The sequence below is a fragment of the Cornus florida genome, unplaced genomic scaffold (genome assembly GCF_030987335.1).
Source record: "Cornus florida cultivar Cherokee Brave unplaced genomic scaffold, ASM3098733v1 CherokeeBrave_3.0.0_Hap2_Chr06, whole genome shotgun sequence".
Classification (NCBI taxonomy): Eukaryota; Viridiplantae; Streptophyta; class Magnoliopsida; order Cornales; family Cornaceae; genus Cornus; species Cornus florida.
This window is the reverse complement of record NW_026775576.1, coordinates 48,431,345-48,492,292: the sequence shown is the minus strand read 5'-3', so window position 1 is coordinate 48,492,292 and position 60,948 is coordinate 48,431,345. Positions and strand designations below refer to the sequence as shown.

Here is a 60,948-nt window from a genome sequence, read left to right as displayed (position 1 = left end):
CGTCATGCCGTCATGTTTCGGTGGGACCCAGCTCAAACATGGAAACCTCCAGATAACATAATAAACACACTAATACATTTAGAAAAAAAAAAAAAAAAAACCCTCTTAAATTAAAATTAATATTTTTATTGATAAGGCATGTTTAAATCTCTAATTAATTTTGTATTTTAGAGTCTTAATGGAAACATGAAAATAAAACTATATGATTGTAAAATTGAGATAGAACATGCAATTAAAAAGTTGCTAATAATTGTAAGATTGAATTAATTTAAGATTACGCGTGAGGAAATCAGTCCCCTTAAAGTAATAATTATAACTTAAATAGTCAAACCTCATTTGAGTGAGAGGGATTTTTTGAATTCAAACATTTGAAATAATTTCTATTCAGTTTTAATCATTCAAAACTTTTTCATAATTGATGCCTTATAATTTAAGTTATTAGAGATGTTGTAACTTATTATTTTTTTTTTTTACATCTCTGGCACTTCTGATATTGCAAACTAGGGTTTGTTTTTTTAGGTTTGGTAGAATACTAAAATTTGTTTTCACAATACGTCGGTGAATTCATGAGGATTTGAGTTAATAAGCATTTAAATAATTAAAGACTGTGTAACATAGTGATATTTCTTTTACCTCTTCACATGAATAAAAATTTGAATTTTCAAATCAATCACTTTTGTTCAAAATAATGATAATAATAATAATAATAATTGGTTTACGGGTATTTTCATTTTTTTTTTTTTTTCGATAAATGGTAACTACAATGGGGTTCATAGTCATTTCACATTTGTAAAACATGTCACCAGATTTTGAGATGCTTAAATCAAAACTTTATCTGGAACCCACTTCTTGTGTTATGACCATACAAACTAAGTTCCATTCACGTTTCAGAAGACGTCACAAACAACTGTTTAATAAAAGGAGCTCAAAAGTGGAGAGACTATGAATTTGCTTTCTCTCTCTACAATTCTGTCTCAGTCAGGCCTCAACAAATTGAGCCTAAAGTGAAGTTTCTGGGATTTAAATTCAGCCCAATGGGCCACTTTATTATCCAAACAATGCGAGTGGGTCTAAATTAAAATCCAAGTCATACATATATTAATTCACTTAGTTTTTTAATCCTATAAAATGGAGGGGCAACTTTGAGGTTTTTTTTTTGGTTAAAAAGGGGCAACTTGAGTTGACTAACTCAAACATTTTAACTTACTTTTATGTATTTGGTTGCCCCCCATTCGCATATGCTTTAATGCATAGTACTTAGAGAAAATACCACTAAACTATAACTTTTAATCTATCGATTCTTAGTCGCTTTGGGATAGATAAAAAATTATAGTATACATGATCCTGGACAAATCATTAGTCGACACGCAAATAAATGTGTCAATTCAACTTTTTAACCTACAATTGGTTGGGACCATTAACCAATTGTCTCGGAACCATGTAATAATTTCTCAAAATTGAACACCAGAACAAACCTTCAGGTTTTGTGTTAACCTAATTCAACTTCTTTTGCTGACATGTCTACTAGTGATTGGTTGGGACCAATGGTCTTGGAACCATGTAATAATTTCTCGGGATGGCACACTGGCACAAAGCTTCAGGAACAAATGACCTTTGGATTGTGTGGAAGGTGCCAAAGCAACATATGAAGTCTAGTGACATATATTGAGCCATCCAGCTTTTGAGCATTAGAAACACAGTCCAATTGTCCGCTCCTCATAAAATTTCAATTACATTACATATCCATAATACAAACCAGTAGACGAGTGTCTCATGTTAAATTCCTAACATGATTAAATTACACATTCTTTCCTACATCAACCACTTACCATAAGAAACTTCTAAGGAAATAAATTACAAAATAAATATTCCAAGTTTTCAAAAGGTTCAAAAATAATACAACTCCATATGTCATAGATCTACAGTTGTTTGTAGAAGAGGATGTAAGCTTGGTCGTGTAATACCTTGCTTGTGGAAATGACAGTAACAGAAGCATCGTCATACCGCAGCCACTTGCCACTTGGGTGGCGGGAGTCGGCAGTATAATGCCCCTTTGACGGATCCCTTCCATGGTGAGTGATTGTTGCAACAAGTTCATATCTTCGTCCCTGAACCAGCAAAGGAAATGAATTTAGAATAGAAATTTAGCGCAATATACCATTTGCAATCCGACCAGTTATCCACAGGATGCTTTTCGTATGGAAGCGCTTCTTCTCTGAAGCGTCACAAAGACTAGTACCCGCACTATCATAGTAGAAAACAAATAGCGCCTCAAGCTCTATTTACAAAACAGTAAACAATGCTGTAAAAGGGTCTTTAAAATTCATTTGAAATAGACTTCAATGACTACCCAACAGTATGGCGAGTATTACTTTTGATAAACCTATTTCCAATTTTCTTCCCTAGTGTGTTTTCCCCTGGTAAGCAAGATTGAAATTTGTATCAAGAATAAACAACTCTAAAAACTACAAGGGGAATGCCGCTGAATACAAACAAACACTATGCAACAATTCTAACCACGCTCCTAACTATATATACAAGATACCATCTAGAAGTTGCACCAACAGCCGATCAAGTGCCGATTCTTAATGTAAATTTTCAACTTATGCAACTTGGTTCTTACCAAACCACCAAATCTCGGAACTTGGTTCTATCTACATCACAAATCTTAGTCAAGACACGACGGACATCCTTGTATGGATTTGTAAAATTCCAATCAATTCTCTTCTTCCACATGCAATACAATACTGCAATAAGCCAAAGACTATTGACTACATTTTGAACTGATTCCCTTTTCAGTGATCAGCTTCCCAAATTTTTTTTTTTTTTTCTCCCCCCTCTCCTCTCTCTCTCTTCTTTCTCTTTCTCTCTCAGCCGCCGTCTCCGCCACCGCTGATTCACCGCCGCCGTCATCCTTCGCACTCAGCCGCTGATCCGCCACTGCCGCCGTCGTCACTTCCAAAAATTAAAACAAAACCCATACATACAAGTTAGCAGTTGCAGAGAGAGAGGGGGGCAAGCTTGAGAGTTGAGAGACAGCGGCTGAAGCTTGCGAATGGCGAACCTGAACTGGAACAGTGGGCGATGGAAACTGAAAGATATGGGTTTCGATTTTTTGAACAATCTGAAATAATATGCCGATATGGGTTTTGAACTTTTGATTCTTGCAGACAGATCTGTAATATATGGGTTAGAAGTTCTCTTCTATAGAATCCATGATGGTGAAGGGGTCATTTGATTTCATTGGACTAGACTACTATACTACTAGATATGCAGCTAATGAACCTAATTGTACTAGGAAACCAAGTTACAGTACAGACTCTGGTTCTCCTTTATATATCCTTATATTTTTCAAACATGGTGCAGGCTGGTTCAGATTGGCTCTATGTTTATGAAAAAGGGATTTGGGATATTTTACTCTACACAAAGAGAAAGTACAATAACCCACTTGTTTATGTTACAGAGAAAGTACAATAGCCCACTTGCAGTTGCAGAGAAAGAGAGAGAGTTGAGAATGAGATCTGGAGGCGATTGGGGAGGCTGAAATGATTTGCCCTAAATTTTTTTTGTTTTTTTAATAATAATATAATCGCCCGGGGGGGGGGGGGTGTGTGTTTGGAACTCAACCCGTCAACCCGACCGGCCAGAAAATATTCGGACTAGATTTTGACCATAACCCATGTTAGGTACAATTCGGGTTGGCCCAACCCAACCCGATTCGGGTTAAGGTTGGGTTGGGCAGCCAAACTTGCAGCCCTAGTCCTACCAAAGAATCCACAAATCTGCATTGGCTGTTGCCACAAACTCGAGTATGTTAACCGTCAAAATATAAATGTTCACGAGATTCCGCAGAAAACATAATGAAGAGAAGGAATATAAAAAAAAAAAAAAATTTGCCTTGGGTACTTGGCCTTCCCAGAACAGCAAGCCACAATAAAAAGCTATGCCTAAACGCAGTTTGACAAAAAAGCCAAGTGGTACAAGCACATAGTAGAGTATTTTCCCCTATGGTTTCTAGGATCCAATCATCCAACAGGGCCAAACTTAGCATTTATGCATGTGAACCACTTCACCTCATCTTCACTTTGACAAATGGAAGGAGACCAATAGACATATCACTTTGCAGTTCCTACATGATGGCAATAGGCTACGCCCATTGATCTCCAGATATAATAGTTGCAAGTTGCAACTCCAGCTTTCCTACCTAGATCAGCATCTTCTATTCTCCTCTCTCCATTTTTCTGTACGTTAGAACTAGAGAGTGCCAGTTACCAAACCAAAGGAACTCCTCCCTATAACCAACTGAAATCTTAACACCATGGTCTCTCTTAGCCTATTTAGTTTCCTCCAACTCCATGAACATTTTTGAGGTATTTATATCCCAGTAACTTCTAACCTTTAACAGATAAGTTTGCACTCAACTGCCCCATATAGAATCCCCCTTTTTAGTCAGATGGTACCAACCCACCTAAACATCATAGCCTTGTTCCATTTTGTTAAATCCTTCATCCCTAATCCCCCTTTTCAGGAGTTTATCTAATATTCCAAACAATCTTTGCTCCTGTGTTTTCAACTCTGCTAAAGTCCAAAAAATAGCTCTTAAAGTCTGCTCAAGCCTCAATCTGCTACAGGACCATCACTGGAAAGATGAAAAAGTTTTCCCAAGAAGCTGAACACCACATAGCAGACTTTATCAACTGCAGCGTCTTGCATCTAACAGGAACTTACTTAACAAGACTGAATTCTTCCCAAAAATTTTAGCAGTAAAACCTTTAAATTTTTAGATATTAGGGACATGCCTAGATATTTTATAGGCCTCTCAAAACCCCAAGCCACTTTTAATAACATTACTCTCAGTTTCATCCATGCCTATGATAACAATTTGCTCTTGTTCTGATCAGCTTCCAGGTCAAGCAACACAAAATTCATCTAGAGCAGCTTTTAAGCCAAAATTGAGCAGTGATCAGTCACCATCATAGAACACCAAAAAATTATTTCCAAAATGCAAATTCCCAATGATATTTAAAGTCCTCCGCTTCCTCCTTTTTCCTTACCAACTAAAGATGATACATTTATTACACCCGAAAAAGTTAGGGGATTTTGGATCCCCTAGTATCAAATCTTTAGCATTTGAAAAGTATCCCACTAGATCTCGATTAAGACAGAAAACATTGAAGCAATACATGCTCTACCCATTGAATCCATCTTCCTAAAAATCCCAAAAGCTGCAGGGTATCCATCAGAAAACACCAAAAACATGAATAAAGCCTTAATTAGTTCAAATTTCCTAATTCATTTACATTGCTTACCCTCTCCATGATAGTTCCTCAACAGTTCTTAAGCCACAAACACTATACCCAATCATCAGACCAAGAATAAAGGCAGTCGGGTCCTTCTCAATTAAAACTGGCAACACCTTTTAGAGTCTGTTGGCTAGTATCTTCAAGATAAAATTGTAGAGGGTATTACAAGCTATGAGCCAAACTAAAGTTTGCCGTAATTGTAAAATTAGGAATTTCAGGAAGCAAGGCAAAAAGCTGTAACATTAATTTCTCTTAATAGCCTTCCATTCACAAAGAAATCTTTAATTGCTTCCAAACTGTCCTTTCCTATAATGTGCTAAATTTTCTTATAGAAGTAGACATAATACTGATCAGGATTTGGAGCCTTAAGTCATCACGAGAGAACAGAATATTACAATTTCTTCATAAATCTCACTATCAGGGGTCACCACTTGGGGCAATGGTAAAAGATGATACTGACGAGGCTTGAGAATGTAGGTTCCTGTTAGCAGATATGATAGCCATGATTTATAGAATGACTTACCATATTAGCAAAGATTTGATTATGCTATATAATATGCCATATAATATGCTATGATTTAATTTAGATTTGATTTAATTTTCGTTCTTATAATACAAGCATGTGCTCTTTTTATCTATAAATACTAGACTTGTAAATGGGTGATTATCTCATTCAAGCCTTTACACAATTCTCCAATTTTTCTTTTTTTTATATTGTATTTCTACTTAATATTAGAGCCAGGGTGGTTCGACTGTAATGAGGGCATTGCAAGTTCAGCACCACCCATTCGGGAATGGTCTAAGGTGACATCGCCCATCCGGAAGGTGTCGGGTAGGCAGGGTGGTCCGACCTCAATGAGGGCGTTGCGAGTTTGGCACCTCCCATTCAGAAATGGTCCGAGGAGATATAGTTTTTTTCTTTTTATGGTTTGAGGAGACATTGTTGATTCTTTCATTTACATTGTTTAAACATATGTATGAAGGAGAATGGTCCAAGGAGACATTGTTGATTCTTCTATCTACATGTTTTAAACATGTGTATGAAGGGAAATAGTCTAAGGAGACATTGTTGGTTGTTTACGGTTGAGGAGACATGATTGGTTGTTTATGGTCTGAGGAGACATTGTTTATTGTTTATGGTCTAAGGAGACATTTTTTATTTGTTGATCGGCACTTCATCTGAGAGAAAATCATCACTAGTCAGATTTTCACTCCATTTATCACAAGCTCTTAGTAGCTTGCAGACATCTTACAAAGGGTGTCAACAAGATTGTGTTTGAGAATGCATTGTCCAAGTTGGACTTTTCAGATATCTACGCACCAATTTGAGGGGGAGTGTTAGCAGCTATAATAGCCACGATTTATGGAATGACTTACCGTATTAGCAGAGATTTGATTACGCTATATAATATGCTATAAAAAATGCCATAAAATATGCTATGATTTGATTTAATTTCTTTTCTTGTAATACGAGCATATGCTCTTTTTATCTATAAATACTAGAACTGTGAATGGGTGATTATCTCATTCAAGCATTTACACAATTCTCCCATTTTTCTTCTTTTTATTTTTCTATTGTTCTAGTATGAGACGATAATTGTGCAAATAATGCCAAAAAGTAGGCCACCCAGTGTGCCCCTTGCAACGTCCTTGACCAAGAGAATGTAGGTTCCAATTCCAATTCCAGTTCCAGTTCCAGTTCCAGTGTGAGACAATAATTGTGTGAATAATGCAAAAAATTAGGCCACCTGATGTGCCCTTCACAACATCCTTGACTGATGGAAATTTATATTCCTCCTACCATTAGTTATTCTAAAGAAAAAAAAAATAGAATTTTAATTTTCATGCTTCCAGCCATTGTGATCTAGAATTCAGCTTTAATAATTCTTTTTAAACCTTCCTTGGTCGTGCTTGATAAGAGAGAATGAAGGGAGGTTTTGACTGTTGGATGGGGGGAGGGATCAACAATTTAACTTTCACTTTGAACATTAGACTTCCCTTCACAAGTCTTCCAAACTTTTTCTACAGTTAGTAAGAGCTCCATATTGACTAAGAAATTAATGAATAAAGTAACTTTCCTTCCTCTTGTTTCCCCTTCCATTTTAACTTCAGCTAGACTGTGATCTTGACTGGACCCAGAAACTCCGTAGTAGCTTAGTAAATTTGATATTTCATGCCTCATTTATAAGGACAATGTCAAGTTCTCATGCCGTATTAGCACTATTTTCCTCTTGTTGTTCCATGTTAAAAGGCAACAAATATCTTAAATCTCCTTCTTAACTCCTAAGCCCCATCAGTCTCATGCTTGCATCTCACTGCATTGAAATCTCTGATACAGTCCAATAGGAAGATGCAAACATATTGGCACGATAGACATGATTTTTCCACAGCAATCTTCCATCACCCTTCTCATTTGACCCATAAGCAAAGGATCCATAGCATGTTGATTGACTGCCTAAAACTGTAATGATATAAAGAGTAATCAGTACAACCATTGCAAACTTGTGGACTGTTAAGAATATAAGTCACGTGTTGGTAATTTCTTAGTCAAAACTTGGGTTGTTGTGTGTCAAAGTGTTGGAGTGAGTTGTCTACAACCGTTAAAGATCATGGAGACGACAGTTCGCAAAGAACACAACACAAAATCCGTATGGCTAAATCACATATCTCAGACACAAGTAAATGGACCTTAGATGACCTAGAATTGATCATAAAATAGGCTCAAAGTAAAGTTTTGCAGACTTTTTCCAAAATTAAGCTTTTCAAAAATGGGAATTATTGAGAAACAATATCTGTCGATCAATCGAGGACAGACACTCTAGAAAGCCTCAACTGATAGGTGGATTGATCAGAAGTTATCCAGTGGGATTGGTTTAGAATAACATAAGCTTTGATAGAGACCTTGATCAACCAAGGTGTCTCCAGAAGGTATTGACCGAAGTCTCGATCAAACAAATCCTGCATAAACACTTTTATGATAACTCTCTCTAATTAGACTTCTAAAAGGATTTAACTTACTATACAACATGAGACTCCTATATTGGCTATAAATATGGGGTTAGAGTCAGTCTTGATGATCTCTACATGTCTTTTTAATATTTTAGATGGAATTTCTCAATCTAGTGTTTCCTAAGACTCATCTATATGTGATTCAGAATACTACAGCAAGATGTAGATCAAATTCTACAGCAATAGCATATCAACCGCGATATAAGTCAAAGCAGAATGATTGAACAAACCATGAAGGAGCAGATTGGTTGACGCATTAGCGGCTGGAAGATTGGGTTAGAGTCTAATAACTTAGTCTGTAACCTCTTTCTTTATAGTAGATCCTTCATGGCTAGACTAGGTCCCTTGGTTTTACCCTTTCTAAGGTTTCTCACATAAAATATATATGGTGTCTCTGCTCTATTTAATTTCTGCAACATATGTTTATGTGATTGAAATTGAGATACGAATCAAACTAAATAACTTAATTTAAACAAGGATTTTTGGTAATTTAAAAAATTCATAGTATCAAATTAATATCCACAAGACTTATTCACCCTCTCCCACTAAGTCTGATTTACCGCACATCCTCTAACCTTATCAGAGCCTTGGGTAATGGTTCCATACTTCTCAATTGGTAACAGAGCATATTGATAGTAATTTTTCACGGACATCCACTATTTTAGGTTCCCACAATCGAGATTCAAGCAAAAAGTATTTTTACTATAATTGTCAGCAAATTAGCATTCTCTAAGCATATTCCTTTTAGTACCAACATTATTTAACTACCCTGCTTCTCATCTCCACTAATCTAAGCTAACGTATTTTTAGCCTGACCTACGTTTTTCTGACCTCCATTGGTTAACAAGGATCACTAAGGTCCCTTATTTTCCAAAATGCAATGTTCATCATGAAGCTTCCCACTACAGTCGCTGTTTGTGTGGGTTGGAGTTTCCTTCTCCATGTGTTGGAGAGTATGGGGTTTGGTGAAAAATGGAGGAAATGGATTGAGTTTTGCATTTCCAGTGTGCGTTTTTGGTCCTTGTGAATGGAGCCTCGACGGGGATCTTTCACAGCTCGAGGCGTTTGAGGCAGGGGCATCCGCTTTCTCCCTTTCTCTTCCTTATTGTGATGGAGGCGCTCTCTAGATTGATAAGGAGGGTCATGGAGCTAGGATCTATGTTACCCGGACTCGGGTACGGGTGTCGGACACGAGTACGTGTCTAGGGGGTCGGATTCATCAATCTATCAATTTTCAGGATACGAGGACACGGATTAAAAGTGTCCAAATATTGGACACGGTTACTTGGACACTTTGAAAAGAGAGAAAAATTTGTAAGTTTTTTTTTTATGTTTGAGACATTAATCATAAAACTAAAAAAAATATATATCAATTGTACTTTTTTATAAAAAATTTATAATTATTACTGCATTTGTTTGCCTCATTTGATTGGTGGCATGTCATGGCTATGCATTCCCCTGTTACTGCTGTTTTATGGAACCTGTAAATAAGAAATTCTGAACTGTAGGGCTTCTTTTGTATACCCAAGGGCGGGTTTGGGCTTGGGCTAATATGCCTCTGTATGTGCATCTTGGCATTTGGGCCTGTACAAGTAAAAGCACAATTAAAAAGGATAACTAATTCAATATGGGCTAATATGTCTTTGTACGTGCATTTTAGTCATGGATTGATGTTTGGGTTTTGGGCCTGCCCAAGTCCAAAGCACAATTAAAAAGGAAGCCCATCCAATGTACACGGTATTTATAAGAGTACTGTAAAAAGCAAAGTTACAGCTGTAACCCACCACAGTAATGCTTTACAGCTGTGTCCCATCCCTTATCTTTTCAGATCCAAATAAACAAGTGTTAAGTTATTAACAATTGCGTGAAACCACGCTCAAGATGGCACAAAAAATTGCACAAAAAATTGCACAAAAGGCAGCGCGTGCTGGTTCACAAACAGCAAGTTGTCTTCAACCTCCAGACCACCGATCCGAACCAGAACGCCATTGTTAAAATAGAAAGCTTCGTATGGCTACAGATTTAACAAAAAAACACGAAAAAAATTCATGATCCTTCACAAGCATCAAACTACACATCATTTTATGCATTTTCTTGGTCAGCCGTATCCGATTGAAGAATGGAGGGTCGGGCGCATCTCCCGTGTCCGTGTCCGTGTCGTGTCGTGTCGACACGGGCACTCTGGCCTTCACTGACGAGTTCAGGTAACACGGGCTAAGATTTATGAGAGGAGTTAGGGTGGGGAGGGATGCGGCTAGTCAGTTATAGGTCTCTCATTTGATGTTCGCTGATGACACCTTAGTTTTTTTGTGATGCGGAGGTGTCCCATATGAGATTCGTGAGATGTGTCTTGATTTGGTTCCAAGTTGTCTCTGGCCTAAAAGTGAATGTGAGGAAGAGTGTTTTGGTGCCAGTTGAGGAGGTCTTTGATATTGCTGCGCTAGCTGAATGTGTTGGTTGTTGCATTGGGGTCATTTCCTATTTCCTATTTGGGCTTGCCTCTTGGATCGTCTTCAAGGAGGATGGGATGTTGGGATCCTGTGGTGGAGAGGTTTGAGAGGCGGATGGTGGGATAGAAAAAGCAGTATGTTTCGAAGGGTGGAAGGGTCACTTTAATGAAAAGTACATTGTTAAGCCTTCTTACCTTTTTCCTCTCTCTTTTCCAAATTCCCTCTTCTGTGGTGGAGAGGATTGAGAGGTAGCAACGAAATATTTTTTTTGGGGGGGGGGGGGGGGGGGGGGGGGGGGGAGATCAGTTCAAATCTGCACTCCAGTAATGGGTGTTGGTTTGGGTATTAGAAGATTGGCTCCCTTCAACAAGGCTCTCTTAGGGAATTGGCTTTGGCGTTTTGGGATGGAAAAGCTCAGGCTATGGAGAACGGTGGTTGCGAGTCGTTTCGGGGAAGGGAGTGGAGGTTAGACTTCCTTTGAGGTACGCTATCCATTCGGAAAGGGTATGATGATTTTTCTAAACACATAAGATTTCGACTAAGAGATGGAAGAAGGATTCGTTTTTGGGAGGATGTTTGGTGTGGGGATCGCTCTCTAGCTCTCACCTTCCCCTGTCTCTTCATGATTGCCACAGATGGACAGGCCATGGTGGTTGATTGCTATCACCTTGATAGTGGAAGATTGTATTGGGATGTTCGTTTCAGGAGGTACCTTCAGGACTAGGAGATTGAGGACACCTGTGGTTTGTTAGACTTCTTGCATCGTCAGGAGATCATGGGTGGAGTTTCTGATTCCTAGAGTTGGGTTCCTTCATCTCAAGGGCATTTTTCTGTTCGGACATTCTTTAGTTGTCTGAGTGAGATGCCAAGGGCTCTGTTTCCATGGAAGACAGTTTGGCGGTCCAAAGCCCATTTAAAGATGGCTTTCTTTGCGTGGACAACTGTCTTGGGAAAGATCTTAACTCGGGGTAATTTGAAAAGAAGAAATCAAATTGTAGTCAATTGTTGCTGCATGTGCCTTAGAGATGAGGAGACGGTTGATCACCTCCTTTTACATTGTCATGTGGTCAGGGATTGTTGGGACTTGTTGTTCAAATTATTTGGGGTTCAATGGGTTATACCCAGGTCTCCTAGGGGTTTTATCGAGGCTTTGAAAGGGTGTATAGTGGGGGTCTCTATTACATGGACTCTTCAAAAGTAGTGAAGTACCCGTGTCAGACACATATCCCTCAGACATGGGTATGGGATATGTGTCCGACACTTTTGATTGGTCATGTACTTAAAAAACATATCCGATCATTCAATTACATTATATTATTACTTTACTTATAAAAAAAAAAAAAAAAAAAAATACATTATATTATTACTTTAAAATGAGTTAAATGCCTATATTGAACATTATATTAGATAAAAACACTACTTTACTCTAGAAAATAAAATAATTAATAAAATGAATATTTAGCCGTATCTGTGTGTCCTTCTATTTGGAGATTTGACACGTCCGACGCATGGATATATACCTGTGTTCGCACCCGTACCCGAGTCCATGTAACATAGGTGGGGGCCCAAGTCCAGGACATTTGGAGGTCTACGCCTTTTTGCGTTTGGTGGTGATTATGGCTTGAAAGAATTAGGAGATCCTTCGAAGGAAAGAAAACTCCTATTCATGCACTAAAATCTCTGTTACATGGACTTTTCAAAAGTAGTGAAGTACCCATGTCAAACACATATCCCTCGGACATGGGTATGGGATATGTGTCTGACACTTTTGGTTGCACATGTACTTAAAAAACATAGTCAATCATTCAATTACATTATATTATTACTTTAAAATGAGTTAAATGCTTATATTGAACATTACATTAGATAAAAACATTACTTTACTCTAGAGAATAAAATAAAATAATTAATAAAATGAATATTTAGCCGTGTCCGTGTGTCCTGTTTGGAGATTTGACACGTCCGACTCATGGATACACACCCCTGTCCGACACCCGTACCCGAGTCTATGTAACATAGGTTGAAATTCTCCATTATTACCACTCTTTTTGTCGGGTTGTAGGGAGAAACTATAGACCTTTAGAGGAGATAGTTGATTTTTTGGGCTCATTGAGAGTTTAACAGCCCCATTTGGCCTTGCATAGTTCTCTTGGGATGTGATCCAATTTTGATAGCTTTCTAATACATTCTCATTGATCAAAAAAAAAAAAAAAAAGGAGTGAAGATTTTGAAAATTTTGAAGCCAATTTCATAATCTTCATTCGGGTATGTTGATTAAAATCAATATTTCAATCTAATCATAGTATGATTCATACAAACATGTGGAAAACAATAAAGAAAAAAAAAATGCTTCTGGATCCATATTTCTTTTATGAAATGAAATTTTTTATTTTTTTTAAGGTTATCAAATTATATTAAACCAAAGTTATTATTCCCCAGACATTCTACATTGAGAATATAGCACTAATGCCACTAGTGTCAATTACCCACAATACCAAGGTTTTGATCTTACAAGATCCCCACTCATTGGTAAATCAAAGTCATAAAGACTAGAAACAAGGGTCTGTTATTTTCTCGAGATTAAGAGTTATTTACTTTACAAATGGTAAGAATATATCATCCAAGACATTTAATGAAAATAACATATCAACCATGAACATAATTTAAGATTATAATGTTGTGTTGATCTACATCTCATGTGCATGGATCTCACTTTACATGCCTAGATCACCCATTTAATAATCTATGGGCCTAAATCCATCTCATGAATTTAGGTGTGCAAACACAATTTACTCACAGTATGCATAAACTGACATTGAATACTACACATTTGTTATGAAAATGTCTACCAAGTTTTTCTTTAAAGGCATACAATCCCAACAAATATGAGCCAAATATGAGCAAAATTTATTCTTTCCCTCAGCAAGTCTACATAAACTTATTCTATTTACTAGATATATAGCTTAATTATTTTGCATCACTATTTAAGAAGTATATTATAAAGCTGGACCCATGTTGGAAATATTTTTTTTTGGAAAGTCCCATATCGGAACTTTGTTAAGAGCATCCTCAAGCAATTTCATTAAATTCTTACCAAAAAATGCATAGGCCCTAAAGAGAAATGAATTATTTGAGAGGACTTAACCAATCCTTCTTGATCATATAACATCATAAGTAATTCTGTTGTCAATAAAGTACCCAACCAGACAGAAGTTCATCTGAAATTCCTTAGGAGGATTAATTGAATTCTAATAGACCATCTGCTGCCGCAGGTTCAATTAAATTCTATTTGAACATACCATCATCTTCAGTAACATATTACCATTGATAATTAATTACATGGTCACATTACTTCTATACCAAACTCAAATGCCATAAATAGAACAAGTAAAACTGATTTGACTTTATATATTAGGCAGTTTATTCAAAGAAAAAGAGAAAAGAAAGAAGTCTGTGGAGCGCCAATATAAGAAATTCTGGTTCTTTTTCTTCTTCCTTTATCCCCCTTTTCCCGTTAAGGTTTAGGTAGGAGGAAAGAATTCAATCGAATGTGCCTTCAATGGCAATAAATGTTGGATGAGATGGATACAAACTCATAGGCTCGTAGGCAAGAAAAATATGTTCTGAAAAAGCAATTCAGAAAAGGACACGCTTTTAAAGAAACATAGAATAATTTTGGATTAGCATTTTTAGAAGCTATGACTATCACATAAAAGGACAATTACAGCAATAGAAATAAAGTATGAGAGGAACATCACCTCAGGAGATGGAGAAACTAGCAATTCACGTCCAAGAACAAGATCCAGAGGGAAGTGCACAGGTTTATGCAATTTGGTGCTTCCTTCACTTCCATAGCTAAAACGCATCAAGTGCAATATCATTATCTCAGAAAGCTCGAGTATCTTAACAAATTTGCTAGCATTCACCACCTCAGCCTGAAATTGTTGAAAGTATCTGTATCATCAGTATGGTGAAGTCTTTCTCCCAAAGAAAACCATGGTTACATAACGTTTAAAAAAGAAAAAAAAGAAAAGAAAAGAAAAAAGAGAGATACACAAAGAGCCGTGGTGTTATCTTTAGTACAAGCAATAGCCTAGAAGTCTAACTGAATTTTGTTCGTCCTCACTTCCATCCCTCTTTAACTGATGAGTGACAATAGGTGCACTAATTTACTGAACTAAGATAATTTGAGCAATAACAGTTTGGTCCCATTATAATACTCCCTCTCTCAATTTAATTGTCCATCTTTCCTTCTTGGGTTGTCCCAAAATACCTGTCCCACTTAAAAAGTTCAAATAAGATAAATGTATCTTTCCATAAATACCCTGAAGTTTTAAAAAATTTCCAAATTGATTATATGTGTGTATATATTTATATTCAAACATGAAAGGATAACTTGGCAATTTTAGAAGTGGACAACGCATTACTTGCATGTCCCTTTAAAAGTTTTACTCCCCAAAAGGGACATCTAATACGGGACCGAGGGAGTATCATATAATCTTCTTTGAATAGTACTCATTATGTTTTATTCATAGGATATAGTATTCACTGGTTGGATGGATTGAAAGGAATATATTAATATTATCCTAATATACAAAATGGATTGATTCCTACTAGGTGCAAACAATTCCTTGGGGGGGGGGGGGGGGGGGGGGGGTGGTGGGGGGGGTGAGTACTAACTAGGAAAAATATATATATACAAAATGCAGTGAACTGACAAAAAAATAGAGTAATAGCAATTAAACATGTTAACAAAAAATTGCTTACATTCTAAGCAAAATCTTGATTCTTGAAAGCACATAAAAGTTAGCAAAAGGCAGCTGACAGAGGAGCAAATACCCAGAAAACAAAAGCACGGTACCAATACTGAACTTAAAACTATAAAGGTAATATACATTAAATCAAAGCTAGAAGGAAGTTCTAAAGTTGACAATTATAAGGGCAGTGCTCACAATATCTGGATGAATGCTAAACTATAGCCACAAGATGGAACAGAAAAAAAGTAAATCCATAAAAAAAAGAGGGAAAACCCGTCTACATTGGCAAGCAGAATTAAACCAGCGTTTACACAAATGAAACTTCCTCAGGAAGAACAAGAAGAAGAAGCAGAAGATAAGAAGAAATGAATCCTCTTGGAGTTTATGCTTTTGGAAGCCCAGGGACCTAACATACAAAGAGTCAAAGTAACCTATCGAGCCGTATCCAACCTTCCATATCTAAGAATGCAGAGAAATGACAAGCATCACATGAACTAAGGTATCATTTGGCTGGGACCAGATGGAAATAAACTGACATGAAATAAAAGACTGTTACCTTTCCAGCTGCAGATGTTCTGTACCCTTCTAGTGTCTCTGGTGCAGAAAACAAACGAAGTGCATCTTCTATGGAACAGATAGGATCCGGAGAAATATTAAGGTGGAGCAAAAGAAATGGTTGTATAGTAGCTGAGGCTTTACTACCTACTCGAATCAGAATAAAGAAAGGTTATCAATTTGAATTTAACTGCAGCATCCAAATGCTTGCTTTAAAACAAAACTTAAAAAAATAAATTAATAACATGGAGCTCATTCAACGAGTTCAAGAAGATTTGAACAGGATAATCTATCCAATGTAAAGAAAATCAAATATATGATTTCCAAAGTCAACCAGATGTCTAACTGGCACTGATATAAAAAATTTGAATTCAAGAAGCACCCCTGTGAACTTCTTGTTCTCAATCATCCAATAAACGTGGGAGAGAATTTGAAAAAGACAAATGCATGCTTAGGGCCCGTTTTGTGTGGTGGTTGTAATGAACAAACATTTTTATCAATATAACTGCCATCAAATTGTTAGTAAAAAGCATGTTAGGTGCCTGGTGATATGTTATAAAGTACTTTTTAATCAGTTGGGTAAAAGTACTGTTTAAAGCACTTTTATTATTAATTTTACAATAATGCCCTTTAATGACTTATCAAAAAATAATAATAATAATGCCCTTTAATGGAATGTTATTGTATTTGATAATAGGACATTATAAAATAATGGATAGAATTGTCTTACAAAAAATTAAAAGAATCAATCCTAAAATATAGAAACTCTATTCAGAAAGCATTTTTAACAGTTATAAATTTTAACTTCATTTAAAAGCCTTATTGAGCTAAAATCTCTAACACTTTGTTTTTTTCCTTTTTACCGAACACGTTTACAAGAATTTTTTAAGTGGTTCAATAACAATTCCAAGTGGGATTTTAGTATCACAAAGTTAATGTCAGATTCAGGATTTTCCTTTCTAAACTTGTGTTTTAATCTTGACTAGTAAATTCTTCAAAAATATACTGTCTTGATTTTATTTCCCTATTTTTGGGGTTTAGCCTTTTAGGTAAATGTATCATTAGAAAACACCTAAACAGGAGTGCATTCATGCACACATTATGTATACACTATTATAACTTGTAAAAAGCTATAGTCTTATCTCATCTAATAAACAGACAAAATAATCAAGCCAAAGGGAAGTGTTCCCAGTGGTTTAAAAAATGAAGGTAAAAAAAATTATAATTGAAAGTCCACATAGGAGATTCAACCCAATTAAAAGACCTATTCATTCTCACACCAAAGGCATAAAAAAGCAAGTTGACACACTTTTCATAGCCTCCTACCTGCTCAGCAACATTTCCGACCCCCCAGTAGTGCCGATGTCGACCAAAACATCATCAAATAGACTCCTAGTAGAATAAATACAAGACCCAATAGATCCTTGGTCAATGGACAATGCAACAGCAAGTTTTTCTCCTTTATGTTTTCAATAGTGAGGATCTTTTCAAAAGTCGCAATCCAAGCAAAATAGTAAACCTTGGTGGAAGCTACAGTACACCAAATGGCTTTCCAAATTCCAAGGGATCCTCTCACACTCTTCTCCGCGAAGGGCCCAATAGAATTATCTCAATTATCAGCTACAAGGCAACCCACTAACCCCACCATCCCACAAAGAGAGAGAGAGAGAGAGAGGTAACACCCACCGCATGGAGTCCTCCTCACTCAGCTACCATCTGATTATATAACAAGTTATATAAAGCTGAGATCTCATCCATCTCGCAATCCTAAGTGGTATGAGAAATAATAATCCCACACCACACCACTCCCTAGCAATACAAATGGCCTACAACACACTTGTAATTAAACCAGAATATAATTAGAAATGCTTTTATTTTAGGTAGTTGGTTGGAAGTTAGAGGTTATACGGTTCTACAAAATTTGACATTTGTAATACTTTTATTATTAAAAAGTATACTACAGCTTACAGGAGACATTCATATATTAAAAAATTTATGGAACCACTTTACGCGAGTTTTAAGATTTCATAATTTACAGCGATCATTCATGCACTATCATTTTAAATCTCCCATACAAAACTTATGGAACCAACTTGCATTTTAAAAACATATTGATCTCAATATTAAAATATTCTATTTGATATTCAACCACATTTGAAGCACTATCATCCACAACCGTGGACCTTTTTGATTTTTTTATGACTTCAAAACGGTTTTACAGTAGCCAATTGAAACAAAAGAAAAACCTACAAACTGAAATGGGCTGATCACATTATTATAATGAGATGAAAAAGACATCCCCAGTGCCCCAAAAGCGAAATGTTCTGTCTCATATGTGTTGAACTCAATGTATGATTACACATTCTTTGTATTCCTGCAGCCATTGTATTCTCAATTAAAAGTACTAAAATTAAAAGTACTAAATAGCAATTTAAACCATCTATATTGTCCAATAAAAGAACTTTTTGTCTTTTCCACATCTTTTGAAGACAAACCATCCTGGACAATGACACATAGGGGATAATAAAGGATGATCCCGGAAACGATAGCAACAATTAATTTGGTATTAGTTTAGGAAATCCTAGATAGTTCTACTCAAGATCCTTCGCATACAACTAAAACACTCGTCATAAATCCTACACAAAACAAATTGAACTCATTTCTAAGGCAATGTAAAAGAAAATTCAATAGTTCTTTTACAAGGGATGTCACAAGGTGACACCAAAAGCTTTTAACCAGTAATACTAAATCACATATCTTACCCACAGAATTTTTAATCTCTTATACGAAATTTGTTTTATATCTAGCGGCCGCGCAAGAGCAACTCCCAGTCTCAATCACAAGAGAAGAGAAAAGGAATAGACAAACGTACAAGGGAACAAACACTCGTAATAAAAGAACTCCAATTAAAGAGCTCAAAGCTCTTTCAAATACTCACAAGTGTTATTCCAGATCAAAACTGCACATCATTTTCTACCAGTAGATCTATTCCATAGACTTATGAAAATCCTATCAACACAATAACTTTCTAACATGAATCTGTCCCGCATAGTAGAGCATAATTGTAAATTTGTATCTCAAAATTTAGTGAGTTTAAAGCTCCTTCAAAAACACATTCTTACAATTCCATCTCAAAATTATCTCTCTTTCCCAATAGGTCTATTTAAAGGCTTCACAAAAATACTATTAACGCAATAACTTTCTAACATGAATCTAGCCCAACATGGTAATATAATACTCAATTTTCATTCCTAAAATCTTGAACTTTATAGATGCAATCAAATACAGCATCCTTAAGCAAACAAATACAGCATTCTTAAGCAAAAGACAGCATATATGACAAAATAATCAAATGAACCAACATACCACATCCATCACTTTTGATTTACTCAACTATATATTTAAGTATTTACAATAGTGATTTTGTGCACTTTAATCAAAGGAGTCATATTAAGATGTTAGCATGATAATGCTTATCAGTCATTCTATCATATACTAGCTCCCCATATAAAATGACCCAAATATCCACCCGTAATCAATTATGTATTTTCTCACTCTCAAATCACATCCTTGCAGCTACTTCCTTTCTGAGTATGCCTCTCTTCCCCTCTCCTATCAGTTCAAAGAGGATATAATTTTAAAGGGCAGAAGTCAACCTTGAGTTCAGCAATCACCTCATATTTGTTATCAGTTTTAGTCCCAGAGCTACAAAGTCATCAATAATCATCATCCAGCAAACCTAATCTGAAAAAGGATCAGATCTCTATGGCTATCACAGCAATTTAATAATTGAGCCAGCACACATTTTAAATTTATTTTTGCCTTGTTCTTCCAATAATGTGACTTCATGTAGACCAAAAAAGAAAAATAAAAAATAAAATTGAGGCAGAGTTATGGTAATGTCTCTTGATCTTTTATTCATTATATAAAATATTTTTAATTTCTATTTAGTTATTGGAAGAAAGCAATTTTCACCACTAAAAAGGAAGAAAAAAAAAGAATGAGTATCATTTTGAGTTTTCATACAAATGGTAGTGGTCACAAAATTACCTATCAAATAAGAAGAAGAAAAAAAATAGAGATCCCAAAACTTTCAAGCAAATATTAACATGATAGGAGATTGGTATTATGGAACCTGAGATCAAACTTTGACATGGTAGGAGAACAAGTGATTTTCCTAAACACCAGTATATATTTCACTCCTAAACAAAAGTTGAAATTAAAATTTATAATTTTTGAAATCTTCTAGTTTTGGACATGCAATATTTAGTTCTGATAATCAATTTATTATGTAGAATTCTAGGAAAACATGAAAAAAATAATAAATAAATTATAAAGGCCATACAAAATCTAAGAAAGAGATTTTGCTATTAAGTGCTATAATTATATTCATGTTACTGGTCAGATTTTTTAACCAATACATTCTAAAACAGATCATAACTTGGTTTCAATTACTTTTCCAACATTCATATACTTTCATAGATTTGGATAATTTTAATTTTTAAAATGGGTATGAATGACACTGCAATATAGGGCCTTGCAAAATTCAGTAGCATAAAAAAACAATGGTGACAGGGTTTTCTGCAAAGTAGTTTAGTGATGGATTTAGGAGCCAATGGATTTGGGGGCAGCAATGGGGTTTGTTAGGCATATTTTAATGGATTAAAGAGTGTTGTTGTCTTCAAACATCGAATGAGTATATCTGCAGAAGGTCGAAAGGAAATATAATACTGTTTTGATATTTAGTTTAAATACCTAAATACAAATATTTTTTCTTGAATGAAATAAACTAATAAAGAAATATAATACTATTTTTTTTTCATAATTAAATATAATACTATTAAAAAGTATGAGTTCTCAATTGACTACTAGAAAAATTTTATAATGTAAGTATTCATGTAACAATACAAAACAAGTATTTCCTACACGGTTAGTTGAGCTCTTTGACATGGCTAACTGGCTATGACCTTTTTCTCAATCTTAACCAAAAAATATGTTTTCAAGATTTCAGTTTTTCTATTTCTTTTCTTTTCTTTCTTTCTTTGATTTTTTTTTTGTTAGTTCATTCTTAAATAAGAAACAAAAAGGAAACAATACCAAGTGTGAAATGGAAAAATATGTTTTGGTTAGCTAAATTCAGAGTCTGTAATGAAAAAATTACCCTGCTTTCAAATGTTCATTTCACAAAATAATTCAATAGGGGTATTAGTTTTTCCACTAACTCTGATCTGTACTATTAATTTTCTACATAAAGCAGAAACCCTTTTTTGTGTTACTGATGTAGGACAGTTTTAGTAGGAGTATTTTTATTTATTTTTTCTTTTTAAGTTTATATTGTTTTCTTATGTTTTAATTTTCTTATTCTATTAGTTTCCTTGTAGGATTAAGTTTCGTGGTAACTAAGTTTTTCCTTTTATTATAAATATATGTATTGCAAAGTGCAGAATTAACTTTCATTCAATTATCAATAATATATCAGGTTTCTCTGAATTATCTCTTCGTTTTGTAGATCCAAAACACCTACTTTGTGGATTCAAAGTAAACTGTTCCTTGTCAACAAATTTATCGCTTCCGCATACGTTAGTTGGTATTGGAGCCTTGTCTTTTCCTGGTCTGATGGCAGATGAACGTGGTGACCCTCGCTGGCGACGAAGATTGACAAATTCGAACAACCCAACAGGCGTTGCAAGAAATTCAAGCAACCCTTGCTGGGCTCGCGTTGGGTCCAAATCAAAATCGTGATAACAACAGGGTGCGAAACGTTGATGAAGATCACATTCATCCTGTTCGGAATCGCAACCCCATCCCACCGTGTAGGCAGCCTACGAGGATCAATTCAGTGATGAAGAGTACGCTAAAGACGTGTTTGGGGGTCATAAAGACACCAGAATATATTCTAATCATGGGGATTATGATCCTAGGAATTTTCCTCCTAGTTTTGATGGTCTCTTTCATATTGAAGATTTTTTGGATTGGCTAGAAGATTTTGAGAAGTTCTTTGATTACATGGAAATTAAAGAGGAAAATAAGGTGGCGTTGGTCGCATACTAATTGGAAGGAATAGCTTTTAATTGGTGGGAACAGTTGTGAGTTTCTCGTGCACGACAAAGAAAAGCATAGGTAAGATCTTGTTGGGAGATTAAACTTCTTTTGAAAGCCAAATTTCTTTTACCTTACAATGAGCAGACTCCATCCAAAGTCCAAGCGGATAACACGTCATGCCAATGATGATGTTGTACAACATGTGGGAGTAGTTATTGATGCTATGGAAGTTGTTGGCAAACCTCTTCATAAAAACCAGAAATCTGGAAATTGATATTTGTTGGCCAACAATGATCAGTCCGCTCGTTGAGTGATCTATGGCGACATGAAAAATACGAATTTTTCGTAAAAGCCTCAGTGTCTGACACATCATCATCCACTGAAACATTGTCATCAATCAGCACGTTGCCAACATGTTGACCCAATAGTTGAGTCAACAACTCAACTTGTCTCCGCAAAAACTTTATCTCGTCTTCGTGTTGCTTGGGTAAGGGTTCAACCAAAACCTACACTCTACGATTTCCTCCTATCGGTAGTTGTCGTGGAGGCATGATTGAACAACCGGGAAGCCGAAATCAAAGCTTTGATACCAAACTGATACCGCCTTACCAAGAGGAGACGATCAAATTGTCTTCCTAGCAATTTTGCAATGAAACAAAAAAATAACGATGCAAGAGAAAAGGAGAAATTGCAAAGCAAATTTTATTTGCTGTAAAAGTAATCTCTTCAGCTAAAACTGATAGAATCCTAGGAATTACAAGGCTTTATATAGAATTTCTTCCTCCCCAATCTTAGCCTTATATTAGCTAAGTACCAAATATAAAATAAAACCAAAACAGGACAGCTGCTAAAAATCAGAAAACTACTCAAAAAGGAAAGTGGATGAAAATAAGAAAACTACTCAAAATAAGGAAACTTTCAAAATATGGAAAGCTTCTGAAAAACATAAATTCCCTTGCAGAAATTTGAAATTCTGCCTGCATCAGTTACATGCATTCTTCCTGAAATACACATTCACTCTTTCCAAAATGAACAAGAAATGGTATTGTACCACACTATCAGCTATTACACTATCCACCAAAAGACAATTAGCAGAATTGGATTACAAGAAAATGCAATTAATTGTTTCTGAAGGTCAGCGGCAATCAGAAATAGATCTGCCAGATTACAAGTTTAATAGGCACTCAAAAGCTAAGCTGAGTGCACATAACTGGAAATGATTTGTAACATAGACTCAATGAGAGTTCAGGCCCAATCACCATTATAACAAATCTTAACCACAAAGAAGGCAGTTCTGTCTGATAAGGAGAAAGAATTATCTTCAATTCCAAATAGCCACCAGCCCTCATCTGGTTGCTTTGAAAGATTAGTCCCATTTGTTGTTTTCCATGATTAATCAGTCCCACGCTTGCCAAAATGCATTGAAAGGTGAGAATGAGATGCACTTTCACGTCTTTCGTATTGATGATATCATAGCCAAAATTCTAGGGATTCTTTGTTAAAAAAAAAAAAAAAAAAAGAGACACTAAATTTGGTCTTATTTATTTCTTCCTTTTTCACTTGTTTAGTGTTTGCTTAAAGTACATATGCAAGATTCAGTTTACATATTTCATCCACGAAGGAATACGCACAACATTTTCTATATAAGGGTGTTAAACGTGAATAGGGACATTATAGAGGAGTTTATCTGTTAGGTGTTTACCAAGTGATTTTTATTGAATAAGTTTTGACTCGAACAAGATGAAAAATAGGCATTGAGCATGAAAGGTGATTTTTGGAGGATGAGAATTGTTTACTTTCTTCTAATAACATACGTAATTTGATTTTAGAAGATTTATTTCTTTTACAAGTTTTGTCTTTTGTTGGGCTTTTAAAAAAATTATTCCCCATAGCCACTGATTGGCAGACTTTGGAGCCATAACATGAGCTAAAGATATGCATCATATTTGTTGGGCTTTCACAAGCCACAATCATTATCATTCAGACCATAATAACCAAACAATGATTAGAAGATTCCAATACCAAGACAACTTGGACGATTTGGCTGAGTTGGATCAGTCTTCGTGGCCAACTCAGGGTTGGATACAGCATGGGCACAATTTGTTGTTGACTCACCTTGATTCAGGCCTGTATCAGCTGACTTAGACGAGATTTTGTAGCCTCAAACCATCAAACTCTTTGGGGGAATAAATCAAGCCTAGAGTTTATTAACCAAACAATTATGAAATTTCTTAATTTTATGTACATGAAACCTTAAGAAAATAAATACTTTTTACTGGGAAAAAAACCCTTAAAAATATACATTATTCAACAACTAAGTACTGTACCAATCTTTTAGACAATGTTATACTGTTAGATAGTGCATTTTACTTATTTTATTCGTACATTAGTTGTTCTCACCATTTCTAGCATTTTCATGAACTTTTTATATTGTGGAGATTTACCCGTAGTGGATTGTAATCTGCCGCCTGTTACCTATCCCTGATACCATGATTTAGTTATATCAATGTTTGCGCAATCTTAGATATGTCATATCAATGTGTCAACTGCGGGCTGTGTTCAAGCATCCGATATGTCAAATTCTCAAACACAAGGACATACTGATATTGCTATATATTTATACTATCTAATATTTTTCTTTTATTTTCTTAATTAAAATAAGGTTTTGATGTGACAGTGTTCATAGATATTTAATTCTCTTTGAAGCATCAGTGTAACAAAATGAATTATTGGATGAGTTTTTTTAAGTACATGTCGAACCAAATGTGTTGGACACATATCTCTTACATTGAAGATCTAATCAATATAGCTCAATGCCTGTGCATAACATGATTCCAGAAATTAAAAATCACATGCTAATATATGGTCTTAAACAAGATTTAATTACTACATACAGAATTTATTTCCAAAATCTAAGACGAAGTATCATACAAGTAGGCACACCTTTGGCCCTGCTTCATCTCGCATATTGCACAGTGCAATTTCATCAACTGTAGCCCATATTAAAGAATTAATTATTTGGATCCTTTATTAGACAAATGAAAAAATTAAACGAAGACAAGACCATTGTAACTGCAACCTTGAGAAAGAGTGAAGCAGTACATGAGCATGGGTGCATTCAGTGTTATTAAAGGCCCAAGGTGCACCAAGGCGCTGGAGGTCCTCTACAGCCTAGGCGCGAGGCGTGCGCCTGAGTGAAGTGAGGCGCACAATTAAAAATTTAAACTACCATAAAAACATTCATATCTCATAAGTCATATCAATATTCTAAAAATTAATATCAAATATAAAAAAATAAACCCATCAACTAAACAATCATCTAACTACCATAAAACAGAGCACAAATTTGTTTTCTTGAAAGGCAAAAGATAATTTTTTTTTTTTAATGGCAAAACAAAGCACAAAAAGAAATAAATATGTTAACCAAAAAAAAAAAAAAAACTGTTAACAAGAAAAGAAAAGAAAAAATAAAGCACACAAAAAAAAAAAAAAAAAAGAAAGAAGCAAAAACGGAAGAAGTAGATGAAGAGAGAGAAGTAGATGAGAAGAGAGAGAAAGTGTTAAAGAAAAAATAGAGCCCCCCCGCCCCAAAAAAAAAGACTCAGAGAGAAGAGAACTAGACGAAGAGAGAGATGTCAACAAAGGTAAGAAGAGAGGAGTAGAGGAGAAGAGAGGAGTAGAAGAAAGAACCGACGCGGTTTCGTCGTTCATCTCTACAACTAGGGCTTCGTCATTCGTCTCAAGATCTCACTCTTTCTCTGTTCGGTTAACACTTCGACTCTTGGACTTTCTTATTTGTTTATTCTTTTGAACAAAAGTTTCTTTTCTCGTATGCTTGAGCTTTCTTATTTGTTTATCAAGGCTCCGTTCATTGGGAAGGAAGTAAATTGGATAGAAAAGAGAGATGAAGGGAAGGATGAGACATCCCTAGGGAAGAGATTATGGATTTCTCTCGTTTTGTTCGGTTGGATGGAAGAGAAGAGAAGAATTTACCAAATTCCTTTGTTCGTTGCGAGAGAAGGGAAGAGAGAATTTAAAATTATTTTTACCATTATACCCTTCATTATTTTTTTTTCCCGGTAAATAGCCATCATCTTTACTACTCATTTAAACAGTATCATAATTTCACTCTAATTTATTGTTCGCTTTAATTATATATATATATATATATATATATATATATATATATAATATCATATTTCATCATGAATAATAATAATATAAAAAAATATACCCCACTATCTATATACTTCGTTGATAAATATTATCCCAGTAGAGTCATGTCAAACTAAAATTCTTATTTTCAGCCATTTGCGTTGTATTTAACTTGCATTACAACATGAGATCTGAACACTCAAAATTATTTGCATCACTAGTTGTAGTCATACAATATATGACAATACTAGTGAAGTAACTACTGTTTTTTGAACTAGGTGTGAACATAGAGTTTTTTTTTTTTTTTCGTTCTAAATATGTTCTTAAAAAATGCTTTATGGCATTGTATGGTTCTTTATGTAGACTCTGTATTTTTTCTTCTGAATCCTCTTTTTTACTAATAAGGAAATTATATAACAAACAATCCATATATATATATATATATATCTATAGAAAAGATCCAGATCTCGACCAAACAAGGATTACATGACCTGGGGTACAAAAGCATGATAAAGGAGAAGGTGTATATATATATATATATATAACACATGAATCATACCTTGATAGGGTTTTTTTGTGTGAGATGAGATGTGTAGGGTTTAATTTTTAATATTTGGAAAGGATAATATTGTAATTTAATAGTTTTATAATAGCTCGACTTATTTTCTCTCCTGTCTTCCACCCAAATTTGAGCGGATGAAAATTTGTAAAGGAGGAGGAATAAGACATCCCTCCTATTATCCTTTCCCTCCGTGTCTCCTTCCTACCGAACGAAGGAATTTTGTTCCTTCCCTCCTATTTTCTTTCCACCCCTCTTTCTTCCTTCCTACTGAACAGAGCATAAGTTGCCAAAAGTGCCTTTTTTGGCTTAAGAAATAAAATAGTCATAGTTCTTAGAAAAATCAAGAAGGTGCGCCTGACAAATAAGGACGAGGCGCAACCGAGGTGCGCGCCTAGTAAATAGCAATGAGCCTGGGATGGCAACAGGCGCTAGACCTGCGCCTCGAGCCTTCGCGCCTAGGCACGCCTTTAACAACACTGGGTGCATTCATTCAAAAAAACACCTTTACATCCAACGAGCTACTGAATTCTCTATGGACAATTATTGCAACTTATGTGATATCCAGGTCAGATCAAAAGTGATTTGTAATTATATAAATTAAAAGGTGAAAGTGGATATAGAGTTAACTTAAATTTATCTTGCACACCTCAAGTTCTAGCCATACAAACTCTGACATCCTCACTGAATTGAGAAAATACCCTAAAACCTGACACAACCACAAAGTAATATAACTGGGATCATGCTGGGGTAGATTCTCCTCTCAAGCTAACAATTTATAACTTGGAGAGGAATTCAAACAAATATGTCATGGATTAGGTTACTAAAGACCATGAGCACATATCTGCGAGGAAGAGAAAATAGAATGTAACCCCTTTCAATTTCAATCATGATCTTTCAACAAAATCTACGTCCACAACTCATTACTTGTGGGCTATATTTTCCAACTTCATCTTCCTGCAAATGGATACCTCAAAATAATTACTGAAAAGGGATGGATCCCTCTGAAAATTTCCACACTAGAATTTTCCATTAGAGCATTGCGGACTTACTATTCCATGATTAGTTGTTCATACAGAGTCAAATGACATCCTACAATCTAGATCAATTAGGCTAACTCCTTCAGAAACAGAAACACTTTGAAACAACCAAACAATTTAGGAAAATGAGTTTTATGTTTCAATAACAGAACTAGAAAAAGAAGTTTCGAACAATGAAAAACTAATAACCTTATTTTTAAGAAACTTGAAGCATGTGTTAGAACAAGGAACTAAATTGATGACAAGGAACTTTTAAATATCAATTAAAAGTTGGTTAAAGGAGGCAACATAAAATCCCCAAGATAGTGCATAAAGCATAGGCTGCAAAAATGGCCTACCTCTTGCCTTCACAACACTCTTCAATTTTCCTCCAAAAATCTCACTCAACTTCGACGGAATGAAGCTGTGTGTTCTTGTAATAGCAGTTTTGTTCTTTGGGCCAACAGTCTCCCAATTATCATCATTGTCATCCTCATCATTCATAGATGAAACCAAGGAGGCTTTTCCACCATTTTCAATTGGAATTTGACCTTCAAGTTTAAGCAATTCATCGTGCATTTGATGCATGACAAAACTCAAGAACTCCTGAGCATCTTCTTGCCTGGAAAAGAAGAGAATATTCAGCTATACCCAAGTACAAAGACAACAACTCGCATGCACACCTACCCTCAAATGCGCGCATACGCATGATCAAGCTGTGTGTGTTTGGTAAAAACTTCTAACTTAAATTTAATACAAATTCTAGTTTCGTGATATAGTTCAACATGTCTTATTTCCTTAGAAGTTAACTGTCATGGTGCAATCAGGAATGCCAAATTTGAGAGTCTAGATAGTGGGATACTTACTGAATCTGCAGGATTGAAACGTAAACTGAGATAATGAGTTCAAAAAATAAATTGGATAGATATACAAATAAATAACATTTGGCAAAAGCTGAGAAGTAACATAAATCTAAAGAGGGAAAAAGAAAACCTACAAATTCAAATTAATGTGTCCTCCTGGACCAATACTAGTTATAAACATGAATTATCCAAAAAAAAACACTAATAATAAACATGAGAACAGAGATATTTTATATTTAAAAATAAAGATGAACAGAAGGGAGAGAGGAACTCAAAATACAAATTCAAACCTTGGCCTGCCTGACATGCTATTTGGCACATCCGGACTGAAACTTTTCAATATAGATTCAAACATGATAGGGCGGAAAGGCCTCCCAGTTTCCAGAACAACCATTGATTTTTTCTTCGTGCTCCACTCGGTTTGCATGTCAAAGTCAGAGATGAAGTCAACAAATGCATGTAGCGCTGGATACCCAACCTAAATATGGAAGAAAAAATTGACAGGTCATATATATATATATATTTGATAATTAGAAAGTAAATAGAAAGGCGTTCAAAAGCGGAACACATCCCAATTACAAAAATGGAACCGAGGCTAGGGCCCCAAAGGACAGGTCATATATATAAATTACACATTTATCATAAATATTCTTATAAACATAACAACTAAGTTTGCAGTCTACCTTTGGTATATCACGAGTTCTTAATTCCTGCAGGAGTACAACAAAAGGAGGACAGGAGAGAAGAGCCTGCAGTGTTGCATTGAGAAAGCATAGATTCCCCAAGTTGACTAAACCTCGAGGTACTAAATTTCTATCATTTGCACACAATTCATCCGATACCTTGTGAATATTTTCTTTGGCATCTGCAATATCCACAATATCTGGTGAAGCAACTAAGGCATCACTTTCACAATGGTTCGACGATAGAGTCACACCAATCCCGTGCCGTTTTGGAGTTGACTGATTTGATTGATCAGATAGACATGACCCAGGTAGGTCTGTATTGTTTGTTTTCAGTTCTTTCGCAATATCACTATGGCGAACAGGATAAGAATCGTGGATTCTTCCGTTTTCATCTCCAGTTGCGGCTACTATTTGTGATGTATCTTCTATTGTACAAACAGTCCCGGATCCTAATGTTGGTTTATTAACCAGTTTTGATAGCTGACCTTTGGAATTCTCAATCCCTGCTGCTTTAGTGTTAAATATTCCCACAGATCTTAATGTAGCAATGTCCAAAGAACCAAACTTTATTTCTATATCATTCTCAGGTGGCTGTCCTCTCAAGAACTTGATTTCATCTTCTGTAAATGACCCAAATACCAACATCTGGGAGTAATAAACAGGCAAAAAATAGGTAAACCACATAAAAATGAAATGGAACAATAGGATGCATAATGTGACGTCCTAAGAATGAAAAAATAAAGCAGTAAAAATGTAGTTACCAATTTAGTAAACAACTAAATGTAGTATGTTACTAATTAGTAATTAGCATGCATAAATTACTTAAAAATTAATATATAATTGTATTTATTAATTAGTTATCAAATTATCAAATATTCAATTTATGATTTAATTCATAACTTGATTTTTTACATGAACTTTTCATGATTAATTCAAAACTCAATATTAAATTGTTTGAAGTTTAATTACTGAATAAATTCTATAGATTTTTATGTTCAAGTACATTTGTCGTCATAAAAGCAGTGAGGACAAAATTAGCAAGCTTTTATTACCTGCATTGACTTAAAATTCAATATAAAATTTACTACCCATATTAAATCATCTTCAAAAATTAAATAAAATCATTAAGAAACCAAATTCTCGAGATTTTGGAATTAAAACATGTGTGCCACTACATTTTAGGGGGAGTTAGACAATGAGAAAAAAATAATAATAAATCTTACAACCATGGTCGTCACCCATGACCTGTACATCCTGCGTTTATTACACCATGACTGTTGCCTTTATACTATTTGTTATCTCTACTCAATAACCTTGTTTACAGGTGTACTTGCACATGTCAGTTTTATGAATCTGTTTGAACCACCACATACCCCAACTATAACATGTTCAAGATGCAGCTAAACATGTGTACCATGCTTATTTTGACGTGCAAGATACTGCGTGAGTGACTTGGAGGCAAACCTTACAGGAGACTACCCCATGAACACTAGGGTGATGTAAAGAATTGCATTAAATAGATGGAAGCACATCAAAATCGCAGGATTAAAACGTCACTTAAAACCACATAACAATTGCTTACCTCCCCAAATATTGCCTATAGACATGGGCAAATGTGTCAAACACTTTAGTATTGACATTGAGGTGAGGACCTTCCTGAATGGTACTGGATGAAATCGCAAGAATAGAGCTCAAAGAGGAGATCATGTCTCATGGAGTGAAGCGGCCATGTTTATTTCAAAGATAGATAACATTGTTTGTCTTGTTGCCACTCCAATAAAATGTTTTATTACCATGGATGTACGTATATATAATAACCTAGGAAACACAGACACGGGTATAGGATACAAACACAACATGATACGGGTACAGCGATATGGTAGATATAAATATATATATATATATATATATATATATATATATATATATATTTTTGGTCAATTTTTTAAAATGTTATGAATCTAAATGCAATCATTAATATAACATAAGAGGTTTGTTCAAAATACAAAAAACATGCATCCCTAGTCATCACTTAATAAATTTAGATCTTTTCTTATCAATTATACTATGTTATTATTGTTAGAAAAGTTACAATTTAACGTTCAAAACTTGTTAAAAATGTGTTGTAAAGTATCAGTTGAAGCATATGAGAAGTATTAGATACGTCTTAGAAATTAAAAAATATATTTTAAAATTATGGATAAATTTAAGAAGTATCAAAAAATCCAAGGAGTATCTGTATCCGGTATATATCCGATGTTGGTACGTCGTTCTCGTAGAAGTATCCGAGCTTCTGATAAGCGATGAATATTGCATATTCGGGCCCTTAAATGTGTATATGTTAATACCTTAGTGATACTTTTATCCGGTTCTTATGTTTACTTTTGTTTATTTGCTTTCCATAGGTTTTTACCCAAAGAGACCGTCAATTCCATGTATTTTGAGCTTATTGCGATGTTCCCGGTGCTTAAGGAGACGCTTTGGAAAAATTTGCTGAAAAACAACTAAGTGTTGAAAACAGGGCTCGAGCGCTAATGATAGTGCTCGAGCGCTGTCATCATGAAAGTTATAAGAACATGCGGGAAAGTTGTAAAATCACCTCTCTTTGTTCCTATATGGGCCCAATTGTTCCCAAAAGCTATAAAGCCCATTCAAAGGGGATTAGGACTTGTTCTCAACTATAAAAGAAGATGAAAAGACACAAGGAAGGGAGCTTAGCACTTTTGATATCGATTGGTGGCTTTTAGGGTTTTGAAAATTGAAGAAGAAGATCGTACGGAGTTTTTGGTGGTCCATGGAGATGGTTTCTACAACAATAATGAAGACATCTTTCCTCTCCATGAGTAACTAAATTCCATCTTAGGGCATTGATGTAACCCAGTCCGAGTATCATGGTTTGATTGTTCTTAACTTTGGGGGTTTTTATAGTTTATGTATATTGATTGCATGGTTGTGAGCAACTGACTTAGTATTCCTAAGCAATTGCTTTTTAATGAAAATAATTGGTTCTTGAAGAAATTGATCTCTTGTCTTAGAATTAATTTTGCTTTAATCAAATTCAAACTATTTTTATTGCGAGAGATTGGCGGCTAAGGGCTTCTCTTAACGGTTTAAGTAGTGATCATGCAATGGTGCTTAATTGAATTGTGAATGAATGTTTTGATAATTTATGCCCAGGGAAGGTGAGTTGTACTACACCCTAGACTAGAGTAGTTAGGTAGACATTTCGTGCCAACCGAAGATAGATTATTGCTTAATGTTAATTCATAATTTATCCTCCTGAAATCGAATTGGAATTTACTTGTAGTCATTCAATTCCTGAGTATACATAAACATTGAATTCCCCATAGTTGAAGCAATTGACCATGTTACAAGGCTAGCAGTGAAGTCAATCACTAAGTTCTTCTCTCTTTGATCTCATTCTTTGTTAAATTAGTTTAATTTCAGTTTTATTGCAATTTAGACATAGCTAAACACAAAATCATCTTTCCTCTTGAATTAAATTAGGATTAATTTTAAACTTAACAATCCACCACAGTCCTTGAGGTTCGACACCCTCAACATAGTCATATCCAACAAGGATTCGTTCTATTGCGAGTGGTTTATCATTGAAGAAAACACACATCAGCTTCCTATATAATAACAGGTTGGAATCTGCTTTAGTTATAAAAATTTACATGGCACAACTTCAGTGGCCTAAATATCATGATAGAACCTCCTCTAAATACGCATTAGTCATATTCTAAAGCTATTTTAAATTTCCTTTAATTCTGAGACACAGGGTCAGTACATATATTTCCAACTGCCAATATATTCAATACTAAATGCGAAGGCATTTACCACCCACACTGCACAAAATTTAGTTTCCTCTCTCTTCTGAAACTCTGCACTTTAAATTTGCACACTTACGTGTTTGTTTTAACTGAATTAAGCATTTAATTATGAATATATATTGTGATTATTGAAACAAGTGCGTTTGACAATGCAATTTGGATACCCCTTAACAAAATAATTTCCACTTAAAGTGACTTAAAATTTAAGTGATGCAGACTTTGCTTATCAGTAATCACCTAAAATTTATATAGACAGTATCCAAATTTGTAATGTCAGATTCTTTGGATAAATAATGAAATATTCAAAAGTTTTGTAACTAAGAAGTCCTTCCCTCTTTTAGATAAAACTTTTATACCATATTTGTGTAATAGAATGAAAAGCAGGGCAATAAGATATATTTCAGCATGCCAAAAGGTGGCAACAAACAACTGAAGTATGATAGTGGCAGATCAAACTAGTCTTTTGATGAGCTTGCAACTCCTTTTGCTGCTCAGGCTAGACTTCACTCAAATTTTTAAACCCAATCTAGGTTGCTTTTGGGTAGAGGTGTTGAGCTACCCAAGCCGAACCCGATCTATACTACAAATAATATATATATATATATATATATATATATTTGATAAGTAAGATTGTATTAAAAAGGCGTTCAAAAGGGGAATGCATCCCTCAAAAGCTACACAAGATGAAATAGTATTATTAAAGAAATATTAGAGAACCTAGACAAACCTAAAACTAACCCAAATCTAATAGCCTAACTCTGAGTCTAATCCGATAGTCCGACCAAATTGAACCTAACCCGATCATCTTGAGCCTAGAGAAATATATTCAGATTAAGCTCCCCGAATTGGAATTCAGATTGTGCTCAGACTTGGGTTGAAGGTTTTAAACCTCAGGTTAACCCTTCGATCCTCCAAATCTTGAGTTGCACCACTTACATGATTCTACACTGTCCATCCATGAATGCACAACAAGAAATGCCTTGACATGTTAATATAAAATTTCTTTTAGGAAGGCATTAATATAAATTACCAGCACTCTATAAGGATGCAAACAACAGTTAACATTAGGTTGTTCCACTCAATTTCAAAAAGAGAGAGAGAGAGATATTTGGGCAATAAGCTTGTGGGAATATGGTCACAGGTAAAAGAAAAGCAGGCATACAAACACTAATGAGAATTTTTTCAGAACCAAAAAACCTAGATGGCTCAGCATATCATTTGCAGTAAACATTTCAATTTTTAAAAGCTAATAAACAAATCCAATTAAAATTAGAACCAAATGGGGCATTGTACATTTTTTCATTTCTTCCCCTTAATTTTTCAGCGTCCAAACGGAGCACAAAATTGCAACAAATCCAATTAAAATTAGAACCCAAAACAACTTTTGACTGAATCACGAACTAAAAAGTAAAAGAATCCAGCAGAAAACACCAACAAGTAAACAAAAACCCAGATATTCCTTTTAGTTGCCGAGTAACTGTAGACTGATAAAAAGAAAATGAAGAAAAAATCCTAAAATTTTTCCATTATTAGCGGAAAACGAACTTTATATTAACCATTAGGGAAAAAGAATAAGATTTAACATTAATTTCGTTTTATCCAAATATATATATATATATATATATATATATATATATATTCAAGCAAAAAGAAACCAAAATTTGACAAATTTAGAAACAAAAGTTCGAAAAGTCGAACCTTTTGATCAGTCATCTTTACCAGAGAATTGAAGAGAAGAACACGAAACTGTCAGAGAAAAGCTAGTGTAGTGGCCATCAGAGACGAAACAGAGCAGTCTGTGTGAGTGATTAAGAGTTAGGGTTTGGAGCCCAGTAATGGCGCGAGGAAGAAAGGACGAGACGACAATGGAAGACATGAAAATGAGGAGAGAGAAAACGGTAGTCTTTAGAGAGAGAAATCGTAGTGTTGATTTGGGGTTTGTATGTGTGTTTGGGCCGAAGGAAAAACGCAGCTGAGTTCTGGGAAAGAGAAAATCTACCAAGAGAAGAAGAGAAGGCTAAGTTGGGAATCGGAATATAGAGTTAGAGAAAGAGTGTGTGATTAGTGTGGGTCGAGATTGTGTTCGATCGGTTAGTAAAAGGATGCGTATAATGTTTGGAGTCGTGAATCTCTTTTTAAGTAGTCCGTAGTTTTGTTGAAATTTGTGAAATAAATTACATTGACATCAAGCAATTTGCTCTATTAACAATTAGATACAATTTAGTTATTTTTTGACAATAAAAACTATTTAAGTTTGATAAAATTTACAAAGATACCCCAATACAAAATAAATTAATTTTATTACCTTAGTCACTTTTTCATATTTGGTTTTATAACTTTTTAAAGAGACATGCAATTAATGCATTGTTCCCTTTTCAAATTACTAAATAAAATAAAAGATAATGATGGAAATATAATAAAAAGATGTTTTGACTTTTTAAGGAGGACAACTAATTTGGGACATGTAAAAAGAAAAAAATGAACTACCAATAAGGGACGAAGGGAGTATTACATTTAACTTGTGAATTCACGACGTCTTTAAATTATAAAATTACCATTTTATTCTATTAAAAATCATTTTAATTGATCAAAATATCCTTTATATATATAAATACATTTTTTTTGGACTTTATATATATATATATATATATATATATATATACTGAAACAAAAAATTGTATATTTACCAGAAAAAAAAAAAAAAATAGTTCTCTTTAAACTGATGCATGTTCTTCGTATCAAATGTTTAATAATCAAGTCATGCAAAATATAGACCCATTAGTTACTTAGAATTTTGTTTAGATTTCTCTCAATTTTCCCTTTTTTTTATTTAAAAAAACGTGAATCATAAATACAATTAGGCAGCACATCAATGGATTTTAACCCACAAGTCAATTAAATTAAATTCTCAAAAGTATTTTATTGCAAAATTTTAACATGTTTTCTTAATTAATTTATCAAATTTGTAGTAAATTATTTAGTGGTCTATTTTTAAGAGTGTACTTTGAAAACAAATAAGGACCATCATAAAATATTTGATTCTCTGTTGCAAGCTCTCCTGATCCTATATAGGACCACTTCCACGAAAGAAGAAAAATGTATCAATCTTAATGCACTGTTAGTTGCTTAGAATGTTTTTTTTTTTTTCGAAAAATAGTTGCTTAGAATGTTGTTTAGATGTTTATGGTACAGTGGTGTTGGCACAAATTTGGAAGGTAAATCTTTGAAGTTTCGTTTTTCAACTGCACTCTTGACTTAAATGTCACGTCTGTTATGGGCCCATACATGTACTCTGAGAAAAAATATAAAAAAAAAAAATGGCAATAATCATCTTCATCGGACACATTTTCGATCGTAACACTGAAGGTGAAGAAGTAGCCGGAACACGGAGGAGGAGAAGTAGGTGACAGGCCCATGTATCTGCTATGAGTGCCGTTGTAGTGCTCATGGGGGTGGTGGTGATGGCTGGGATAAGCTTTCGTCAGTTCTACATAATCTGATCATCTGAATGCTAGTTGTTGATATTCAATTGAATGCTAATTTCATCAGTTGCATTATCTACTTTATTGATGGAAGGGTAAAAATAAATTTTCATGAGTTATTATATTTTACAATGAAAATGAATTAAATATTGATAGATAATTTGGTCTTTTTAAACTTTTTAAGGACAAGTATGTTTGGATCAAAATTCTAACAGGGTGTCACTGTTTAAAAAATACCTAACTCATATATTACTATCATTACGACAAATCTCGAGTGTGATTATAAATTACCCTTTTATATTGTGTAAAGAGCAAAAAAAACTCATGAACCCTTTTACAAATAATCTTGAATTACAAATTATTTTCCTGAATTATTAATTTGTTGCAATTAAGGATAATTCCATCACAAAAGACTATTTTATACTTTTTCTAAATTTGTCATTTCTTATTAAATGATTTTTATTATTGTTTCTCTTATTTAAATATTAATTATACAATTTACCTTAATTTTATTATTAGTATAAATTTATTATAAAAATGAAAAAAATAGATTTGTAAGTACCATTTTTTAAAATGATTAACTTATTATTAAAACTTTACTATATATTATAAAATTTAGTATACACATTTTAAACTTTTCTACTGTAAAAAAAATACTTTCTTTTTTATACAATACATTCATGAAAAATTAATAAATTACTTAAATAAAAAATACTTTTTTATGCAGTATATCCATGACAAATTAAGAAATTACTTAAATTATTTTAAAATTTTCTACTTAAGATTTTAATTTAAACAATTAATTTAAAATTTTAAAGGCAAAGTTAAGCAAATTTAATGGAGAATGTGTCATCAAATTAGTAAGGACTTTTTCCATAATTCATTTCAATAAAAGATAGATTAAGTGCAATTCAATAAGAAATGGCATTATGGTTACTTAATGTAAAATGGTCTAGGCATCGGTGCATTTTGAAACAAAATGTGATAGTTCAATGGGTATTATGCACAAAATATACTACAAGGGGATTATTTCCAAATTCAATCATAGTTTAGGATTTTTTTTTTTTTTTTTTTTTTTTTTTTTTTTTTTTTGCACTTTACCCTAATATATATTATATTTAAATATTTATTAAAATAAAAATTTACGTCACTCGTGTGTAATTTATCCAAATTTAAAGGAATGTGAATATAATTTACCCTATTTTCATACAAAGGAGTAAAATTATATTTTTATAAAATTTAATCAATAAGTCAGCGAAAAAGAAAACACTAGTGTGTCGCGCAACAAGTATAAATACTAAACCTTGTGTAAAGCTTCAAAGTATGATAAAAATAAAATAAAATAAAATAAAAAATGTTAGGGATAATTATTCATTTACAAAATATAAAAGATAAATATATATATATATATATATATATATATATATATATATATAATTTAGATTCACATTTTGAGGACAACTTATACAAAATGAATAATCCTCAATACTTTAAATACAATATAATAATAAATAAAAATGCAGGAGATGGAATACTTGATAAAAAAAATATAATTAAACTAATTAAACAAAATTGGCCATATATTGTGGATAGTTGTAACTGGTCGGATGCTTATTCATTGACCCAAAAGTTTTCTCTAGACACTGGATCAAAGACTGGTTTTGACTTTGATACCAACTATAAGGAATTAGGCGTTTGTTCGATCTAAAATTTTTGGTTATTAGATAGAGTTTCATATCAACCCATATACACTCAACACTTTCTCATCTTGATCTGATGTGGGACTAAAACCTCTAACAATAGTTCTCCCTTCTATATAGGTATAGACTAATGAATTCTAATATACAAACCTAATTAGTTTAGAAAGATTAATTAGGTTCAAGTCTCTGAAAGAGCAAAGTGGGATGTGTGAGTTTTTTGCCAATGACAAAAAAAAAAAAAAAAAAAAAAAAAAAAAAAAAAAAAAAAAACAAAACTAGGTTCACGAACAACTCTTCATTTGATTATAGAAAAGACAACAGCAGAAAAAATAGATAGTATGTGTGTGTATAGTATATATATAGAGAATGTTGCCATAGACGAAATATGCTACTGATTGTTAGGCTCTAAAACTTAGAATTATTTTTAAAATTCCAATTACGAATTTTTTTTTTTATAGAAAAAATTACCTAAAATTCTAGAATTATTCATAAATAGACATGTCACTATGAGCCCTGTGGCCCAATAATATTTCATCTATCATCTCAAAGTGGATGGTGATGGTTCGAATCCCCAAAGGGCCAAAGTGGGTATTTGTTTTTTGCCAAAAAGAAAAACAAACAAACAAACAAACATTGCAGGAATGTAAGGTTGGCTATAGTTGTGAGTATTTAATGTGATTGTAAATGTTTCTGTCGTGACACATGATTTCACCATCCCATTGGTTTCAAGTGGAGATTTGCAAGTCCTCGAGACCAACCTACGTTGGTCTCGATTTAGCACTGCACTTCTTGCTTGCTTGTTAAGTGTCCTTCTCCAGCATTCTTGAAAAGGTCATGCTCTTGAACGTTAAATGAGGACACGTGGTTTTACTTGAGGTGCCCCTTAAAAGAACATGTCCTAAAGTGTAGTGTCATGTCAGTAATTGTGGTGACATTAGTTATACACATTTTTTTGAAGATTTATCTCCCTTATTGTGCACCCATCTTTTATATTTTATACTTACTTATTTTATTAATTTTAAAATTTATCCAACACTACTCATACACCATAAATTTATTTGAAATAATAAAGGGACAAATGCCCTATCATTCTAAAATGTACATTCTCTATTTAATTCTACTACGTACAAAGGTAGAGAATTTAGTGTAGAATATTAAGTGGGCCCGTAAGGGTAGAATGTTAAAAAAAGGTGCGCAGTGGGATGCTTAAGGCTCCCACCTATGCTTTGCCGCCACAGGAGTGGGTCCACCTAAGTGCCATATGGACCTATGATGTTTTTTGGAAATCCATCCCTACTAGGGGTGAGCAAATAATCCGTCAATCCGTTAATCTGGTCCGAATCAATCCAATCCGTGTGGTTTGGTTCGGTTTTCAGATCTCATGGTTTAGTGATGGTTTGAAAAATTTGCAATCCGGCATTCGCAGTTCAGTTAACGGATTGGATCATGAAAAAATCGATCCGAACCGTTAACCGATCCGAACCGAACCGTTAATAATATATTAATATTATATATATTAAATATACGTATTACTTACCTACCTCCCAAATAACCCTAGCTCCCATCTCATTTCATTACAACCGCGCCTCCCTCAGCCTCTTCTAAAACTCCATTAAATTCGTCGATCCCCTCTCTCTTTCTACTTTCTCTCTCTAGGTCTAGGACATGGGTTTCATAGCTATTCCAACTCTTTTCACTATCAGTGTTGCCTTCTTAATATCAGCGAATGGATCAGCTCATGCCTTTGTCCACATGTACGACCGAGATTATTTCAAAGAAGTCGGCAATGCTTTCCTTCTCTCCGGCGGCAACGAAGGCATCGTTGCTTCTCTCATCGCCGTTCTTCTCACCGACAATTCGATCCCATCGTCAAATCATAATGGCCGTTCTTATATCAGGTAATATATATACATGTATTTATATCTATATATACATAACATATATATAGATATATATATGTTACAGAAATAAATATGTGTATGTGTGTTACGTACATTGAATTTCATTTGCTATTGGTGAATTTGGTGTCAGATCTGCGTCTATATTGCCTGTATGCTTGAATTTCCCCAACTTTCTGGTTTGGTTGCTGCGAAAATTGAAGAGAAGGAAAGATGAACAATACCAATTACATTCTTGTGTATTGCATTATTTAAATTCAGAAATCTATTTTCAGAATGCTGACTTGAAATAAGCCAGATGTAGTTGTATCAGGCTGTTAATGGGCCATAATCTATTGGGCTGTTTGAAAAGCCTAATCCATGAAAACCGATCCGATCTGATCCATCACTTCACGGATCGGTTTGGTTCGGATTGAAGGCCCCCACAGATCGGTTCGGTTTCAATTTTCACCAATACGTGGGAACTGGTTCGGCTTGATCTTTATCCCCAAACCGAACCGATCCGAATCGTGATCAGGCCTAATTCCTACAAGGGGAGAAGTTATTCAGTACCTCGATACCATGTCATTGTGCTGACATGGTACCTCCATCCATTACAAACACGACATGTGTTAAAAATTAAAAAAAAATCATGTCAGCACAAGTTTCACAAAATAGGGAAAGTAGCAAACGGAGTAGTAACTCCGTCTGAAATTTAAAAATCCCTCCACTTTTTTTTTTTTTAACTCAAATTTTAAAAATCAGACTAAAGATTGTATGCTCTAAAAGCTTCTCTCTCATAATTCTCATCCTCTTTCTCTATCCTAAATCTATCCACACACTGAAAATCTATCCACACACTGAAAATCATCCCAAGCTGTCCTTCATCACTGGAACACCAGCCGTGAGTAGATCATTATGGTGGCTGACATCCCATGGCCGTGATTATCACCACCTTCAAAGAAAGCACCTTCGATTTCACCATGGTTGCCATCTACATTGATTCCGGCAGTAGCAGACTTGAGAGCTTCACCTTTCACCACTCGGGTGTTGATGCTACAACCTTGTCTTTGTAGCAATGGACGGACGCCCTAAAAATGGTGTATTTTTTTAAAATATCAATGAAATTTTTGAATTTTGTTTTTATTGTTTCCTTTGCTTCTTGCATTTTGTTCATCTATATGATCCATTAGATTCTTTACATTAACATTTTATCTGTTTTTAACTTTTTAATTATTAATGATATCACTAACTCGGTAATTTTGTTTACTTATCAGGTTCTGTTATGAATTGAGGATGCTTCTTGTGATTACGAATTGGTGGCTCCATTAAAGGCTGCAATGATGGAAATAGGGAGATGAATAACAACATCATCCTTTAACCAAATGACAAAAGAAACTTTTTAAATACTTATATTGTCAAATTCTTGTTGGTGTTCTTGTTGGTTGTAATGACAATGACTTTTGATGGTTTGCAATAGGACCTATAAGCTGTTGTTCAAATCGAAGAAAAACTATTGTAATAAGAATTTGTATTATGATGAAAGTTTCTTGGTATGAATTTTTTTTGGTGGTAATTTTGCTTTTTCAACACTGGATTTGGTCATGTTATACAGATCTATTGTAATGATTCGTTCCATGGATTCATTCTACAGAGTATTACCTTTTGAATTTGACAATGTATTTTTTTTCTTTTTTACTTCTAAAGTTTTAATGAAGCATTATTTCTTGTAAGAAAACTTTTACAAGAAGAAAAAGAAAGTAGCATCACAAGTCTTGATCTTTTCGAATGTGAACAAATACACCCTTAGTGGTTTGCATTCCAATCATCCCAGAAATTTGTAAGGGATTCCTTCTTAAAAAAAAAAAAACACACACACACACACACAACTCACAAAAAATAAAAAATACACATTGAAGATAATACTAGACTAAGATGTGGCATCTAATGTGAACAAATACACCCTTAGTGGTTTGCATTCCAATCATCCCAGAAATTTGTAAGGGATTCCTTAAAAAAAAAAAACACACACACACACACAACTCACAAAAAATAAAAAATACACATTGAAGATAATACTAGACTAAGATGTGGCATCTATTGATCACAATATCACATTGAAGCAGTAAAACTTAACTTTTGCTGTTAAAATATTCACTTGAAAAAAAGGCATGGAATGAGAACTAGATTATTTGGCAACCCATATGTCATAAAAAATTACCAAGTCCAAGTAGACTTGCTACAAATGGTTGATAGGGAGCAGACTGATAAGCCACAATTTGTTTCCGATACAAATTACTCTCAACCACAATTGAGGATAAAGTTTATTACTTTATATTGGTGTCGATGCAGAGCAGTATTGGATCTTCTTCAAGTTTATGGGCCAGTCTTGGCGGCATAGGATATGAATCAAAGTCTGAAACATGGTAGTCACCATATTTCATTGATTATCTACCATTTGATAAGAATCGAAAAATGCCCAAAGTTTATTAATGTCAACTTGAAACCACCATCTCGCCTGGACACTTCAATCCACATATGCGAAAACACTGCACCTCCATCCTCCTCCGTCAAGGTAGATGGGTCATCAAGGATCAGGATTCTCCATTTCTCTATCTTTGTGAACATGAACATTCAAACAAAAATACCCATGCTTTCTAATGGTGCTTTAGGATAAAAGTGAGGGATTTGTGAGTACTCAATGATAAAAAATGGCCGGTCATCAAGGCATCGGAGAGAGTTACTTACCAATTGGTGTCATAACGGATGAGATTGCAAAGAATTGAAACCACGATGAAATAGAAGGTGTTGTATTTGAAGGTTGTGATAGTCACGACCATGGATGTCAGCCAAAACAATGAACTATTCACAGCCATGGTGTTCCATTGATGAAGGATAGCTTGGGATGATTTTCAGTGTATGGATAGATTCGAGAGAGAGAGAGTGAGAATTATGAGAGCGAAGATTTTAGAGCATATAATCTTTAGTCTGATTTTTAAAATTTGAAATTTGAGTTAAAAAAAAGTTGAGGGATTTTGAAATTTCAAACGGAGTTACTCCCCCATTTGCTACCTTCCCTATTTTGTGAAACTTGTGCTGACATGGAATTTTTTTTAATTTTTAACACATGTCGTGTTTGTAGTGGATGGAGGTACCATGTCAGCACAATGACATGGTACCTATGGGGGTACTGAATACTTCTCCTACAGACAGTTTGACGAGTTCCCAACATGAACTTTTATTAACAAGGATAAATAAATAACTGTAAATAATTAGAGAATAAAATAGATTTTTTTATTTTTTATTTTTTAATTTCGTTAATAAGATAAAATTGGTTTTTTTTTTTTAAAAAAAAAAATTGGTATAAGAACATAATGGTCGTAGAAATATCTCATTTCTTTATAATCTAAAAATTCATATACATACTAATCAGTCTTGCAGACAGCAAATGAAGTCTATAAATTGAACGTATTTACCCATTGTTTCCCTATAATTCATAACTCTGAGTTAATTTTAAAAATATATATATATATATATATATTAATTTACTAATAATATAATTAATATCATTAGTTTCTTCAAATATATCAAGTTTTAAAATTTAGTGATAATTCTTCAAAATAATAGTGCAAAAACCTAAGAAAATAAATAATGCTCTCCTTTACATTGAAAAATGAAAAAATAAATACACACTTTTATAAGCAGACTCAATCACGAACTAATGAGCTAACAAAACTTATCATATATGCTCACAATTTAGGTGTTATTCATATAATAGTCATGTTCAAAGTAATTTGCTCTTGCCGTTGAAAGTGCAAAATGAAGAAGCTAATGAGTATGTGCCATTCATACAGTAAACATGCATACGCTTTAATTTAAATAAATTTATACGATGCACCATGTCTATGATGATTTCACCTTCCAGGCACGGAGAAAAAACGTGCATGTATATATATATATATATGTACCGTATGTGTGTGTGTATATATGTGATGGTGTGTGTATGTACAATATATATATGTGTATGTGTGTGTGTATATATGTGATGGTGTGTGTATGTACAATATATATATGTGTGTGATATTGATATATATATATATATATATATATATATATATATATATATATATACACACACACACATCGTTTATAATTTCACCTCGCATGCGACATCACAAAATTTCGTATAGAAAACGGAAAATATTTTTCACTAAATATATACTTTCTTTTGTGTTTTATTTTTTTAGTATTTGGCAAAGGTTTAGGTCAAGTTGAAATCGAGTCCATCGGGTTGGGCTTATAAAAAGTTTATCGAAAATTAATGAATAAGTTACTTTTGTTAGATTTTAATATATATATTTTTTTCTTAAATATTTTAAGACAATCATGTTGGATTTAAAACAAATTACAAGTAAAAATCAAAATTAATCATCAATTAAAGAAAGAGTGATTTTGATATCATACTTGATTAGGAAAAATTAACTATAGATACCTTTGAGAATTCTTTATCGCCCTTTTGGGAGATCTGAAAATAGAGCGCTTTATCCCCTTTTGAAAGTTATTGATATGATAGGGCTGAATAAGGGTTTTAAAACCCCTATATATAACAACAACAGGGGGGGGGGACGGCTTCTCCAAAACAAGAATACCCAAGTTTCCCTTCCTATCATGGAAACCTAGATATCAATGGTTAGAAATAAATCACACCAAATAAGTTAGAAAACCACAATCCAACGGTATAAAACCATACTCCCAATTAGACCACCAAATTGGAAAGTACAAACCCAATCCATTAAGTATCAATAAATCACATTGCAATCCTACTTTAAAAACGTAGTGCATAGGACTATAAAATAATTTTTATTATATATATATATATATATATATATATATATATATATATATATATATATATATATAAATTCCAACAATCTCCCACTTGGTCCATGCACTCTAAGTTTTATAAAATGACACTATGGATTGCAACACACTTTATAAAAGTCGAGTGGCCACTCATTTTTATTTAGAAAACACAATTATCGAAATTGATGAATTGAAACTTTAGAACACTCTCCTCCATAAATTTCCTCAATAGTGGATCATGAATGCGTAGATAAGTAATATATTAGTCTAAATAGTTCCATGGTCTCAAAACCGATTTCATCTAGGATTCAAGCAAATATAGTGGTTTTACTGTATTTCATGAGATATGCAAACTGCATGTGGTCTAAACGCATACCTCACTATCCGTCCTGCTTCATACCATGAATATATTATAGCAAACCGCTAACCTTCTGTTCAGTGTGAGGGTTTACCGATATGGAGTCAATCTCATATCTAGCCCAAGCTATCCTCATAGAGCGTTAACACTCCCACAGGCAAACTTTAGTAGTTATGTTTGGATTTACCAATGTGGTGCCAATTTCACATCTATCCCAAACAATTTCATGAGTGCAATACCACTCTCAAGCAACAAGAATAATACGTGCACATATCATATACAACAATGTAATAATAATAATGATGGTGATGCATCATAACTTTATTTTCATGCAAACAACTGTCACCATAAGGTGTAAATTAACTGAAAGAAAAACAACTGCAATGTAACATGATGTAATAGAGAAATCAGACATCATAACACAATGACTCTTGAATAGCCATCCGAATCACATGCTCTTTAAATATTTTTGGCTGAAGACCTTTAGTGAGAGGATCTGCAATCATCCTTGCTGTATCTATATGGGGAACCTCAATAATACCTTATTTAACCTTCTTGCACACGTAAATGTACTTCACATCTATTTGTATATTACGCTTCGTCAATTTTTCATTTTTCACATCTTTTGTGACAGCTTCATTATCACAGAAAATTATCAAAGGCTTGTGTATGGAGTCTACAACCTTTAAATCCGCAATAAACTGTTTCAACCACATAGCACGTTTGGTCGCTTCATAACAACTGATTAACTCTACATACATAGTTGAATCTGCGATAATAGATTGCTTAGAGCTTTTCCATAATACAGCTCCCTAAGCCAACATAAAAATATATCAAGAAGTGGATTTTCTATTACTCGAACAACCTGCATAGTCCGAATCAGAATAACCAACTATCTCTAAACAATCTGATTTCCTGTACACCAAGACAAACTCTTTTGTTCTTTGAAGATACCTCAAAACTTTCTTCACCGCCCTCCAATAAGTAATACCTGGATTTTGCTGAAATCTTCCAAGCATCCCAACCACATAACTAATATCTGGTCTAATGCACGTCATAGTGTACATCAGACTTGCAACTGCAGACGCATATGCAGTGATATCAATTTTACTTCTCTTAATCTCATTCTCAGGACATTGTTCCTCTGAAAAAATATCCCCTTTTACAACTGGAACCTCACCAGGTGCACAATTTTTCATCCCAAAAGTTTTTAAAATTTTATTAATATATGCCTTTTAAGATAATCCAAGTGTACCTGTCGTGCGATCTCTATGGAAGCTAATTCCTAAGACAAACTTAGCATTGCCCATATCCTTCATATCAAAATGACTTGATAAAAAATTCTTCGTATCATGTATCGCATGAATGTCATTGCTAGCTAGTAAGATATCATTAACATATAAAACAAGAATAATAAAACGACTCCCACTGACCTTGAGATATATGCATTTGTCTCCAACATTCTCCCTAAACCCATAACTAGTAATCACTTCATCAAATTTCAAGTACCACTGTCGTGAAGCTTGTTTAAGCCCATAAATTGATTTCTTTAACTTACACACTTGATGTCCATGTCCCTTAACCACAAAACCTTCAGGTTGAGACATGTATATCTCTTCCTCAAGGTCTCCATTAAGGAATGCTGTCTTCACATCCATCTGATGTAACTCAAGATCATAATGTGCAACAATAGCAAGAATGACTCTCAAAGAATTCTTTGATGAAACTAGAGAGAAAGTCTAAGAGCAATCAACACCTGGCTTCTGTTTGAAACCTTTGGCCACCAATCTAGCTTTATATCTATAAACATTTCCAAGTGAATCCCTCTTGGTCTTAAAGACCCATTTGCACTTTACCTCATTCCGATTTGTAGGTAAATTAGCAAGCTTCCACACCCCATTAACATCTATAGAGCGCATTTCATCTTTTATAGCATCTATCCAACTAGAAGATTCATGACTCTCCATGGCTTCATTAAATAAAGTTGGATCTCATGCTTGCCAATGTCAACCTCACCAACATAAACCTCAAAGTCATCAGGTATAGCAGATCTCCGAGTTCTAGAAGATCTTCTAACTTGAACAGGCTCAGAAAGTGGATTAAACGGTGAAGTAAGAGGCTGCATATGAGGAATAACTGAAGGTGTGGGATTAAGAGCTTTGAATGGAATCACTGAAGTTGGAACTAAATCTGTAGTAAATGGAATATGCACAGAAGATTGCTCCTTTGTAAAAGAGAAAGTACGATGATCCAAACTCCCATTGGATTCGTCATTCTCAATAAATTTTGCATGACTGGTCTCAACAATCTCCATAGGTCTAGAGGGACAATAAAATCTGTAACCAAATAATCTCTCAGGATACCCAATGAAATGACAAGTAACAATGCGAGGATCAAGCTTCTTAATATCAAGATTGTACAACTTTGTCTCTGCAAGACATCCCCACACATGCAAATGTCGAAGACTAGGTCTACGACCTGTCCAAAGCTTGTAAGGTATTTCAGGAGCTGCTTTACATGGCACCCTATTAAGAATATAAACTGTCAATTTAAGAGCTTCTCCCCAAAAATTCTCAGGTAGAGAAAAATGGCTCATCATACTGCGAACAGCATCTTGATAAGTGCGATTTCTCCTCTCTGCAACTCCATTTTGTTCAGGAGAACCAGGTGTGGTATACTGTGGCACTATACCTTGCTCCTTGAAGTATGCGACGAAAGGACCATGATTTACACCCTCCTGGTCCATTCTCCCATAATACTCACCACCTCGGTCCGATCTTACAATTTTAATCTTTTTGCCTAACTGTTTTTCAACTTCAGTTTGATAGATCTTAAACATGTTAAGTGCATCGGACTTTTGGTGTATTAAGTACAAATAAGCATATCTTGAGAAATCATCAATAAAGGTAATAAAGTACCTTTGTCCTCCTTGAGAAGCGGTAAGAAACGGACCACAAATATCTTTGTGAATAAGGCCTAAAAGACTAGATGACCGACTAGCCTCAAAATTATGTTTCTTCTGCATTTTCCCCTTGACATAGTCAACACATAAATCAAAATCTGAAAAATTTAATGGTCTTATAATCTCATCCTTGACTAAGAGTTCAAGTCTCTTTCGAGATACATGCCCCAATCTCCTATGCCACAACATAGATGAATCATCTCTAATAAAAGCACGTTTTGATTCGGAAGGTATCAAATCCACAGAAAAAGAAGAAGCAGGTATATGAGAATCATCCAACAATAACTAATATAAACCATCAACTAAACAACCATGTCCAACTATGTTATTACCATAATGAATAGTAACTGATCTATCACCAAAAGAAAACCGAAAACCCAAAGCATTAAGTCTTGAAACTGAAAGTAAATTACGCCTAATAGTAGGAATATAAAAAACATCCTGAAGCTCTAAGGAAAAACCAGTGTGTAACACTAGCGAAATCGTCCCAATAGCTGCAAGATGAAACGCATCAACATTACCCAACACCAATTTCTCCTCAGCCCTGGGTTTTCTCTGGCTTCGAAGTTCCTGTGATGAACAAGAGATATGAACAGATGCACCCGTATCAATCCACCATGTATGATTAGGCATATTTACTAAGTTGGATTCAAATATTACCATAGCAACTCCCATACCTGCTTTGTTTTTCTTTAACCAATTTTTGTACCTGTAGCAGTCTTTCCTTTGATGTTCTTCCTTCTTATAGAACCAACATTCATCATTCGCATTTGCATGTTCAATGCATTTTCCTTTGTTGTCCTGCTTTCCATTTTTCTGAATTACCTGATTCCCTTTCTTGCCGCCTTTCCACTTGAAGTTATTCCTGCTGATGGCAAGATGAGCTGACTCAAATTTAGCACCCTTGAGCCGCTCTTCCTCGGTCACACAAAGTGCCAATAGTTGATTAATGTCCCATTTTGTCTCTTGTGAATTATAATTTACCCTGAAAGCATCGAAAGACCTAGGCAGAGAGTAGATCACCATGTGGACCAATAATTCATCATCAAATGTGATTCCCTGCCCCCTGAGACCATTAACCAGCTTGCATATCTTATAGATATGCTCATTCACTGAACTACTACCATCATAACTGGTTGACATAAGTTGTGTCAAATAATAATACTGAAGTTGGTTCTTGGTACCCATGAACTGCTTCTTAAGTAAATCAAGAAGCGCCTTGGCAGTATCAAATACAGGAATACCATCACAAATAGTCTCACCAATAGAAGCACGGATCAACCTGATGGCCATGGTATTAGCCTTAGTCCACTTAGCATGCAACAACTTTACTGCTTCAGAAGACTCTTCAGTGATTGAAGCAGGTTTCTCCTCATAAAGTATGAACTCATAGTCCAAAAACCCAACATAATATCAACACTTGTCCTCCAAGTAGTATAGTTCGAACCATTCAATGGTTCAATCCCTGTGAGCTGTCTTTGAATAGCGGAAGCGTCCATAAGTGTAATACATGTTATATCAAATAACATAAAAATGAACATATAAAATAATATGTTACAGCTTTAGGGATTATTACTTAAATTCGTGCTGGGGGTTTTAAGCCGAATTTATCAGGGTACTTTACTATATGCAAAACCGTCCACCCTGCGGGAACATATAAAATGTCATCTAAAAAACACCTTTGGCAGAATTTTAGATTTTATTTTATCTCAAATTTGCGATCAAATCACACATAAACCTATTTGATTATACTTGAATTGTTACTAAACACTTCCACTACCTTTTGGCAAGAGGGTTATTTACTTATAATCCAAGCACTCTCAAATATTTTACTCACGTATCCCATACTAAGACATTGATCACCTTTTGGCGGAACAAATACCCTTATGTAGGTAAGTGCACTATGAGATCTTAATAAAACCAATGCTTTAAAATTTCAAAAAATAATAACCTCTGTGAGCGTGTCACTTTTTAGCAGGCATCACTCACTTTGACTATTAATTTTGAAACGGTCACTTTACCGGTCCTCATAAACCCCAATGAAAGACCTTATCTTTAGAAGTTCCATTTTAATCAGATTCAAATTTATTTATTTAGTGTGCATAAACTGAACCAAAATATGGAATAAATATCATAAAGTAATTATCAAATAATGGATAGCACCATTAAAATTATATATATATGGCACACTCGTTAGGTCATGCAATTTCATCACCATTCTATGAGATTACTATCAATTAGTTAGTGAGAAATTAATAAATAATACATAAAATTACTACCTCATATATATATGGAATAATTTAAAAACTTAATTAAATATCCAAAACCATATATCTTTCTATCTTCTATATACAGTATGTGTTTCAAAATAACTCACATAACAACATATAAAGAATTTTCTTACAAATTGATTGCATACAAACAATCTCCAAGAATTTGCATACAAACTGATTGCACACAGTCTTGTTCGGCATGCACAAGAATTATCATACAAATTGATTGCATACAAACTCGTTCAGCGTGAACAAGAATTAACAACATACAAAGGAATCCTACTGATTAGATATATATGAATCAATTGATACCAATTGTTAATATACTTATGGTGGAATCTCGTACAAAACCAAAGGTGCTCAAATCCAAATAGAGGTGCTCAAATCAGAATTAAAAAAAGGTGCTCAAATCAGAATATAAAATTGATAACAAATCAGAATATAAAATTGATAACAAAATCATGACTCTGTGTTTTGCGGTACATAGTCCAAAATCTTCAGACCTAAGGACAACAAATCAACTAGCTGCTTACTTCTGGTATCTTTTAACTGATATATATATTCACGCATCAATTGATTGCACAACGATTATTATAATATGCAATTAATTCATACAAGAATATCCGGAAAACAAACACAAAATCCGATCCAAACAATACAAAACACATGTACACAGTTTGCAATCAAATATAAATTTATTTATTTATCCTGTCCTTAAATTAAATAATATATAATGTGCTTTTAATTCACAATTTTGATTTCTACAAACCCTAACCTGGCTCTGATACCAATTGTTGAATTTAAAACAAATTACAAGTAGAAATCAAAATTAATCATCAATTAAAGAGTGATTTTGATATCATACTTGATTAGGAAAAATTAATTGTAGATACCTTTGAGAATTCTTTATCGCCCTTTTGAGAGATCTGAAAATAAAGGGCTGAATAAGGGTTTTAAAACCCCTATATATAACAACAACTGGGGGACGGCTTCTCTACAAACAAGCATACCTAAGTTTTCCTTCCTATCATGGAAACTTAGATATCAATGGTTAGAAATAAATCACACCAAATAAGTTGAAAAACCACAATCCAACGATATAAAACTATACTCCCAATTAGACCACCAAACTGAAAAGTACAAACCCAATCCATCAAGTATCAATAATCACATTGCAATCCTACTTTAAAAACGTAGTGCATAGGATCATAAAATAATTTTTATTATATATATATATATATATATATATATATATATATATATATATATATATATATATAAACTCCAACAAATCAAACACAGAAAACACAAAAAAATATTTTTAGAAAAATATTTTACACTCAAGTAAATGGAGCTTTAAGGGTTTATTAATTAATAATTTAATATTAGGAATTAATTACAAATATATATATATAAAGAGAGAGAGACGAGGACTAGTCTACTAAATGGAAGGGGATCCATGACAAAATTGTAACACACCCAAACTAACACAAATTGGATGAAGTTTGATTTTTAATTAGTGGATTTAGTATTTTTAAGAAATTGTTTGCACTCAAGAAGGTGACTTAATTTTTTGAGAATCAAAAAGTAATGGATAATTGCAGCAATCCGAAGAAAGAATCAACATGCATGCGTACTAGAATAGCTTATCCTGGTGTGTTTGTTTTTTTTCTTTAAAAAGTCGAAACAACATGCATATGTATATGTGTGTGTATATATATACATATTACTTGCCAATGAATTAAAGGTAAAAGGAATAGCAGAAAAGAAAGGCAAAATCTGCATGCTTAAATTAGTCATTCAGAAACTTTTAGCCGGGTGGTAATACTTTATATTGGATAGATATCTTGTTTCTGTGATTTTTATTTTTAATTTTTTATGAGAATTAGAATTGATTATTATTTAAATTTCTCGAGTTTCAAAACTGTTTGGTTGGAGATAAACCATAAGAAAGCAAAGAGGACTAGTCTAGGAATTTTATTGTATTACATAATGATTAACAGACAGTTGTCAATTTGAAAATTTTAAAAGCCTGTTTGTTTTACAGTTTATATTCTAACTTCTAAGAGATCGATAAATGAAAACCATTAGATTTCTTATTTTTTAATGTTTCGTTTCTTTCTTGGTGTAGGGTTTTAAGCATTTCAATAGAGTTTTTTTTTTTTTTAAAACTCTTTTCAAGATAAACGAGAATGGTTAATTTGACTTTATTAACTTGCAAAATTAAGCCGACAAAGACTTATGCATGGATTACACTTATTCGAAGAGCTGAATGCTTTACCAACTAGACCACTAAGTAATAGTCATTTCATAAGTTATTCAAATGCCTGTGATAATGAGATAGTGATACATGAAATCTTTGACGTATAAATTAAATTTTTTTATTAAGAAAATAAGAATGAATAATATGTGGGTTTGATATATTTGGTTGAACGAACATGCATGTATTTAGAAAATAAAATATTTGAGGTCGAATTCAAGTTTGTCATATAATTTTGCATCAATTTATTTTATTTTTCTTAATTTTGTTGCATTATTATTATTATTATTTTATTTGAAAGGCAAAACAAATATACAGAACAAAAGAGAAATTTAAGGGGATAGCTTAATGACAAAGACTCTCTTTACATTTTGAAAATCGGGAGTTCGAATTCTTTTAAGGCAACCCTAGAATTTTTTTTAAATTACTACTCGGTGGTTGTGAGATGGGATGATTGCATATTCTGGTGGTAGATTATTACTCTAAAGGGCACTACACCATTATCATCATAAAAAAAAAAAAATGTTATATATATATATATATATATAATTGTGTGGGGTCCCCAAACGGATTAAATCATCCATGAGGTCATTTTTTGCGTGGAGAACAAGACCATAATTGTGGCTTATAAGGGACGCTTCATTTTGAGCCTATAAAAGGCTATGCGTATGTACTGCTTTGATACACACTTGAATGAAAAGCTATTTCATTTCTCTCTTTTTCTGTTATACTTTCTCTCAAAGTTATCTTATTTCTCTCACTAAATATTACTCTCTTTCTCTCTCTCTCTCTATATATATATCTATATAAATATACATATATTTATTACACGTTATCAGCACGAACTCTATCCATCTCAGATTTGAAGGATAAACTCTCTCACCCTCTTTCTATCTCAACTATATATCTCTTTTGTGATATTAGTTTTGATAGATTGTTGGGTTTGTTTGCTTTATCGAAGAAAATTGTATTTCTGACTTCAAAGGGTAAGAAAATTTGAATTATTGATTATTGTTCATAAAATAAATTTGTTCAATTAAATGATATATGTGTTTACACAATGGTCGGTTTTACCACCTTTATTATTTAATGATTTATGACTAATTTTACCGCCTTTATTGTTTAATAATTTATTCACTATGGCTGGATTTACCGCATTTGTTATTTATATAATTCATATTATGTTATTGTTTCACTTAATGCCATTTTATTTATTTATATACTTTTATATTGTTGTCACATCTAGTTATTTTTAAAATGTCAAACTTGATAAAGCTAGAATTCGTGACCTTGGACATTTTTGACAAAAATTATTTATCTTGGATTCTGGATACTCAAATCCATTTAGATGCCATGGGTCTCGGAAATACAAATAAAGAAGATAATGATGCATCATTACAAGATAAAGCGAAGGCTATGATTTTCCTTCGGCGCCATATTAGCGAGGAGTTAGAAACTGAATATCTCACTGAAAGAGATTCACTGTGTTTGTAGAAAATTTTGAAAAAAGAATATGATCATAAAAAAACAGTTATCCTCCCAAAGGCTCGGCTGATTGGCATGATTTTAAAATTATGGCTGAATATAACTTTGCCCTATTTAAAATCAGCTCTACATTGAAATTGTGTGGTGATACCATCACTGATGAACTTTTGTTGGAAAAAATATTTACCACATTTCACGCCTCAAATGTACTCTTACAACAACAATATCAAGAGCATAGATTTGAAACATATTCAGAACTTATATCATGTTTACTTGTGCCAGAGCAAAATAACGAGCTTTTGTTAAGAAACCAACAGTCTTATCCAACTGGATCGACACCGATCCCTGAAACATATGTTGCCTCATCCCGTGGTCGTGGTGGTAGAAATGGCTATAACAATGAATATAGTCGTGGTAAAAATAACTACCACAATAATGAATATGGTCGTGGTAGAAATCACTCCTATTACCGTGAAGGATACCAATTCTCAAATTTTCGCAATCAGAGATCCACACCATATCCTCAAAGGAGAGATTATAATGAAATGAAACAAGTAAAAGGAAAAGATATGGCTCAACCTCCCAATGCACATGATAATACTTGTTATCGGTGTGGAATGATAGGGCATTAGCAAAGTATTTGTCGTACACCTAAGCATCTGGTTGAATTTTACCAAACCTCAATGAAAGAAAAGGGGAAACAAAAAGAAATAAATTTCATTGATCATGATAAGCTAATTGACATCATAAATCTGAATGTATCAGATTTTTTTGAGGACCGCGATGGAAAGATAGACTTCCTGATTGGTGATGGAAATGTCCACACCAATTAATCATATTTTCATTTTATGTTCTGTCTATTATATTATCTTCAACAAGTTTTTATTTTTCTTGTATTAAAGTTTTTATTTTCAAGTCTGTATTAAAGTTTTTTTTGTTATAAATGTTTCTTTTCTAGTAAAGAAATTTACATAAATAGGAATGGATCTGACTAGTTTCAAAATAAATGGTGAAGATATATGTCTTGCAGATAGTGGAACGACATACACAATTATTCGAGATCAAAAATATTTTTCTCACCTAACTTTGACAGACGCTAGTGTCAGTACAATATCAGGTCCCGCCGACTTAATTGAAGGCTTTGGACGAGCTAACATCATTTTACCACATGGAACAAGATTACAAATCAATGATGCCTTATATTCTACAAGATCTCGGAGAAATCTGTTGAGTTTTAAAGACTTGCATCGTAATGGATATCATATTGAGACCGTAAATAAAAGAAATGTGAAATATCTCTACATTACTTCCATTACTTTATACAAGAAGTTAATACTAGAAAAACTCTCTGTTTTCTCTTCCGAGTTATACTATACAACCATTAGGACAATTGAGTCAAATGTTATGATACACAAAAAATCTTGTGACCCAAAACTTTTTATGCTTTGGCATGATTGACTTGGTCACCCGAGGAGTACAATAATGCGTCGAATTATTGAAAATTCACATGGGCACCCACTAAAGAATAAAAAAATCATCTTACCAAATAATCATCTATGCACCACTTACTCATAAGGTAAGTTGATTACTAAACCATCCCCTTCAAAAGTCATTGTTGAATCTCCCCCATTTTTACAACGAATTCACGGGGATATATGTTGGCCAATTCATTTATCTTGTAGACCATTTCGCTATTTTATAGTCTTAATTAATGCCTCAATATGATGGTCACATGTTTGTTTGCTTTCTACTCGTAATGTTGCATTTGCTAGACTTCTTGCTCAAATTATCAAATTACGGGTACACTTTTCTGATTACCCAACTAAGATAATTCATCTTGATAATGCCGCTGAATTTTCTTATCAAGATTTTGATGACTATTGCATGTCAGTTGGAATTAATTTTGAATATCCTGTTGCACACACTCATACTCAAAATGGTATGACCGAATCTTTTATTAAAAGACTTCAGTTAATTAGTCGTCATTTACTTATGCGAACAAAATTACCTGTTTCTGCCTGGAGACATGCCATATTACATACTGCATCATTAGTTCGTATACGACCAACTGCTTATCATAAGTACTCACCATTGCAACTTATTTTTGGTCAACAACCAAATATCTCTCACATACGAGTTTTTGGTTGTGCTGTATATGTTCCAATTGCACCACCCCAACACACTAAAATGGGTCCTCAACGTAGACTTAGAATTTATGTTGGTTTTGATTTTTCATCTATTATTAGATATCTTAAACCTCTGACAGGTGATGTCTTTAAAGCACGATTTGTTGACTGTCATTTTGATGAGGTTGTTTTTCCACCATTAGGGGCAGAAAAGGCACAACAACAACATGATATTACTTGGAATGCCCTGAAATTATATCATTTTGATCCTCACACAAATCAATGTGAACGAGAAGTTCAGAGGATCATTTACTTGTAAAATGTTGCAAATCAATTACCTGATGCATTTACTGATACAAAGAAAGTAATAAAAACACATATACTAGCTGCAAATATTCTAGCATGAATTGTTGTCCCTGAGGGACCTTCTGTCAGTAATGCAGCAAATGCATCTAACACACGCCTGAAGAGTGGCAGACCAGTCGATGCAAAAGATATTGCTCTTTGTAAGAGGAAATCACAAAGAAAAATTGGCACTCCTGAAGAGGCCACAAAAGAAGTAACAGATATTATTGATCAATTTGAGATAATAGCCTTTGATAAAGCAGAGGCTCTTGATGAGATCCAGGTACCTAAAAATGATGAAATAATAAATATTGATGAGGCAAAGACAACAGATGATGATATGGCCTTTGATGAGGCGCATACCCTTGATGAGGCAAAGGTACCTGCAAATGATGAGATATCATTAAATTATAAAACGAGATGGAATAGAAATGAAATTGTTGTCGATAACATATTCTCATATGTCGTTGTTCTTGACATTGATAATGAAAATCCGAAACCTCAAAACGTCGAAGAATGTCTACAAAGAAATGATTGGTCAAAATGGAAAGAAGCGATATGTATTACCCCCGATATTTTAAAGTATTTATTAATTAAAATTAATTGCTTTTATTTTATTTTAAAATGATTTGTTTGGGTTTAATTGTTTTTATTTTTATTTTTAAATGATTTATTTTATTTAATTGAGTGCTTAGATTAATTATCTTATTTTAATTAAATTATATTTCGTAATTATATATGATGATTGTTTGTGTGTGCACTTAATTATTGATTGAATTGTTGGTGTGTTGATTTTATTGGTATGATGTGACTTTGTTGTAATTTCTTACTTTATTTATGTGCGTTATGTAATTAATTATTTTTAATTTAAGTGTTTATTTAATTATTTAATTTATTTAAATTAATTAGATTTGGGCTTAAAGGAAGTTGGACCGAAGGATGTGGTCTTGGGCTTGAAGGTAGCCTTGTTGGATTAATTAATAAAGGCCTATGGTTATGTGATTATTTTAATAATTCTTTTTGTATAATTGTAAAAATATATTTAATTATATATTTAATAAGTGTTATGGAAGGATATATATATATATATATATTAATCTATAGGTATATATCATTTAATTATTTAATGATTAATTATGGAAGGTTTTATATGGTAGTCATAATTGGAAAATGATTAAGGTATTAATGTGGTTATATATACACATAGGATTAATTTATTAAGAAGATTTTTCACATTAGAAAAATAAGAGAGGTAGAGAGAAAGAAGAAGATGAGGCTGATAAAGAGGAGGCCAGATCAGAGAAAAAGGATGCCAGAATTAGAAGAAACAATTAAAGCTTAAAGCGTCGATTTCATTTTGAAACCTTCAGGCGAGTTCTTCTCTAACTTTCCTCTTAGAACTCATAAGGATTTCACCTTAAGTATCAATGTTTAGATTAAATTTATTTATTTAAAATAATGTTTAGATCAGAATAATTAAAATTATAAATTATTATATTTAATTTTTGAATTATTAGAATTTAATTTATATATATAGGTGTTGTATATATTTTAAAATCAATCTATAGGTGGATCTATAACCCAAGAAGTTATTTAGGATTTATAGAATTTTTGAGAATTTTCTGTAATTTTATAGAATTTTCTGGTATTTTTCTATAAATCTTAGGAATTTATTAGTTTTAATTTCCTATATTTCTTTGAAAAATTATATATATATATATATATTGTTTTATGTATAGGGTGGATGCTTAGGTTAATCAAGGAGGGGGTTCTGGTTTAGTGTGGTGTAGCCTAGTATAACTTGGTGGGTGTGTGAATTAGAGCCATTGAGGGTTGAAAATAATATGGATTTATTCAGTGTGGTGCGATACATGGAATGATGGTGGGCACGCTAATTTAGTCCACTAGATTATTTAAAAGCAAGTGGAGTGATCTAGTGTGGCCGTATGCGTAGAAAGATGTTACACACGCTGATCTGGGCCATTGGATTAATTTAATATAAGTGGATTGATTTAGTGGGGGAATATACATGTGAGCTCAAGTGAGCTAATCTGGTGTGGGCGCATTCATGTGAGCTCAATGCTATAATCTAGTGTGGGCGAGCTCACAGAAGCTGAAAGATTCCAGCCAATCAAAGCGCGCTAGCACACACAGAGCTTGGATCCAACGTATGGGCACGCGTGGGAAATCCTTGTTGACCTGATTCAACACTTGAAATTGAAACGGTCATAACTGAGTCATCTTAAATCGAAACTGGGTCATTCTTAAGCTTAAATATAATGATTTTTCGTCCTTTTTCCAATGGTATCAATTTCATTCTCAAATTTCTATCATACTAAAAGATATTTACATTTTAGTGAGATGGTGTTGGAAAATTATTTAAGCTGATATGGAGTATTTATGGGAAACAATTTATGACAATATTTAGTAACATTTAATTTGTGTAAATATCATTAATTAATAGTTTGGTGATGGAATGAGTTATATATATACTTAATTATATATGTGTATATATGATTTAATTAATTTATGTTTAGGATAGAAGGAAATATATATATATATATATATATATATATATGTATATATGATTTTAAATAATTAAGAATTATTATCGAAGGTATTATACATATATATATTGTATAATATATGGGCATATGTATATAAATCATTTAAGATAATTAAATTATTATTATTATTTGATATATTATATTAGGTTGGTTATTAAATTAATCTTATGCATATAATATGCATGAAATGGTTATGTGTGAATTAATTTATTGTTAAGTTTAAAGTTGATACATAATTGAATTGCAGGCATGGATGAGTTGTCATAGGCGTAAATATATTGCCTAAGTATTTGTATGAATAAAATACATACATATGAAGCATGGTTGAGTTGTTAATTTAAAAGTATAAATATATATACTTAAAATGAAGTATGGTTGAGTTATCAATATATAAATAAATATATTTATAATGACATGGTTGATTTGCCAAATGTATAAATAATATACTTGTGGAGGTATGGTTGAATTGTCAATGTATAAATAAATATTTTTATAATGACATGATTTAATAAATATACTTGTGGAGGTATGGTTGAATTGTCAATTTATAAATAAATATATTTATAATGGCATGGTTTATTTGCCAAAGCGTAATTAAATTGTAATGTGTTAGATGATTAAAATTTCATCTACGGTTATTGAGTGTGTAAGTTAGTTTATGATTAGATATTCTTATATTAGAATAATATAGTATTTAACGGTTAATATATTATTTTATATTAATAAAATAATATTGATGTAGACATGAATGATTTGTCAAAGCTTGGATATATATTGGATATGTGATTTAAATAATTACAATTATTATTAGGGATTGGATTAAATATATTATTCCTTTAATTATATTTTATTATTTAAATGGTTTAATAATTGTTTAGGATTGAATTAAGGTTAAAGGAATTTCTCTTTAAAAGAAATTGTGGATTGGTTTAGGAATGATTATTAATTTAATCATTGTTTAATGGTTTTAAATTTAATGAACCTATTAATGGATGTGATTAGTGTATTATATATCATTATTTATATATAAGTGTATCATTGTTTATTAAAGATAAAAACTTTAGTAGGATTGGTTTTGGTGAGAGATGATTTGATTATTGGTTTTCAGAGGCCTGGTAGAGAGAACTTGCTCGTAGGGTTTAACCCGCGATTTATTTTTCAGGTTATTAGAAGTTCCAAGTCTCAAGGTTGAGGATCCGCAGCTGGAGGACTTATCCATTATTTCTATTTTATTTCAAAGTAGTATATTATTACTCTAGTATGTATTGATGAATTTCTGGATAGTGGATTTTGGTTAAGGGGTTCTTGAGTTACGGGATTCCCGAGCTATAACTATTCGAGAGTTATTAATGGATTTATTATTTATAGATTTTCCTTTAGCGAGTTATTTATTTATTTGTACTCTGTGCTTATTTGAAA

The 60,948-nt window shown here is 33.4% G+C and overlaps 1 protein-coding gene across 2 annotated transcripts; it reads right to left on the bottom strand.

The window, feature by feature from the left end:
* Nucleotides 1-1,665: 1,665 nt before the first annotated feature.
* On the bottom strand, nt 1,666-35,351 carry LOC132311453 (ubiquitin carboxyl-terminal hydrolase 24-like). Of its 2 annotated transcripts, none has more exons than XM_059809359.1 (7): nt 34,951-35,351; nt 29,396-30,043; nt 29,003-29,190; nt 28,209-28,471; nt 16,076-16,221; nt 14,521-14,697; nt 1,666-2,108 (listed from the first exon to the last, which is right to left on the bottom strand). In XM_059809359.1, exons 2-7 carry the CDS (start codon nt 30,041-30,043, stop codon nt 1,920-1,922), a joined length of 1,611 nt encoding a protein of 536 aa, XP_059665342.1. In that variant the 5' UTR covers nt 34,951-35,351; the 3' UTR covers nt 1,666-1,919. The 2 variants fall into 2 exon arrangements, with proteins under 2 accessions (XP_059665342.1, XP_059665341.1); XM_059809358.1 differs by having other exon boundaries at nt 1,667-2,108; nt 34,930-35,350.
* Nucleotides 35,352-60,948: the final 25,597 nt, after the last annotated feature.

Coding starts and splice junctions, on each gene's coding strand:
- LOC132311453 (XM_059809358.1), bottom strand. Junction 16,222..28,208: donor GAGTGTTGTGAAGGCAAGAG/GTAGGCCATTTT, acceptor TGATTCGAGTAG/GTAGTAAAGCCTCAGCTACT. Junction 2,109..14,520: donor TAGTTTCTCCATCTCCTGAG/GTGATGTTCCTC, acceptor TTGCTGGTTCAG/GGACGAAGATATGAACTTGT.